The following is a 72,089-nucleotide window of genomic DNA, read 5'->3' on the forward strand; positions in this document are numbered from 1 at the left end:
TAAGATTCCCCAAGCTACGAAAGTTGTTTCTCAGAAACAATATCGAATTCCTGGTGGTCATGAAGAAATTAGTGCCGCAATTCAGGATCTGATTGATGCAGGGGTTATAACTCCAATCACTTCTGCTTGGAATAATCCCGTGTGGCCTGTGCGCAAAAGTGATAATTCTTGGCGCATGACGGTTGATTATCGAGAATTGAACAAACACACTCCGCCTTTGGCTGTTGCTGTGCCTGACATGGTTACTTTGATTCAGAGAATTCAGAAGCATCCAGGTACATGGTATGCGTCCATTGATATTGCTAATGCTTTCTTTTCGATTCCAATTGCCCCCGAGTGTCAGGAGCAATTCAGTTTTACCTGGCATGGCCGTCAAATGACGTTTAGGAGTCTTCCTCAAGGTTATGTACATAGTCCTACGATCTGTCACCGGCTGGTGGCGGAACATTTATCTGAAGTGCCCGTACATCCCCAGATTCAGGTGTGTCACTATATTGATGACGTTTTGATTCAAGGTGAGACGCAAGACCAAGTCCAATCACATTTAGATCAGATTCTTGACTGTTTACGTGCAAAAGGTTGGGAAATTAATGCTGATAAATTGCAGGGCCCTTCCCAGAATGTTAAATTTTTAGGAATTAATTGGCATGAAGGTCACAGAGAAGTGATCCCGCAGGTGAGGCGTAAAATTTTGGATTTTGCTGTTCCGAGGAACAGAAAGGAGGCTCAATGTTTTATTGGCCTGTTTGGTTATTGGCATCAGCATATTCCCCATTTGAGTCAGATTTTAGCTCCTTTGTACCGAGTCACCCGTAAAAAGAATGCGTTTGAGTGGGGTGACCCACAACAAAATGCTTTTAATTTGGCGAAAGAAGCAATTCAGTATGCCTTGGATTTGTGGCCCGTGGGTGAAGGTGATGTGGATTTGAATGTTTCTGTGGATGGCCTGTATGCCAATTGGAGTCTGTGGCAAAAGCAGGGCAGACAAAAAGTGCCATTGGGTTTTTGGACTAAAAAGTTACCTGAGGCTGGTGAGCGTTATACACCTTTTGAAAAACAGTTGCTTGCTTGTTATTGGGCTCTGGTGGATACCGAGCAATTGACGTTGAGTCATACCGTGATTTTGAGACCTGAAATTCCTATCATGCAGTGGGTTTTGAGTTCGCCGAAATCCCATCGAATTGGACATGCTCAGGAGGCGAGTATCATTAAATGTTAATGGTACATTCAGGACAGAGCGCGTGTGGGTCCGAAAGGTGTGGCTGTGTTGCATGAGCGAGTGGCGCAGGCGCCATCGAATGAGACTGGAAATGATTGTTCTGTGCCTGTAGTCCAGGAATCTCCTGTTAGGTGGGGTAAGCCATTTGATGATTTGTCCGCGGAGGACAGAAAACATGTGTGGTTTACGGATGGTTCAGCGAAGTTCATTGGTGAGAAACGGCATTGGAAAGCAGTGTCATTCAATCCAATCAAGCAAAAATTATTGAGTACAACTGGTGATGGAAAGAGTAGTCAATATGCTGAATTGTATGCAGTTTACCAAGTTTTGAAACAGGAACTACCTGGCACATGTCATATTTTTACTGATTCCTGGTCCACTGCTAATGGACTGGCGGTTTGGTTACCAACTTGGCATTCTCATAATTGGGAATTGCATTCAAAAGAACTGTGGGGTAAAGAATTATGGCAAGAAATTTGGGAATTACTCCCATAGAGTACTGTTACAATCTTTCATGTGGATGCTCATACCCCGATTGACTCCCTTGACAAATTCTTTCATAACATTGCAGATGAAAAGTCTAAAATTTTCTGAGGCAGTGGTGGACATGCAGGATTCTGATTTGGCAGGATTGGCGAAATGGGCCCACCAAAAAGCGGGACATTTTGGAGAAAGAGCCACTAGCAGGTGGGCTTCCGATCGAGGGATTCATATTCCCTTAAATTTGATTAAAGATGTCATTCTGCATTGTCCTATCTGTCAGCATTCTAGAAAAAGAACAGTGCCTCATATTGTTAAAGGCCATTTACATCGAGGAAAAATGCCCGCCCAAATTTGGCAAATTGATTATATTGGCCCGCTCCCTATGAGCAAAAATTGTCAATATATTTGCACAGCTGTTGATACTTTTAGTGGCCTATTGGTCGCTTTCCCTTGCAAACAAGCCACCCAAGTGAATACCATTAAGACCCTGGAATTGCTTATTTTGTATTATGGTGTTCCATTCCAAATTCAATCGGATAATGCATCCCATTTTCGTGGAAGATTGGTGCGAGAATTCTGTGTGGAAAATAACATTGAATGGATTTTTCATATTCCATATTATCCGCAGGCCTCGGGCCTCATTGAGCGTATGAATGGTTTGTTAAAAGAACAACTGCGTAAATTGACTGATGAACATTACAAAAACTGGAGAGATTTTTTGCTCCAGGCATTGATGATTCTGAATAATCGCCCTTTGTTACATGCTGAATCTCCTTTAATGCGTTTATTTCCTCCAACTGTTGATGCAAAACCCAATTCCACGTCCACTACTGTTATGTACTGGGAAATTACCCCCAGAGCTTTAGCTCCATGCAGAGCGACCCCAGGTTCCGCAGGCTTGGACCTGCATGCTATGAATGATGCGATCCTGAAAGGCAGAGACCGAATTATTGTTGAAACAGGCGTTGGTGTCTGTATACCAGCCGGTAGTTTTGGACTTATTGCCCCTAGATCGGGCCTTGCCATGAAAGGTATTCAAGTTCTCGGAGGAGTAATTGACAGTGATTATCAGGGAGAGATTAAGGTTCTTCTGCTTAATAGCAGTGAAATTGATTTATCGATCAAGAAATCTGACTGTGTTGCTCAGTTACTCATTATGCCTGTCTTCAGTGGTGAGATTAAGAGAGGCTCTGCCCCAACTTTGCTAACAGTACGAGGCCAAAAAGGATTCGGTTCCACCGATAATCCCGGTGCCAAAATATGGGTGCAATCGCCTAAACATCCCCCTGAACAGGCTGAAGTTATTGCGACCTGTCATGACAACACCATTTTGGTGATGAAGCCAGGGAAAGATAGCTGGGAAGCTGTCCCAGCTGACAAATGTTACTTACGAGAATGATTAAGGCCTGTGTTTGTATTCTTTCAGATCATTCTCTGGACTGCTGCTGCAGGATGTGCCGGCGTTGGACTCCTTTTGGTCTGCTACGCCGGGAGAGGAGAGAACCCACGACTTCGGTTGATTGGAGAACCCGAGTTCCGCGATCCTTCGCTGCGTGGTATTCTTCGTCTAATTTCTGGATTACCCTTGCTAAAAGAGTGACTAACTCTCCGCATTTTTGCCTCACTCCCATGAGGTCTGTGACTGATATCTTGGCGACCTGCTTGGTTGCTGTCCCTGCATCCACTGAAACTTTGCGACATATTTTCAATATTTCAAGTGCCCGACCCAATATTATTCTGGGCGACTTTGCGGCCCATGAGTTTTGCCCTTTATGTACTATTCTTCCTGATTCTGATTCCCCTATGCATTCCCAAATCACGACCTATAATATTACGCAGGGTGATTTATGTTTTATTCTAACATGTGATCCCAAGGCTATCACCGAATGCATTCAATTAAAAATTCAGGCTGCCACTTCCTTTTCAGCTCATCAACGATTGCTGTGTTTAAAGAGACTTCCGAATTCATGTGTTTCCGTGAAAAATAATATGACATGTAAACGTTTATTAGTTGCCCCTAGTTATTATCGTTCAATGTTATTGCCTTCTGGCTGGCTCTTTTCCTGCGGGAACTCATCTTGGCCCTATATTCCCGCTAATATTTCTGGAGGTCCATGTGCTATTACTAGATTGAGTTTGTTAATGTTTTCCTCACACCCTGGTTCCCATTCTCGTATGGTACGAGACTCTATGTCATTACATGAAGATTGTGATTCCTCTGTTCACCTTTACTCTAAATCAGAATACCTTGGTTTAGCTTTTTCTATTATTGGTGTCCCGGCATTAGCAGTTTATAATGCCAAAACAATTGGCAAGATGGCCTGCTGGATGGTTAAATCCATTAATCAAACTTCTACTGTATTATCTGACCTGTTATTAGAGCCATTTTGCAAAATCGCGCTGCGATTGATTACCTTCTGTTAAAGCATGGACACGATTGTTCTGACTTTGAAGGTCTTTGCTGTTTTAATTTGTCTGACCATTCTAAATCAATTCAGGCCCATATTGACAAACTTCATGACTTGACTACAGAAATAAGAAAACATATCGACCAGGGCTGGTTTGACTGGCTCTTTAACTGGTTGCCTGACTTACATTTTTTACGACAGATTTTAGGGGGTGTCATTATTTTTATTTGCGTTTTGATAGCTATTTGTTGCTTTATTCAGTGCATTCCTTCTCTATTACAATTTTGTAGCTTTGGTAGGAGAAATAGGTCAGTTAATTTTGTTTCTTATTATTCTTCCACTGATGTTAGTTCGATATAAGATATGGCTAATAGACTGGAGTCAAGGGTGAAGTGTGATAACCGACTTTTTCGACCCTCTTTGAGAGGGAAGATGATGGAGAATGACTCCAGCCTATTACCCTTAGAGTATAGGGATTAGGACTATAAGTAGGACCTATCCATGAGGCACAGTAGTGCATTTTCGTACCCTTTTCTTTAGATCAGGGCTTATAAACTTAAGCTAGGGGATAGATATATAAGTATTAGTGATGATCCATCCTTTTGTAAGAGTATTAGTACATCTTCTGTGGAGTTATGCGTATTTTGGGCCTTGTAGGCCTTAAACGGGACAGACTCCATCTTGCTCTCTGCCTGGTAGTTCGAGAGGCTTTCTAGGTCAAGTGTAATGTTTTAGTTTTAAGGTGTTGTTCGCTTGGAGAGAACCGGTTCAGGCTGGCCCTTATCGAAAGACTGTATTTTTCTCCACTCCGAAGACACAACTCCAGGCCGGCCGGCTGGGAACGTGCCCTTGGTACGGGGAGGTACAAGAATTTGGTGGGCGGCAGGTTACTGGCCGTAACTTTCCATGAAGGGGCAGGTTTTGATATTAGCGAAAGTGTTAGGCAATGAGTCAGTCAGTCTGTAGGCGGCAGCTAGCCGTTAGCATCTATGCCATTAATTATTTCCAGAGCAGACAATCGCCATTTTGAAGTCCGAGAAAGATTCTGAAACCGAGACTCTCTAAGAAAGACTGAAGGAGAAATAGCGCGGAGCGCACAGAGACAGAGAGAGAGAGAGACGGTAGCTAATAGCCAGCAAGGTTCCAGTGACTTGGAGGGAAGCAGAGGAGATTGAGCATAGCGGTGCAGACGTGTACCCGTGACTGCTGAGGTGTGATTCCGAGACGAGCCAAGACACAGAGACGAGAAGGGAACCTAGATGACTGCCGAGCCCCGACTTCATATTAATAAGGTGATCTCTGCCCTTTCCTTGTTAAGCGCGCATTCTAACCTTTACTTTTCTTTACAGCATATACATTGTGTAGTATTGTGTTTATTTTTGTTGTAATAAAACACCCCAGTTCTTAGTGAACCGACATGTGCCTTGTATTCTTGTTCAATCAGGGTAACCTGAGCTTCTAGTTAGACATTGTTTGCATGAACAGATGCGAATCCCGATCAGGTAAGGAATGACTGAGCAAGTAGGGAGAGAGGGAACATTTGATGTCAGGAGCAGAAGGTACATATTATAATTTGGCCATATCAATTTCTATTATCGTAGTTTTATCCCGAGTAGATAACCAAAGACTTCATCCTTAAATGTTCATAGGAAAGTGGTCGTCATTGGTACCTGGCGTGTGTATATGTCTGCCGGATTGCAGACCGTGTGTAAGTGAGAGCACCGGAGGGAGACGGTGTGGAGGCTCGCCGGATTGTGGGCCGTGTGTAAGTGAGAGCACCGGAGGGAGACGGTGTGGAGGCTCGCCGGATTGTGGGCCATGTGTAAGTGAGAGCACCTAAGATAGAGAGGTGTGTAGGTCTGCTGGATTGCAGACCGGATATTAATGAGAGCACTGGGTCTGCAGGCCCATGTGTGTAGGCGCGCCAGATTGTGCGTCGGGTGAGCACTGATGACCAGTGTGTAATGGTACATTATCAGACCTGCCCTAGGGTAGACCAGTCTGGGCCTACGTGGCCGCGAGACCAATAGGTGCGAATAGGATATTGTAGAAAACCAATGCATGTTTATTGCTATTTATTCCCATCCTTAGGTACAAGATGTACATACATATATCCATACCCATTGTAAATACATTCTAAGGAGGGAGGTGAGTACGTTCCGGCCGGGTTAGAGGGGCTCCTAGGAGCTGATTCCATCTGGTCCGAGAATCTGGTCGGTACAACATGCAAATGCAGGGGGACCATGGGTACCCCCCAGTGCAGCCACCCACCCTCCAACCCCCTGGGGGCCCACAATCGGCCCCAAAGGCATTCTCCACATGCCTTTCCACCATGGAAAGGCATGGGACCGCCATCATAGTAATATGGATGGCAGTGCCTGGAAGGCACCACCACCATATTGCACGTCTTTTCTGCCCGGTAGGCATACGAGCGGGTTGCTTACCGGTGGAAAACTGGCGGACGGTCTTTCCATCCGCCTGGGTCCCCACCGCCATCATATTATGGCGGGGGAAATGTTAGGCGGGCGGACGGAAATGGCGATCGAATCGCCACCGCCATACGGGCGGTGGCGATCCCCCCACCATCCTAATAGACCCCTAAGAATGCAATTCATATTAAAGCATCAGTTTTGTCTTATCAAGTACGTCATGCACAATAAAACATCAATTTTATCCTAACAAGTACACTACGTACATTAACCACTCCGCTGCTAGACCTTCCTCCCTGTGCTAAGCCTGTTTTTTGGCTATTTGGGGTAGTTCCCACTTAGGCCCCTTTTTGTCCACACAAGCTATCCACATCAGATTTGAGTCCTCTTCTTCCAAAATCCTGAAAATTTTAAAGGTACCCAGGGTTAGCGGATTCCCCTCAAGGGTGCCCAGAAATTAGCCAAAATACATCAACATTTTGGAGGGGAGGGGTGGAATTGGGAAGAAGTGCTGCAGAAGAAAGTACCTGTATTTTTTCCCTTCATAGGGTTTCAACAAAAGGTTTGTGGTGCTGAAATCTCCATCTTCCCAGCTTTCAGGGACAGGCAGACTTTTGTCAGAAAACCAACATTTTCTACGCAGTTGGGTATTTTACTGGGACATAGCCTATTTTTACTATTTTTTGTGCTTTAAACCTCCTTCCAGTTAGTAGCAGAAGGGGGTCCTGTAAAGCTATACATTTCAGAAAAGTAGACAACATACTAAATTTAGCAAGGGGTCATCTATGTAGCTCTATCAAGGTTGTCCTATAGAAACTAAAAGTTAAGAAAAGATATTGAAATGGAGTTTAAAACAAACAGCCATTTGTGCCAATGTTTTCACCTGTAACTTCTAACTATGGCAGATTTTTTACATTAATATACCATTATGTCCGCTGGACCCTTCTAGTTGTGGTGATATCTAGGACTTGTAGGTTTACCAAGAACCCGAGGTATTAAGAGCCAGTAACTGAGCTGCGCCTTGCAATGGGTTGTCATTGTGTACCGGGTATCTAGTGATTCATTTAGTAAAATATAAAGAGTGAAAAGTAGGTCTCAAGGACACCTATGTATTTATGAAATAGGAACAAAATATAGAGTTTATAAGCAGTAGTTATTTTGACATCTCCGAAATTGTGGGTACTCATACAAACATGTGAATTAGGGGACATTTTTCAAGGTGACTTCTTTTTTATACATTGTCTTACATTTGGATGGCGAAATGGATAGAAAGTCATTAGGTAATACTACTTTTCCATGTTCCCCTAAGTCTCCCAATGGAAACGGTATCTCACTTGTGTGGGTAGGCCCAGTGCCTGTGACAGAAAACGGCCCTACATGCAACATGGACATCACAATTTTCTCCAGTTATAACGGACCCTTTTTTCGCAATGTGCCTGGCTGTGGATTTTAGACCCAAGCTCAGCCGGCACAAGAGGAAAACTAGCAAACCTGTACATTTTTAGAGACTAGACATCCTGGGTAATATAGGATGGAGTTACATGCGTGGCTCTTACCAGGTTCTAACACACAGAATCCTTGCAAACCTTAAACTTTGTCAAAAAAGCAGATTTTCCTCACATTTCTGTGACGGAAAGTTCTGGAATCTGTGGGGAGCCACAAACTTTCACCCACAAATCGTTCCTCCAAGTCTCCCAATAAAAATGGTGCCTCACTTGAGTGGGTAGGCCTAGTGCCCACGTCAAGAAACGGCCTAAAACACAATGTGGGCACATCACACTTTTCCAGTGAAAACTGACCCTTTTTTCACAATGTGCCTAGCTGTGGATTTCGGACCATAGCTCTGCTGGCACCTAAAAAAACCTAGCAAACCTATACATTTTTAAACTAGATATCCAGGGTAATCCAAGATGGGGTGAATTGTGTGGCTTTTACCAGGTTCTGTTACCCAGAATCTCTTTCAAACCCTAAACTTTGTAAAAAAAAAAAAATCTCATATTTCTGTGATTGAAAGTTCTGGAATCTGCGAGGAGCCACAAATTTCCAACCACCAAGCATGCCCCCAAATCTCTTGATAAAAATCCTACCTCATTTCTGTGGGTAGGCCTAGGGCCCATGACAGGGAAGGAAGGGCCCAAAACGCAACTTGGGAACATCACATTTTTCCAGTGAAAACAGCCCTTTTTTGGCAATGTGCCTAACTATGGATTTTGGACCCTCGCTCAGCCAGCACCTAGGGAAACCGAACAAACCTGTATGTTTATGAAAACTAGGCACCCAAGGAAATCCAGTGACGGAAATGGCCCGATTCGGGTCACCCGGGTCACTAATGACCACCTCTTAGCCTTCCATAGCAAATGAAAAGTCGGTCAGACAGTAGAGAATACCAATCAATATCTGTTTATTCAGGTACACTCAGAGTGGAGCCAAGTCTGCCCAGTCTCTAGGAGTGCTGCAGCAGGACTGAAATTGACAAGTGTAAAGATCCAATATGTACATTTCGTAACTGGGCTAGAACACGGCCATAATGGAATTTTCCAGGCAGGTGCTACAAAGCAATGGAATACAAGAGAAAAACAATCTCAGTGTCCAAGGTTACTCCAGGCGGGCCGAACACCAGACACGTGGTATAAGGCCTCTATCTAATGAGAAATGTATGCACTCATAAGAACAGTCCATTCATTAATGAAGCAAAACCCAACCTTGAGGAAGTGAAACTTTAGCCGAGGCCTTTTCTCAGAAATAGCAATGGATTATTTTCGATCATGATTCAAAATGTCATCTTAACAGAAAATGGTGCCACAAATGCTAACTTACATAGGGTAATGCACAGGCAGAAACAATTTGATTTTAACAGACTCTCCTTTTAGCATGAGATAAAACATTTTCAGACATCAACAAAAAAATATAAAATTAGGAAAACAGTATAACTTCTTATCAGGAAGGGAAACTGTAAAGAGGGAAGAAGTCTCGAAAATGCCCTCATCTATCTGCATTAGGTCGTCTATCTCTTTCTGCACCATAATTGCGGCATTGGTATCATGAATCAATATAATAAGAGCAACAGAAGGGGAGGCACTGATTAAGGGCACAGCAAAGCACTAATACCACAATCAGATACATCATCTTTTCAAGAATCCAACCCCAGCCACCAAAAAGAGACCAACTCCAATTTCCACTTTCCATTCGCTTGACATTCTCATGGATGTTTAATATGTGTTTAGCAATGTTCTTTCCATATTTTTGATACCGACTACACATTGGTCTTCCATTCTAGCGTATAAACGCCACTCTTGGCTAAAATGAAATCCACTGCTTATCTAGTCTGTTCAGAATATATTTGCATACTCTCCAACTGAGAAGTGATGTCACGTAGAACATCCACGGTAGTGATATATCAAATTTGTAACTTGCACCCAAAATATTCTCTAGCTTACTCACCCTGGGCCAAGAGGTACCACCTAATGTAAAGATGGACGAAAGGATGTACCCAAAAGTGATCCCACTACTATAGTTATTGCCCTCTATATCGGTCACTCCTTCACAGAATTCTTTGGTCAAAGTCCTCTTAACCCAATGAATTATAGGCTTTGCATATTTACAAGGCACACCTAAGGGCAACACCATCGCAAGAGCGACATCATCGGTGCCATTATGAACATTCAAATAAGTACTGTTAGATAGAAAATAAAACCCTTCGTAATATACTGCAGCATATCTAGTAATCATTCCAAAGGTACTTGGATCTTTGTCATTCACCAGGTGCATTGTATTTTTGTACAGCACTATACCCGATCAATTGATATACAGAGAAGTGTCCGTACTATTCACGATGGGGCAACAAGCAGGATAAAAACCAGCCTCTTGGGTAACTATTAATAATGTGTATGCAGTCCATAAACTAGTGACATACTCAGTGGGGTAACAAGCAGTCCCTTCTCCAAAGAATCTATTAAGAGTATCTAGAAACACATTGCTCAGGGCTGTCCTTTTCTTTCGTGGTGGGGAAATAATTTAATCCTTGGTACGCAAAGACATATCCTGACCATTTTCCAAAACTCATGACACCCCACACAATATGATCAGCAAGAAAGCCACAAGAGCATGACATGCCATTTTCTTCTTACAGATTCACACCATATTATGCCAGGCAACAAGAGTCCCTGGATGCTCTTCCTCGGTAACCAACCTACCAAAGAGATGCATTACGAATGATGAAATGGGGGCAAAATGCAAAGGAACTATATAAGTTCCCAGTGTCCGTAAAGCCTCATTGGTACAGGCTCCTATTGTCCATCAATATGTTGGCACTCTTGAGCGCCGGCAGCTGATCTTGCTCTGTTCTAAGCTCGTATCCCATGTCGATCACAATGGTATACCTTCAGGGTATACTTTGGTCTTCCCTATCTAATGTTCAAACAACTAAACTAAAGTAAGCAAAATTCTTCACCAAACCTAATAAATCTCCCTTGGTACTATAACTCAGTACAACTCATCTTACACAGTCCATCCCCAATCTATTTTCTCCTTAGGTGCACTTTGCCTCAGCCGTGGGGCGCAAATCGTACCTGGCAACTCCAGTCACAGAATGATCAACAAATAAAGGAACAGCCTCATTCAGCGCATCTTCATTCTCCTTCACCATTTGCATCCATGTCAGTTGGGCATTGCTAAAGGGAACAAACCAAGGCACTTGTTTGCACTCAGAGTCCCTGATGTTGCCCTTGATCCACTGATCGTAGGGTAAGGGAAAAGGAACCCTACGACAGTGGATCACATGAACCCAGCTCTTGCTGCCAGCAACTTTCAAAGCAATTTGCATCACCAACAGGAACTGTAAAGAATAAGAAGAATAAAATCTCCAGGCTGAATGTCGTGGCTTGGTCCCTCTGGTGTAGGAGGCAGGGACTGCTGAGCCAGTTGGTGAATAGAACGTTAACTTTTTGTTAACTGGCTAAGTTAATCAAGTAACATTGGGTACTCAATTTCAGAGAACCGAAAAGGGCGCAGGACCCCCAGACAACCTCCTTTGGTGACAAACCTATTCTGGAATGAGCTGTCGTTCTTGTTGAAAAAAGTGCTAATGGCAAAGCATCTGGCCCTTCTGAATGTTTGCCAATTTCTGTTTGAGAGTACCATTGTACTTCTCAACAAACCCGATGACTGAGGATGATTAGCAGCATGGAAGTTTTGCTTAACATGAAGACCCTCATAAATCAATTGGATCACTTTTGCATTAAAATGACTTCCGTTATCACGCCAGATCACTCGGGGCAAGCTGAAACAAGGAAAGAACTCTTCCAGGAGCACCTTTGCAGTCGTAATGGTTGTATTGTCTTTAATGGGGTAAGCCTCAACCCATTTACTGAGTGCACAAACAACCACCAAAACATACTTAAGATTATTGCATCTTTCTAATTTGATATTATCCATTTGAAAGACTACAAAAGGGAAAGTGGGTGATGCAAAATAGTTAGGCGGTGTAGGGGTACCCTTCCCAGGATTGTGCATCATGCATACAATGCAGTACTTCACTATGTGTGCAGCTGTCTCAGAGATATTGTCATTCTACCATACGGGATCTAACAATTTACAAATGACTTTAGCACTAATATGAGCGGGACCGTGGGCCATAGGTACCACAGGAAAAACAGATGCATCTGGCAACACACATCTCTGTTTCCCTGATTTATCAATCTGACATCTTTTGTCATTCAAATGTGCTGTACTTTCGTGCCACACAGCTAATTCTTCTGTTGTGGCTTCACTTTGTATCTCTTTTACATTTTTAAGGGCATCTTTAAACATGACAACCTCAGGGACCTACCTAGCTGGACCTGCTACAAACGTTCTTTTCATCTTTGCCCGAGCTCTTTCCTAAGCTATCTGATCCACAAAAACATTTCCTCTACCTATATCATCAGTGACCTTCCGGTGGGCACTACACTTCACTATTGCCAATTTCTTGGGGAGTCAAAGCAGACAAAAGCCTCAATATGAGATACCCATGTTGGATTATGGTCCCATAAGAGGTAATGAACCCTCTCTCAGCCCAGAGTCACCCAAAATGATGCGCGACTCCAAAGGCATACTGGCTGTCAGTATAAATATTGACAACCAGTCCCTTGCTTAATGCGCAAGCTCGAATTAGGGCAGCTAACTCAGCAGTCTAAGCTGACTGATAGGGGACCGGTGATGTCTCTACCACCGTGTGCAGTGTGGTAATAGCATAGGCTGCAGTGGTGGTGCCACCTGGTAATTTAAAACAAGAGCCATTGACATATAGTTCCCCTTGTGAGTCAGATAGGATTATCAGTCAAGTCTACTCGTCTTTCCATCTCTTCCTCCGTGCGAACGATGGAATCATGTTTATCATCTTCATCACTCTTGGAAGGGAGGGGTAATAACGTGGCTGGGATCAGAGTTGCACATCTTTTAATTGTGATATGTTTAGCAAACAATGTTAATTCATAGCCAGTGAGAAGTGCACTGGTGAGGTACTGTGTCTTTTTCAAATTCAAAAGCGTGTCCACAGCATGGGGTACCATGACTGTGAGGTCAGTCACAAGTACGAGTCCAGCCGGTTGTCTGATCGAAGTGGCCACAGCCGAGATGGCTCTGAGACAACTCAGTAGGGCTCTCACAACAGGATCGAGCACAGCAGAGAAATAAGCACACGGCCGTTGCTTATCCCCAAACTTTTGTGTTAGGACAGAAAGCACACAACCAGCCATGTCATGGACGTAAAACACAAATGGCTTAGGTGTACCAAGCACGGGAGCTGAACAAAGTGCAAATTTCAATTGCTCAAAAGACTGCTGACGTTCAGGAGTCCAAGAAAAAGGCTCATGCACTTCCTTAGTTGTTAATGCAAGCAAGGGTTTAACCCCTTCGACACTGATGACGAGCTGGGCTCGTCATGGTGTAGCCCGCTCGCACGCTGATGACGAGCCCAGCTCGTCACGTAACATGCGGTTTCAAAAATCTCAGCGTAGGAGCAAAATTGCGCTAGCGCGCATGTGGTTAATTAGTAAGTAGTAGTTAGGTATCCACTTGCGACAGTAGGAAGTGATACCAATGACAGTGCGCACATATTTCTGAGTTTGTGGAATGGGCATTTTAACAATGGTACTGATGCTCTCAGGGCTCAACCTCCTACCCTCCTTCAACAGGAGGTGACCTGAATAGGTGACCTCCTGTCGACAATACTGAAATTTAGAAAAATAAACTTTATGTCCATGAGAAGCTGAATGCAGCGACAATTGAACTGTACTATCTCTACAACCTTGTTCAGTGTCAGAAGCAATGAGGAGGTCATCAACATATTGCACCAATACATTACCTGATGGAAGCAAAAGGGAATCCAACTGACTCTTTAAAGTCTAACTATAAATACTCAGACTTTCTGTATAGCCCTGAGGAGCTCGACAGAATCTAAAGCTCCTACCAGCTAGGGTGAACCCAAACAAATATCTACTATCTGGATGTATAGGAATGCTAAAGAATGCTTTTTTCAAATCACTAACAGAAAAGAAATTAGCTGTAGAAGGAATCATTGTCAGAAGCGTGGTGATATCAGGAACCACCGGAAACTGAAGATCCACATTTTTATTAAAGTCAAGCAAGTCAATCACAAAACAGTAAACATCCTCCTGATCATCAGGGGAACCTGAGGGTGTCCGTTTAAGAATCGGAAGAATAGGACTATTATAAATATTAGCAGATGTCTCCTCAACTACTCCTTTTTGTATCTAATCCTGACTAATCTGTAGAAGGGCTCACTCTCCCGCCTGAGGTATCTTATACTGAGGAATGCGAGGCAAAATGCATTGTCTATGACCTGTATCGAAACCGGTGGTATATGCAATAGTCCTACATCGGTAACACCTGTCACCCACAAAGTGGATGGTACATTAGCAAATTCAACAGGAAGAGGGTGAGACAGACACTGTTTAGTACTCACATTTGGACCCATCGTCATATAAAAACCTTCCGGGGAACAACAAATAGTAGCATGCAATTTCTTCATTAAATTAAAACCCATCAAATTTCCACCGCAATTGAACGTCAACAAAAATCGGGAATACACAGTGAAAAGACCAACAGTCAATGCTAGGAGTCATGAAATGGGGCTCACTAACAGTACAACTGAACATCCTACCGAAACATTAATATGGCCAGACAGAGCCACCCCAGGGACCATATGCAGAGAAACAGAACTCTTTGTTGCACCTGTGCCACCAAAAATTCCTTAGTCAAACCTTGTGTTAGGCCTGGCATCATTGGCGTGAGTCTCCCTTCCATTTTTGACAGATGGCCTCCTCTGTTTTGATATGTTTTTGCTGGATTTATGCTTTGGGCACTGTGCTACTGCTAATCGGTGCCACAGTGCAAGTGCTCCCTATGTTAAATTAATGTACAAATTGGTTATTCCATGATTGGGTTATTTGATTTATCTGTCAGCTCCTAGTACAGTGCACCATGTGTGCCCAGGACTTGTAAATCAAATGCTGCTGGTGGGCTTGCGGCACTGGTTGTGCCACCCACAGAAGTAGCTTGTAAAGTGTGTATCAGGCCTGCCATTGCAAGGCCTATGTGCAGTCTAGCACTGCCATATCGACTTGGCAAGGAGCACCCACTTGCCAGTCCCTAAACCTTCCCTTTGCTTCATATTAGACACCCCTATGGTAGGCCAAAGGGCAGGGTGCCTTGTAATTATAAGGTAGGACATGCTCTAATGTGTGTAGCATGTTCTAATAGTGAAAAACAGCCATTTTAATTTTTTCACAATTGAAGGCTATCTGTTCTCCATAGGCCAGAATGGGCAGTTAGATTATTTCATTCTTATAATCCTAACTGACTCAGGGAACATAGTAGAAATTCGAATTTAGTATGCCTGAAGTCAGGATAATAAAATACATATTTTAGTAAAGTTGGTTTTAATATTCTGTGTTTGAAAATACCACTTTTAGAAAGTAGGTATTTTCTTGCCTAACTATCCAGGCCTGCCTCTGCTGGGTTGTGTATTCCTTGTCTGGGTTTGTGAGTGACAGGGCTGGGGGATTCCAGGAGACAGGCTGGGGCAGCCCAGTGTTGAATAGAGAGATCTGCATCTAGATGGGAGGGAAGATTTGCACCTGGGACCTGAATAGGACTGGGCCTTCCCTCTACAATGCTGGCTCCACCCCCTGTGGCGTGTCTGATGTCTCTGCCCTGCACTGTGAAAGGAGAGGAGGAATCATGTCAACAGAGTGCTCCAGAGCTGCATCTTCCCTCCCCTGTGTTGGCTCCACTTCATGTGGGGCGGCTGATGTCTCTGCCCTGCACAGTGAAAAGAAGAAGAGAGTCATGTAAACAAAGTGCTCAGGAACTGCTTTGGACTAGGCAGAGGCCTCTCTGCCTTCAGAGAACAAAGGATTTTGGGGTATAAATATTGGGACCCTGTTCCCAAGAAATCAGATCACTTCTGGAACAAGGAACCTTTCTCCCAAGGAGAAGAACTAATGAAGCTGCAGTAGTTTGAACTGCCTCTCTGCCAGTGTGCTTGTTGCTGGGTTGGCCAGCAGTGGTTGCTTCATTGCCAAGGGAAAGGAGAAGGAACTTTGTAAGGACTTTCATCTACAGACTATTCTCCAAGGGCTTGAACTGTGCTTGCCTCCTGCTGAAGTCTCAGGGACAAAAGACTTCACCTCCAGCTCCCTCCTGAATTTCCTTGCTGGGAATTCTGACTCCAGACACTTGCGTGCCGCTGGGAGCTGGAAGCGCGACGCATTGAAAAGAAGCGTGTCGCCGCCGCAGCTGAAATCATCGGATCACCGGAGAAGCGAGCCTTCGCCGCATCCCCCTGGAAGCGTGTGTTCATCGAAGCTATCTGCTGTCAGATCACCGGAGAAGCGTGACGCCATCGTGAGAGTCGCCATCGCATCACCGGAGAAGCGTGTCGCAGGGCCTGTCGCGGCTCCAAAGTACAGAGTCGTCGCAAGGCTGCCAGGGCATCATCGCATCGCCGCATCAAGGGCGCCATCTTCTCGCATTGCAACCGGATCATCGCATCATATCAAGGCGCCATCTTGCGCATCGCAACGGGACCGCAGGCTGAGAATCTGCACATCACCTCCGCACCGGTAAGGCTCACGACGAGTCCCGTACTCTGCGCAAGCATTGAGGAAGGACGCAACCGTTCCCCGGGTCACGGATCTGGCGCTTCTCCCCTTTTGCGAGCCTTTTGTTCACTTTGAGTTACGCATCCAGGTACTTTGTTGAGAACTTTGTCGCATTTACCAACAACTTGAACTAAGAGACTTTAATCATCTTTTAAGTAATCTTAAGTGTAGTATTGTGGATTTTTGTCATTTGTGGTCTTGTGCTAAGTCTATATAAAGCATACTTATTTTTATAAAATCCTGTGTTGTGTCCATCTGTAGTGTTTTCACTGTATTACTGTGTATATTCACAAATGCTTAACACACTGCCTCTGAGATAAGCCTGTCTGCTCGTGCCAAGCCACCAAGGGGTTGAGCAGGGGTTATTAAGGAGTGTAATCCCCTTATCCTGACTTCGAAGTAAAGGTCCCTATTTGGACAAAGGTGAATACCCTTGCCAACTAGAGACCCTCAGATCTAACACTGGTGGTCAGCGGTGAGAATTTGTACTTTGCATTTGCGTTTCATATACAGTGATTGGTGTACACTGTTAGTGAGTGCAGACCAAACGCGACCACATACTTTTTTTTAGAATCCTTTTTCCTTGGACTGTTAGTTTTTTTCCTGAAAACTCCCAATTTTTACTACCACGAGTAAACCAGCATCTGTTGTATCTATGGATCTTGATTTTGAGGAAGAGAGGTTGGAAACCTAATTGAAAGTTGCTACACCAGGCATTTCTAAAAAGGAAGACTACCAAAAGGCGCTGAGGGCCTGGGTAGAAGCAAGAAATGTCCCTGATCTTGTGGTGGAACCTGTGGGGGGTGCAGATGGGCAAATTGATAGGCCAGTGTTTCCAGCCAGGGGAGGGGTGCCGTCCCGACCTGGCAGCAGCATCTCTTCCAAAGACCTGTCCCCCAGAAAGTTGGGAGAGAAGTAGGGCACACAAGCTGGAGATGGCTAAGCTTAAGATGGAGAGTCAGAGGGAAACAGAGCTTACCAGGGTGTCTTTGGAAAGGGAGAGGATGAGAATGGAGCATGAGAGAATGTTGAGGGAGTTAGAGATCAAGGCCAAGGGCTTAGAAATCAATCCCTCTGGTGGCAGCGTACCATCTGTGCCTTCAGAACGCAGGGTACATATTCCCAAAGATGTCATCAAAGATTTTCACAAAGGTGAAGATATTGGTCAGTGGTTTGCAGCCTATGAGATAGCAATGTTGGCCCACCAGGTCCCTGAGAAGGATTGGGGAGCGGTGTTGTGGGCCACTTTCTGACTGAGGGGAGGGATACTTTGTTAGACCTACCCAGTGAGCATAGGATGTCTTATCACCACATTAAAGGAGAACTGATGACAAGGTATGGGTTAACTCTAGAGCTCTATAGACAGAGGTTCAGGAATTGTAAAAAACTGGAGGGAACCACTTGAGTAGAATCTGTGTCTTTCTTTTGTAGAGCTATGGATGGTAGATTGAGGGGTAACAATGTTAATAATTTTCAAGCACTCTATGATTTGATTGCTAAGGAGCAATTGTCTGCTAATTGCTTACCAGAGCTACACCAGCACCTTATTGATAGCAAGTTGACTAATCCTAGAAAGCTTGCTGAAGAGGCGGACCGCTGGGTGAGTACCAGGGTCCACAAGGGTCTTGTGGGAAACTCAGCCAAAGGTGGGCAGGGTCCCCAGCAGAAGAGTGGGAGGGACAAGGGTAAACAGAGGGAGATCCAAAAAGTTCCTCAAAGTAATTCCCAAGGTAAGGGTTCCCAGCCTCCCCCTGAGAAGAAGTCAGGACCCCCGACAGTAAACCTGGGGGCTGTTACCTGCTTTCAGTGTAAGCAGGTGGGACACCATTGGTATGATCCCCAGTTTCCTCAGAAAGGGCAGTATGTGCCACCCTGTGTACCACCCTGTCAGATGGCCAGTGTAGCCTTCGGTGGGGAGGAGATGGGTGCCCAAGGTGGGTGGGGTTCCGCAGAAATGTCCCTTGTCTCATTAGGAGACTTTGAGATGGTCCCTAAATCTCAGCTGCCTGATAGCGCTAAAAATACAGGCAGTGGATGACCATCAATGGCCATAGAGTGGAGGCTCTCAGAGACACAGGAGCAAGTGTGACAGCTGTCAAGTGTCACTTGGTCTCTAAAGAGAAGGTAGTCCTGCATGCATTCTTCCCAGTTGTTGCCGCTGACAACACAGAGAGCCATTGCAAGGTGGCTCAAGTTCCGTTTGAGTGGGGGGGGGTCTCTGGTACTCTTCAAGTAGTTGAGAGGCCATCCATGCCTGTTGATTGTCCGTTAGGCAATGATTTAGAAAGCTCCCCTTGGGTTAAGGTGGAGAGGAAGGCGCATTTAGAGTTGTTGGGTCTGCCTGAGTGGGCATGTGTGACCACTCGGTCTATGGCTGTTAAGGGTGTTCAAGAGACCCTGGAGCCTGAAAGTATGGCCCAGGGACCTGCCTTAAAAATAAGAGGTAGGGGGTGTGGGAAACCAGCCCCCATTGTCCCCACAGTCCAGGAGGAGGCAGACCTTCAGGGGGATGCCCTGGAACCCAATAGTGAACACGTTTCTGAACTGGGGAACCTACCTGAGCTGACCCATTGGCAGCAAGAAGAGGGTCCCTCCAGGGAAGAATTTTGTGAAGAGCAGCAGAAGTGCCCTTTTCTTGTGGTTTTGGGGCAACAGGCCACAAACCAGGCAGCAGGTGATCAGTCTGAATCACATTGGATCTATTGGGAGAATGGTCTCCTGTATAGCGAGCCTAAGGTTGATTAGGCTGGGTCAGCCCATGTGCTGGTGGTACCCCAGCACTTCAGAGCCTTCTTGCTGGTTTTGGCTCATGATGTTCCTTTAGCTGGCCATCTGGGGTAGAAGAAGACCTTTGAAAGGCTTGTCTCCCACTTTTATTGGCCCCAGATGCGGAAGAGTTCAGATACTCATTGTAGGACCTGTCAAACTTGCCAGGCAAGTGGGAAGAGTGGGAGGAGGCACAAGGTCCCTCTCCAAACCTTCCCTGTAGTCAGCACCCCCTTTGAACAGGTGGGCATTGACATTGTGGGGCCACTGGACCCCAAGACAGCCATGGGCAACAGGTTTATCCTGGTCTTGGTGGACCATGCTACCCAGTACCCGGATGCCATTCTGCTCAGGACAGTGACAGCCCCCTTGGTGGGACGTGCACTGATGGGGATATTCTCTCGTGTGGGGTTCCCCAGAGAGGTTGTGTCTGACCGAGGTCTAAACTTCATTTCCAATTATCTGAAGTCTCTGTGGAAGGAGTGTGGTGTTACCTACAAGTTCACCACTCCTTACCACCCACAAGGAAATGGGCAGGTTAAAAGGTTCAACCGGACCCTCAAAGGCATGATCATGGGTCTTGAGGAACCAATGAGGCGTAAGTGGGACGTCCTCTTGCCATGCCTTCCGTTTGCCTACCATGAGGTGCCACAAAAGTCTCTAGGGTTCATCCCCTTTGAGCTTTTGTATGGTCACCTGGTAGGATGACCTTTGGGTTTGGTCAAGGAAGGCTGGGAGCAATCTCCCAGGAAACCTCCACAGGATGTGTATAGTTACATGCTGGCCTTCAAGAACCAGACTCAGCGTTTCAGAGATCTCGCTCAGGTAAATCTGGAATCCAGCCAGGGAGAGATGAAGCGGTGGTACAATCAGAATGCCACTCTGATTGAGCTTCAGCCTGGACAGAAATTTTGGGTCATGGCCCCTGTGGAGCCTTGTGTGCTCCAGGACAGGTGGACCGGTCCATATGAGGTGGTGGAGCGCAAGAGTGATGTCACTTATTTGGTGAACTTGCGGACTTCCAGGAAACCCTTGCGGGTCCTGCATGTTAACCGCCTGAAGTCCCACTTAGAAAGGTCCGAAGTGGGCATGCTCCTAGCAACGGATGATGGGATGGAGGAGGAGACCGAGCCTCTTCCTGACCTCCTGTCTGCAACAGAGCAAGATGGGTCAGTGGATGGTGTCAGCCTCTCTGCCACACTGACCCCTGATCAGCAGCAAGATTGTTGCCAACTGTTGGGGCAATTCTCTGATCTATTTTTCTTGATTCCTGGTGTCACAGAATGGTGCGTCCATGATATGGACACTGGAGACAGTCCTCCTGTGAAGCACAAGGCTTACTGAGTGACTGACAAGGTTAGGGCTTACATTAAGGAGGAAATCTACAAGATGTTTGCTTTAGGGGTCATTGAGTCCTCAAACAATCCTTGGGCCAGCCCAGTGGTCTTGGTCCCAAAGGCTGCCTCGTCGGGTGCCACACCCGAATGCCAGTTCTGTGTGGACTACAGAGGGCTCAATTTAGTCACCAGGACTGATGCACACCCCAACCCCAGAGCTGATGAGCTCATAGATCGGTTAGAGCTGCACGGTACCTTAGTATGTTTGATTTGACGTCTGGGTACTGACAGATCGCCTTGGCTGATGGGACTAAGGAGAGGTCAGCATTCTTCACACCAGATGGGCACTACCAATTCCGGGTTATGCCCTTTGGGATGAAGAATGCCCCTGTAACCTTTCAGAGGTTGGCCAACCAGGAGTTGGCTGGGCTGGAGGATTTCAGTGCCGTCTACCTGGATGACAATGCAGTGTTCAGCGCCAGTTGGGAAGAACACTTGCAGCACCTCTGGGAAGTGTTGATGGCACTGCGCAGGCAGACCTCACGATCAAGGCGAGTAAGTGCCAGATCGGGCAGGGCTCCATTGTGTACTTGGGTCACCAGGTAGGAAGCGGACAGGTGGCGCCCCTACAACCCAAGATTGATACCATCCCGGCATGGGAATCCCCAAAGACTCAGACACAGGTGAGAGCCTTTTTAGGAGTCACGGGGTACTATAGGAGGTTTGTCAAGGGGTATTGCAACATTGTTGCACCCTTGACTGAGCAGACTTCCAGGAAGTAGCCCAAGAGAGTGAACTTGACTGACACCTGTCAGAAGGCTTTTGACGCCCTGAAGACTGCCATGTGCACAGCACCTGTGCTCCAGGCGCCCGACTTCTCAAAAGAATTCATTGTACAGACAGACGCTTCAGAGCATGGTATGGGGGCTGTTCTATCACAGACTAATGAAGAGGGCCTAGACCAACCTGTAGCCTTCATCAGTAGGAGTTTACTTCCACTGGAACAGAGGTGGAGTGCAATTGAGTGTGAGGCATTTGCTGTGGTCTAGGTGCTGAAGAAGTTGAGACCATACTTGTTTGGGACTCACTTCCTGGTTCAGCCCAACCACATGCCCCTCAGATGGCTGATGCAGATATGGGGTGAGAACCCTAAGTTGTTGAGGTGGTCCATTTCCCTGCAGTGTTTGGACTTTATGGTGGAACACCGCCCTGGTACAGAACACGCCAACGCTGATGGTCTGTCCAGATTTTTCCGCCTTAGTGAAGAGAACTCCCAAGGGGAAGGGTAGTTCTCCCCACATTTCAGCTGGGGTGGACACGTGTTAGACCTGACATCATTGGCCTGAGTTTCCCTTCCATTTTTGACGGATTGCCTCCTCTGTTTTGATGTTTTTGCTAGATTTATGCTTTCTGCATTGTGCCACTGCTAATCAGTGCCACAGTGCAAGTGCTTTCTAAGTTAAATGAATGTACTAATTGGTTATTCTATGATTGGGTTATTTGATTTATCTGTCAGCCCCTAGTACAGTGCACCATGTGTGCCCAGGGCTTATAAATCAAATGCTGCTTGTGGTCTTGCAGCACTGGTTTTGCCACCCACAGAAGCAGCTTGTAAAGTGTGTCTCAGGCCTGCCATTGCAAGGCCTATGTGCAGTCTAGCACTGCCATATCGACTTGGTCAAGAGCACCCACTTGCCAGTCCCTAAACTTTCCATTTGCTTCATATTAGACACCCCTATGGAGGCACAAGGGCAGGGTGCCTTGTAAGTATACGGTAGGACATGCTCTAATGTGTGTAACATGTTCTAATAGCGAATTACAGCCATTTTCGTTTTTCACTATTGAAGGCTACCTGTTCTCCATAGGCCAATATGTGCAGTTAGATTATTACATTCTGAGGGATAAAAATCAAATTCCCCTATATTAGCAGTATTAGTCATATCTATATACTGTCTTAGCATGATGTATCTATATACTCTTTGCGTTTTATATGCATAATGCCTAACCTATATCTGTTTTAGTTCATTGATAACGGTATATGCTGTTCATGTGTTTTGTTTACATTGAGTAGGCCGAGAACCATACAGACGCCATCTTCTCTTTGCCGGTGCTAGGCCCGAGCAGTGATTACGTGTTACTCTCCGATAGTTGTCAGGCTCCAGTTTAGTTGAGTACTGAGAGCAGCTGAATGCACACCATTCTTCCTCTGTCCAGGGACTCAAGGTCACATTTGGCTTTGGGTGTGATAAGCGCATTCTTGAAGGCGCCGTGCCTGCACTCCCGGGCACCGGGACAAAAGGGATTCACCCCTCCTGACCTCCCCAATAATACCTAAACAGAGCTTTGAACTAATCATGTGTGCCATATATGGTCCTTCCTCGAGGCCCAAGAGCCAAGTAGTGTTTTCCATTTATGGCGACTTCATGTACTGTGCTGAAAGTATATATGTGCTGTTTTGACTAAAAGCCAGCAGTCTTCTCTGTGCACCTGATGGTGAGGGTTGGAGAGGCTCCTCTATAGAGTATTTTGCATAATAAAAGAATGAACTTTCGTCACTGCCAACTGACTGGTTATTTGGTAATTGGTATTGGGGCTATTGCTGGTATAGCTCCTTATGTTATTTTTATGGTACGTCCATTCTTATAACCCTAACTGACTCAGGGAACATGGTAGAAATTCGAATTTAGTATGCCTGAACTCAGGATAATAAAATACATCTTTTAGTAAAGTTGGTTTTAATATTCTGTGTTTGAAAATACCACTTTTAGAAAGTAGGTATTTTCTTGCCTAACTATTCAGGCCTGCCTCTGCTGGGTTGTGTATTCCTTGTCTGGGTTTGTGAGTGAGAGGGCTTGGGGATTCCAGGAGACAGGCCTGGGCAGCCCAGTAGTGAATAGAGAGATCTGCATCTAGATGGGAAGGAGGAGTTGCACCTGGGACCTGAATAGGGCTGGGCCTTCCCTCTACAATGCTGGCTCCACCCTTGTCTGATGTCTCTGCCCTGCACTGTGAAAGGAGAGGAGCAATCATGTCAACAGAGTGCTCCAGAGCTATATCTTCCTTCCCCAGTGCTGGTTCCACCTCCTGTTGGGTGGCTGATGTCTCTGCCATGTACAGTGAAAAGAAGAAGAGAGTCATGTAAACAAAGTGCTCAGGAACTGGTTTGGCTAGGCAGAGGCCTCTCTGCCTTCAGAGAACAAAGGATTTTGGGGTATAAATATTGGGACCCTGATCCCAAGAAATTAGATCACTTCTGGAACAAGAAACCTTTCTGCCAAGGAGAAGAACCAAGGAAGCTGCAGGAGTTTGGACTGCCCTCTGCCAGTGTGCTGTTTGCTGGGTTGGCCTGCAGTGGTTTCTTCATTGCCAAGGGAAAGGAGAAGGAACTTTGTAAGGACTTTCATCTACAGAATATTCTCCAAGGGCTTGAACTGTGCTTGCCTCCTGCTGAAGTCTCAGGGACAAAAGACTTCACCTCCAGCTCCCTCCTGAATTTCCTTGCTGGGAATTATGACTCCAGACACTTGCTTGCCGCTCGAACCTGTAAGTGCAACGCATCAAAAACAAGCGTTTCGCCACCGCTGCAGGAGTTTGGACTGCCTCTCTGCCAGTATGCTGTTTTCTGGGTTGGCCTGCAGTGGTTGCTTCATTGCCAAGGGAAAGGAGAAGGAACTTTGTAAGGACTTTCATCTACAGAATGTTCTCCAAGGTCTTGAACTGTGCTTGCGTCCTGCTGAAGTCTCAGGGACAAAATTTTATTTATTTATTTATTTATTTTATAGCATTTATAAGGCGCGACAGCTACCCACAAAGGGTTTCCCGGCGCCGAAAATCAGCAAAAACACATGGCACGACTAGAGAGAGAGCAGATCTGGAAGCAAAGATTATTGATCAAACAACCAGGTTTTCACGCTTTTTCTGAAACTCCTGTAGTTTTCTTCTTTGCGTATCTGAGTAGGCAGTGTGTTCCAAAGGGTTGGTCCCAGAAATGAAAAAGATCTTCCACCCAGTCTAGCCCGTTTATACCTTGGCACCGCAAACTTCGCAGATGTCATTGAGCGAAGATTGCGATTTGGAAGGTAAGGCTTGGCAAGTTCTTGAAGATATTTGGGGGCAGTCCCAGCTTTAATTTGGAACAAATAGCTCAGGGCTTTGAAGCGGATCCGATTTTCGACCCTAAGCCAGTGTAGATCTCTGAGAAAAAATATGGAACGCTTCACGAATTTGCGTGTCATCCTTGCGCAGGGACAAAAGACTGCACCTCCAGCTCCCTCCTGAATTTCCTTGCTGGGAATTCTGACTCCAGACACTTGCGTGCCGCTGGGAGCTGGAAGCGCAATGCATCGAAAAGAAGTGTTTCGCCACGGCAGCTGAAATCATCGCATCGACGGAGAAGCGAGCCTTCGCCGCATCTCCCTAGAAGCGTGTGTTCATCGAAGCTGTCTGCTGTTGCATCACCGGAGAAGCGTGACACCATCGTGACTCCAAAGTACAGAGTCGTCGCAAGGCTGCCAGGGTATCATCGTATTGTCATAGCATCGCCGCATCAAGGGAGCCATCTTCTTGCATCGCAACCGGATCATCGCATCGCATCAAGGCGCCATCCTGCGCACCACAACGGGCCCGCAGGCCGAGAATCTATGCATCACCTCCGCACCGGTAAGGCTCACGACGAGTCCCCTACTCGGCGCAAGCATTGAGGAAGGACACAACCATTCTCTTGGGTCATGGAAGCGACGCATCTCCCCATTTGCGAGCCTTTTGTTCACTTTGCGTTACACATCCTGGTACTTTGTTGAGAACTTTGTCGCATTTACCAACAACTTGAACTAAGAGACTTTAATCATCTTTTAAGTAATCTTAAGTGTATTATTATGGATTTTTGTCATTTGTGGTCTTGTGTTAAGTCTATATAAAGCATACTTATTTTTATAAAACCTATGCTGTGTCTATCTGTACTTTTTTTCTTGTATTACTGTGTATATTCACAAATGCTTAACACACTGCCTCTGAGATAAGCCTGTCTGCTTGTGCCAAGCTACCAAGGGGGTGAGCAGGGGTTATTAAGGAGTGTAATCCCCTTATCCTGACTTAGAAGTAAGGGTCCCTATTTGGACAAAGGTGAATACCATTGCCAACTAGAGACCCCCAGATCTAACACCTTGCAACTCTGCATTGACATAAGGACCATGCTGATCTACAGGTATCGGAACTGGTCCCTCACTCTGTCCCTGGCTATCTTAGCTATAAGACTTCCCTGTCGCTTCATCCATATCATAATCATCATGTTAATACTATCCATAGTGAGGGTCAGCAAAATAATTGGTATCAGAACGACCCTGTGAGACTGCATCACTTTGAGCTCTATCGGTCCCACGACCTCGTCCTCTAGGAACCACCACTTTTTGTAAAAGCACAGGACACTCACTATGCCAATGGCCCTCCTCCATACAATATGCACACTAATTTGGTCCCAAAGGGGTCATGGTCGGCTGCCTACTAGTGCATGGAAGCTATCTGGCAGGACCACCAAGTCCTCTGCCATTCCCGCTAAACGCTTGCTGCAACAGCACCTTCATATTTAAATCCTCATGCTTTTTATCGGTCTTCTCCTTCTCCTCTTGATCACGATGTTCATATTATTGAGCCATATTTAAAATAACAGAGGGGGAAGAGGTGTACCAAGTACCCTCAGATGCCTGTAAATGAGTCACAATTTCAGGAAGCAAATTAGAAACAAACCTGTCAACAAACAACCAACCTCCTCCCACAATAGACATATCCTGCCTACTATAATCTAAAAAGGTACCTTCAAACTGGGTAAAGAAATCAGGCACACTTTCCTCCTTCTTTTGTCTACAAGCCGTCAACTTGTCCCAATGTACTTTCTTCAGCGGAATAAAAGACTTCACATATGTATTAATACAACCGGGTAAATCAAGTATCTCGGCTATGGGCTTGTCACCTGGCTTCCGTTCCTGATCCCATTCCCTAATCACCTCCCAAGTGCCCCCCAACTCTGCTAAATGATCTTGAGTATGAACCTGTCTCCAAATATCCACTGGAACAAGAAGGTAATAAAACATTTCAATATCAGCAGAAGTCATTACAGTAGAAGAGGCAGCCTTGTCAGTTCTTTATAATAAGCAGTAGGATTTTTCCTAGGATCAGGCAAATGAGTCTTAAGGGATAAAACCTCACATCTTTTCCACGGAGTATAAACCCACTGTTCTTGAAAATGGGCTACTACACCCGGTCTGGTGACAGTACTGCGCTTATCCGTTAACTCTAGAATTTCTGGGTGATATATAGGATGAATCTCTCGCATCAGAAACTGAGACTGGGGATCTTCTCATGCAACCTACCCATATAAGCAATTAATGTGGTAATATTCACAAAACCTTGGCCGGGCTCCAAACCACTAGCACACACACTATCTCTAATAGCAAATAGAATTTGCGGTACATCATCGCCAAAATGTTGCTGCCAAAGAACAATCAAAGTAGCAAACATATACTTAAAAGCATGCTGCTATACAAAAGGTACAAAATCTTGCGTAACTGCCCAAACATCTTCCACACTATAAATGGGATTACGACCCCACTGGGCATCCTGATCAGCTATTACCTTCTTCTCTTCATCCCCCACCCCACATCGCAGTAATGGGCCTATTCGCTTCTTAAATTTTGTCTAATCTCTATCCTCAAATCTGCGTACTAGCGTGTCAAAACTTGAAAATTTGGGGGATGAAGAACCAGAAAAGGTGAAGCAACAGAAGTAACAGGTACAAATGTCACTGGCTGTTGCACCAGAGGCGATAGAGCAGGAGGTATAGGAGTCGAGACAGTAGGTGTGCTAACAGTAACAGTTGTCACAGATGGCGAAGACAAAGAGGGAGCAGGGGATGTCGTAGCCAAAGCCATCGAAACAACAGTGGTAGATACAGAAACAGTTGGAGCAGTTGTAACTGGCTGCTATGATAACAAAGGAACAGCAGGATACATCCTCTGCGGGTCATATGGGGATGGAGGTTGTGTGGCTAACACTTCCTCCACAAAAAAGTATGATTTTCCTCTTGGGCCAAATAAGATTTAACAATCTGTAAACGAAACCTCCTATCTTCACAGTAAACTCCTGCCTCCTACTTTTCTCTATCATATGCTACAGCTTTCTAGGTCAGTGTTTGCATCTTCCCTTTCAGTGCATCTTTCTCCATCTTCAATCGTCTTTGCCTTGCTACTTTCTGCCACGTTCTGAGGAAATCAAACATAGGCTGTCTACTTTTTCTTTTGAATAACTGTTCCTGTAAAAAAACAATCTTTTGCTCATCAAAAGTGCCCATCAATGGCCACTGTAACTCAGCATTGTACCTCGTATGTTTGTGCCATAATGTACTAAACATGATATGGCCAAAACCATGCTACACATACATACCAAATTTACGAGTGCATTCTGGAGACGCAAGCGGGGCTTTTTCTAGTCGATCATCTGCAAAACAACAACGACAACACAAAGAGAAAAGCTTACTTATTCCAGGCATCTTCTGAAAAGAAAACACGTTTGTTATTCATACCTGACAAAGCAATTGCAAATGCTTTTTATCAAAAATGGTCCTGATGTGCCAAACTCAAACCACAATGGTACCATATCCACAAAGAATCAAAACAAACTCACATGATACAAGTAGCATAAACTAATTGATTCTCCACTGTTGACTCTTCAGACCAAACGGTCAGATCTAAGTGTTCAGGACTCCAGTCGGGATGACCACTGGGCGAGGCACTGTCCAGCAAGACGGAAGAGGCAGCTGCGAGCAATCAGTACTCCTCGTACAATGATCCCTGAACCTTCAGTCTGACTCGACGAAAGCCTCAACCTCCCATCTGTCGGCGGAAAGGGGATGGGTCACTCACCCAAAGATTCCCTGTTCAGGCCCCAACTAAAGGAGATGGCCCGATTTGGGTCACCCGGGTCACTAATGACCACTTCTCAGCCTTCCATACCAAATGAAGAATCGGACAGACAGTAGAGAATACAAACCAATATCTGTTAATTCAGACACACTCAGAGTGGAGCCCAGTCTGCCCAGTCTCTAGGAGTGCTACAGAGGGACTGAAATTGTCAAGCATAAAGATACATTATGTATATTTCCTAACTGGTCTAGTACACACCCATAATGGAATTTTCCTGGCAGGTGCTGCAAAGCAATGGAATATGAGAAAAAAACATTCTAAGTGCTCATATCTTATAAAGTTACAAGGTCCAAGGTTATTCCAGGTGGGCCCATCACCAGGCAAGGGTTAGAAGGCATGTATCTAATGAGAAAGGTATGCACTAATAAGAGCAGTCTATTCATTGGTGAAGCAAAACCCCAACCTCGGAAAAGTGAAACTTCAGCAGAAGCCTTTTCTCAGAAAGAGCAAAGGATTACTTTTCATCATGATTCAAACTGGCGTCTTACCAGAAAATGGTGCCACGAATGCTAACTTACATAGGGAACTGTGCAGCCAGAAACAATTTAATTTTAACACCAGGATGGGGTCACTTGTGTGGCTCTCGTGAGGTTCTGCTACCCAGAATCTCTTGCAAACCTCAACCTTTGGAAAAAAAATAACGATTCCTCACTTTTCTCTGATGGAAAGTTCTGGAATCAGCAGGGAGCCACAATCTTCCACCTACCCAGCGTTCCCACCAAATTCTCCCTATAAAAAAGGTAGCTCACTTGTGTGGGTAGGCTTGGTGCCCGTGACAGGAAACTGCCCAAAATCCTACATGGGCACATCACATTTTCTAGTAAAAACTGACCCTTATTCGCAATGTGTCTAGATGTGAATTATGGACCCTAGCTGAACCGGTATCTTGGGAAACATGACAAACCTGTACATGTTTAAAGTTAGACATCCTGTAGAAGGGAATCTGTGAGGGAGTCACTTGCTTTTTTGTTCCCGGGCTCAGGAACCAACTCATTTTGAGTAACTTACTCATTTTGAGTAACCTACTCATTAATCAATGAGTAAGTGCCTTCTGTGAATACCAAAATGAGTAAGTGCCTTCTGTGAATACCAGAATAAGTAAGTGCCTTCTGTGAATACCAAAATGGTAGTAAGTTTAGCATTTTGTCTTAGGTTAATTTTGTGAATTTGGCACTCAGAAAGTAGATATTTTCTTGCTCAGCCATCCAGTGTGCCTTTTCTGGGTTTGTGGATTGACTGTCTGGCTTTGGGATAACAGGCGCTGGGGAGAAGCAGTGGCTCCAGAGAGTCTAGATGGGCCAGGGATGGGCTGAATAGACTTGGGCTGCATTTAGAGTAGGGGGAGGAGAATTCCTTTCACCTAAATGGGCCTTGTCTGCCTCTGACAATGCTGTCTTTACCGCCTGCCAGGAAGCTGCACCAGAGAGGACAGAACTGGTTATGGCTGGGAACAGATACTCTCTGCCCCCAGAAAACAAACAATTTCAGGCTCTAAAAAGTGGGGCCCAAACCCCAAACCTTCAGAACTCTTTTGGACCAAGAAGACTGCTAAGGAGAAGAGCTAGAGAAGCTGTGAAGAGGAACTACCACTTTGCTGTGTGCTTTGCTGTGTTGGCCTGCGGTGGCCAACACAGCAAGTTTATTTTGATAACTGAAGATTTCTAAGTACAGTATTGTGTACCTGTATCAATTTTTGATCTTGTCTTAAGTATATAATAATACTGGATATTTTTCTAAACTAGTGTTGTGTCCTTTTGTAGTGCTGTCACAGTGCTATTTTTGGTTATGGGCAAATGCTTTACACACTGCCTCTAAGATAAGCCTGACTGCTCATGCCAAGCTACCAAGGGGGTGACGAGGTTATTTTAGTAGTGTAACTCCCTCATCCTAACTAGGAAGAAGGGTCCCTACTTGGACAAAGGTGCAAACCCTTGCCAACTAGAGACCCCCATTTCTAACAACTACACAGCCTGGGGAGTTCAGAGAGATGTGACTTGCATGGATCTCCCAATATTTTCCTACCCTGAATCCCCTGCAAACCTCAAATTTAGCTAAACAAATCATGTTTTCCTCAATTTTATGTGGGAAAAATTGTAGGATCACTGAGCCGCCACAAATTTCCAACCACCCAGCATGGCCCCAGGTATCCCAATAATAATGGTACCTCACATGTATGGGTAGGCCTAGTGACCGCAACAGAAAATGGCCCAAAACGTACTTTGGAGACTTCAAAATTATCTATCGCAAAACAATCTGGTTTTGGAAGGTAGTCACCTGAGTTTTTGGTCCCTGGCTCACGGCCATCTAGGAAACCTATCAAACCCAGACATTTCAGAAAACTGGACAACCAGGGAAGTCCAGGGAGGTGTGGCCGGCATGGATCTCCCACCATTTTCCTACTTAGAATCCCCTGCAAACCTCAAATGTAGCTAAAAAAAATCACATTTTCCTCATGTATCTGTGTGGGAAGTTTGTGGGATAACCGGGCTGACACAAATTTACTTCCACTCAGCGTTCCCCCAGGTCTCTCGAAAAAAATGGTACCTCATTTGTGTAGGTGGGCCACGTACCTGCGACAGGGAAGGGCCCAAAACGTATTGTGGAGACATCAAAATTATCTATCACAAAACGACCTGGTTTCGCAAGGCGGTCCCCTGTGTTTTATGGCCCCGGGCACGGCGGCCATCTAGGGAAACCTACCAAACCCAGGCAGTTCTGAAACTAGACACCTGGGGAAGTCCAGGGAGGTGTGGCTTGCATTGAGTCCCCAACATGTTCCTTCCCAGAATCCACTGAATACCTCAAATTTAGCTAAAAAGTCAATTTTTCCTCTAATATCAGTATGGGGAAGTTGTGAGATCCCCACTCAGCATTCCCCTCAGTCTCCCAAAGAAAATCATACCAGATGGGCCAAGTGCCTATGACATGGAAGGGCAAAACATGTGTAGAGATTGAGGGGGAGCCCAAAGCGGATCCAAAAGGGCAGTGTCTTTATACATTTTTAGGCTGGCGCTACTTTGGACACCCACACAAGTGAGGTATACTTTTTCTCAAGAGACCAAGAGGAACGCTGGATGGTAGAAAATGTGTGCCTGCGCAGTGATCCTACAACTTACCCACACAGAAAGTTGAGGTTTATAGACTATTCTGGGTAAGAAAACGCTGGAGCATTCATACAAGCCACACAACCAGCCAAGAGTCAGTATACACACACCACCATCCAAGCACACTGCCAGCCAAGCGCCACCCACACACACCGCCAGCCAAGCGTCATTCACACACATCACCAGCCAAGTGCCATCCATGCACACCGCCAGTCAAGCGACATCCATGTACACCGCCCGCCAAGCACCATTCATGTACACCATCAGCCTAGCACCAGTCCACGCATACCACCAGCCAAGCGGCACTCCACTCTAGGCAAGGCGAATCTGCACACACCATCATCAAGCGCAAGTCCTCACACACCATTAGCAAAGTGCAAGTCCACACATAATGCCAGCAAAATGCCAGCCAAAGGTCAGTGCATGCAGACAGTCAGCCAAACTTCAGTTCACACACACACAAACTCTCCCTGGTTTCTAGTGGTTTTCTGCCCCCACTTGGGGACAGATAAAACAAAAAATATCACTGAAACAGCCAAAATGTTTGCCTAAAAAAAGAGGAGCAACCCTTGCCTAAGGGGCTTCTCTCTGACATTACCATAAACATAACCCTGGTGCCTAGTGGTCTTTCTGCCCACCTGGGGGGAGATCAGGGGCTATTGCCCCCTCTGACTCCTGGAGAGTGCAGAATGACGGGTGATTTTTTGGGGGGTTGGAGCATTGGCATGCCCATTTTGGGCCGCCCCCACCCCTACGTATAAAAAAAAATCCTGATGCCTAGTGGGCTTTCTGTCCCATCAGGGGCTATTGTCCTCATCTGTCTCCTGGGAAGCAGAAAGATTGTGGAATTCTTTTGGGGGTATGGGGCATTGGCATGCCTGTTTTGGGCAGCACCCACCTCTAAATATAGAAAAAAAACAATCCCCGGTGCCAAGTCGCCTTCCTTCCCCATCAGAGGCTTTTGCCCCATCTACCTCCTGGGGGAGGATGGGGGAGGGGGGGAGGGACAGAAAGACTGTGGAATTTTGTTGGGGGTGGGGGGATTGGAATGCCCATTTTGGGCAGCCCCCACCTCTATATACAGAAAAACAAAGGGGCTTATTTATGAGCCCCTGCGCCACTTTTGCGCCGCTGGTGCGTCACTTTTTGTGGCGCACCAGTGACATAAAAAATGTCCCTTGTTGCACCATATTTACAAATTAACGCATCTAGGTAGATGCTTAACGTTGTAAACCCCTGCGCCACATTATACCAGCGCCAGGTATAATGTATGCAGGGGGCGCGTTCCCACGCAAGTAAGCCTTGTAGAAGTGACGCAGTAAAATTTATAAGATTTCACTGCGTCCCTTCAAGGACACAAATGCGTCAATATCTTACGCCTGTCTCTTGGCAGGCGTAAGACTGACGCAGGCACATTTCACATGGGACTTGCCCATGTGCAATGACCCATTGCTGGTGTTGCGTCACTTTTTTGACACAATCCAGCAATGCGTCATTTTTGCGTCTACAAATACGTCTGAAATACTGACGTATCTAACTCCTTGCGACATGATGCGTCATAATATAAATATGACGCATCATTGGTGTCGCAAGGAGGGCGCAATGAAAAGTGACGCATCGCTGTTTTCTCGCAGCGATGCGTCACTTTTCATAAATGAAGCCCTGAGTGCTGCCACTGATCTAGAAGCTGCTTGGGAGCCAATATAAGCTTCAATTGATGGAATCATTTGAAGATTCGTGGTTACAAAAACCTATTATTTTAGGAGTATTATATGAACGTCACTAGCTGAGTTCTGGAATGCATTCTTCAGAGGAATCTTGTAAAATAAGGTTTGCACTTGATATTGTCTAATTGAGTTTACTAAAATATATACTTTGAGAGCCCTTGCATTTCCTTAAACGCTGAAAGTGTTGTACATTTTGTTGCAGCCTAGCTCATGCTGTGCCTAATACGTTGGGCCAGAGCCCCCGTGCTTTTTGTACGCCTTTCGACCGCTGGGCTGCCAAGGATACATCCACTCCGAAGATCAAACCGTTAAATAGACAGGCGGCAGACCAAAAGAGAAATAAAAATCATTTTAAGCGAACGGTTGAGTGATGTAACCCTCGGAACAGCATAAAGAAACAATTGACAAAGAAGAGTGGGTTGAGCACAGGTCACGTTCTATCGAAGCAGAGATTTTGGGCCCTGGATGCCATGTTTATGCCGCTGCCCTGGCACCGCCGGGTACGCTGCCGTAATGGATTTGACTGCGGATTACGCCGCCTCGCTGGGAATTAGTGTCTTGTAACTGGAGAGTATTTCAAAGGCCCCGGCAGCTTCGTGAACCAGCAGTCCCACAGTGCAATCCATGCCCTCCCAGTCTGCACTGCAGGCAACCCCAGCCCTAAATATACCCGCGCCACACGTCGTACATGTCCATTTGCACGTCTTAGCCATTGGAAAGCGCTTACGGCCCATCCATGCGCCCGTCTCTCCACAAATCAATTAAAGATGCAAAAATATCACGGAGGGGACTCTTGGTGGCAATTCATCAGAGAGACCAATCCCGCCTGCAGTCTCTTTTAGCCACGCCACCTTGTAATTTATAGTAAGAGGCTTGTCATGTGATTTCGCGGGACCAGAAAAAAATTTCTAGATGCCTGCGAATAAAGACATATTTAGACACTATATAAGAAAAAACGAATTATTGTGTGTAATACATTTTTAATAACACCACACTATAAACTATCATGTGTTTTGCTACTTGAGTAACATATCCCTTCACCATTTATCTCAATTGCAAAACTTCTTATAGGCATCGGAGGGGTGAAAGGGCACGTCACAACACCCAGACACTGAGATTTATGTGTGTGCCCCAAGAGATTACGCCCAAACCGGTAGTGGCATCTCAACCCACTTAGCTTTAGGAACAACATAGCTTTGTATAACCAGGGCAATGACGTCTCACGTCACGATATATTGCACCGGCAAGGGAAGCACAGGAGATCGAGGCCGAGGCTGGATCATTGTGCTCCTGGTGACAGAGATCCATTTGGTAAAATGGTGAAAAGTATATATTTTTAGGCCGAACATACATTGTGCATTTCTGAGCTTTATAAATGGCAGGTGTTGCTTTCGACCAATTGAATAATGCTCAACGTATTTTCCTTGCAAGGAAGAAAAGCTGAGCTTTCCCAGTCGGGGTTCAAAACGCTGCTGGTCTGGCACGGTTGTCGAGAATGTCTTCACCCCATTTCGGAGGAAAACCGAAATGCAGAATTCAGATTCACAACACAGGGTTGGTGAAACTCCAGTTTAGTGAATTTTCAAAATGAGAAAACCTTTTCTCACCTGAAACCTTCGAGGACGGACAATTGAACAAGCACTGGCAAAGCTAATAGGTCTCGTATTTTGGGAGAGTTAGAGCTATTGGCGTTGTAAGTGACAAAGTCTTTTACTCATGTGTTATGGAGTGGAGTGGATGTATGTGGTGTTCATTGGAATTATGTGGGTTGTTTTGGATTTGTTAGTTGTGGAATTGTGTGGTGTGGAACAGTGTGGTGAGGGGCGGATTAGTGTAGTGGAATTAGGGGGCATGGTGTGCAGTGGAAATATTTTGATAGTAATTATGTGGTAAAGTGTACTGGAATTATGTGGAGTGGGATTGTGTGTTGTGGAGTGTAATTATGTGGATTGGTGTTTTGTGTTGTGAAGTGATATGTAGTGGAGTTTAATTATGTGGTGTGCTGTTGAATTTTGTGGCATGATGTGGAATTCTGTGGTGGGTTGTGTATATGTGTTGTTCAGTTGGATTTTGTTGTTGAATTATGTGGGGTGCAATGGAAATGTGCGGAGTTGATTTGTGTGGTTTGGAACTGTGTGCATTGAGTGAAATTATACCAATTGGAATTGTGTGGCATGGTGTGGAGTGCATTTATGTGGATTGTAGCTATGTGGAATAGAGTGGTTTTATTTCAGGTGTATTTATCTGATATTGAGTAAAATGTAATTATGTGGAGGCGAATCATGTCGCTTCGAGTGGTATTATGCAGAGTGTATTTTAGAGAAAATGCTGTTTGGCCCAGGTAGTAAAACCTCTCTAGTTTTAAACTGATAGTACATATTTTTGGAGGTTCTGTACACGGGGATATATTCTGCACATCCCCACTGTTAATTGATTTATAAATAAACATAAGAAACCTTTAGCTTGCATGCGTATTACAGTGAAGCGATTGTGCAAGAAGTCACAGTGCCTGTTCTTTGTGCCAATGTAAACAAACATGTTTGCTAATGATCCACAGGAAAGCTGTCAAATAAGCATGTGCTAAAGAGAGGAGGGAGTGCAGCGATGAGACAGATCGGCAGCACTTTATTAACAGAAGTGTTTAAGAAGGCCTCTTCCTCAGCCCTGGAAACCATGCGTATTACATTCTATTAGTACTGGTCCATATCAGCACAAATGCCACCCTCCACTCCTACAGCAACATGACTCTATCAAAACACAACATTACACCAGTCTACATGCCCCCTTTGTTCCTACATATAATGTAGCATGAAAATATAAACATCCAACATCATAGGAGCCTGTATCGACGCCCCTACCGAGTACAGATACTCACCTATTTTGTAAGTGAATTCCAATATGACAAGAGCCTGCAATTTGACATATACATATGTAATGTCTTTATAGGAAGGCTGACATCACTGGAGCCTTAGTGACACGCATGGGCAGGGTGGACAGGCATCTGAACACCATCACAGGGGTTTGTGGCAGCACACAGATGTAGTCACGCAGGATTATTGACACCTTTAGCCAGCAAAGAAAGGCACTTGTCATTCTGTGTCATTTATTTTTTGCTTTTAGCGTTGAATAGGCTCAAAAATCTCAGCATGCATCGTCCTGTGGGCAAAAGGGGGAGAACTATGGGGCCACCGGGCAGCAATAGAGACACATTTTGGGCAATAAACTATCAATGTCATAGCAGTTGTGCAACGACACGCTACCTCACACAGGCCGCAAGCCTTTTGATTTTCACTATCACACTTGTCTGTATGGATTCCAGTCCATCTCAAGCGCACACACAAAAAATATCTGAAACTCAACATGATGGCTTCATAAAGGAAAACACACACACAAGTGGAACATAGGATTCAGAAACCGAATATCACCGAAGGCTGCATGAAACCCTCACTCCTATACAGTAAGAAGAAATGCAACTCCCCCTGCAGTCCCACCCATTGCCGCCACCCCGTGTGCATTCACACCGGCACTGGGTCTGTGGCATAAGGCATTTAAAGTAGTCAATGTTTGTATAATTCCCTGCCCACACAATAGCGCCTCTGTCCAAAAGACCCTTTAATATTCGTTTATCAGGACCTCACAACAGACTGGTGGTGCCTGAAGGGGTTACGTGAGGCTAGGGCTTTCCGACCTATTTTCTGTACACCTGAGCCCCTTTAGGCAGGCAGGGCACGGGGATGGGAGGAAGAGAGGCATGCACATAGGAACAAACGGCTGGGGGTTGGGTGTCGGGAACAGCGTACTAACACAACTGTGAAAGTGGTGCAATAAGGAGCAGAAGATACAATAACATATCCCACAGGGGTACTAATAGCATAGGGCACCTTAACATATTTTCACAAGTCACTAAATACTAACCACCCTTAAAGTTTCCACACAAAAGAGCTGCCACTTTTGTAAAACCGTTTCCAGAAATGTGTTTCGTTTTAAAGTTACTGTTATTTTTCACTGACAAGTGACTCACCCTCTATTTTTCGAGATCAAACTAACATTCTAAACAAGAGGGGTAGCAAAAAAAGGGAGGGGACGATAATGTGATGAGACCGGGTTTTGGGAATTTTCATGCAATTTGGCCTCTTTCTTCTCTTCAGCGAAGTATGCCAGATCAGGGCACACGCTCACTTGACCAGCCATTTCGGATTGTTCTATGGAATGCCAAGTTCAGAGAATGCATTTCTCTACTGGAGACGAAATGGGACCTCACTTGGTGCAGAAGCAAAGGGCATGAGAACAAATCGTTTCGTGCTAAAACTAGCAACACAGAAGTAAACACACGTGCTGGATTCGTGTGTTCTCTTTGTTGCTTATTTGTTAATTTAAAGATTTTAACCCATATTCTTACTGTCATGTAAAGGCCTCTGAAACCCTAGCACTTTTTAAAACGACACAATCAAATAAATAAAATATGATTACAGAAAAATAAAGCGGGCTGCAGAAGATGGATGCTGGCTCTGGGCTTGTATCAATAGGGGAAGGAAGGAAAGGTAAGTCAAGACGAAGAGAGCGAGGGCAGTTTCAAGGGACCCATTATAGAGACAATGCCAGTTAGGTCCTTGTGGGGTGCAGAGCTGCCTTCGGAGTGCTTCTGCATATGGGTTTGTGTCTGTTTCGTGCTTTTTTCAGGAAGTATCTGTCTAAATAAATTGGGAATTGAATTTTAGGCACGTTTTTTAAATGCAGGTTTGTGGGATCATGCTGTTTTAAACATCGCACCAGCAATCGCCAAGCAGTCAAGCACCCCCGCCGCAGAAGCTCCGATCAGAGCACAGCAGCAGGTCTTTTCTGGCTGGGACTGACACGATGAGGAAATTAAAAGGGGCATGGTTAAAACCTCAATAATTAATTGTTTCCAATTTCAAGCCAAGCCTGGGAGCTGCATTCGAGATGAAACAAAAGAATGTCAGTGACCTGGGAGGAGGTGGGAGGGACAAATACTGCAATAAAATGCAAGCAGCTATGGGCCTAAATTTCCCACAGCGGATCACGAGCAGAGAAGAAATAATAAAGTAGTCCCCTAAACCAAAAGATAAAGAACCAAACAGTAAAGATACAGTACTTGGTCCATGCTCCGAGAGCGGTATGAAAGTGAAAAAGAATGGACAAAGAGGAAAAATTGACCATTAGGAAGCAACGATATTGTTATACCTGCTGTTCAGCTAGTGTGAATGTGGAGTGGAATGTTGGTGTGAGAACCGACTGTGGAATGTTCGATGAGTGAGAATGTCAGTTGGTGTATGGGCTGAGCAGTCTCCCTGCCATTCTGTGGAATACTACTATGAACGTTAAACAAACTTGAAGGTAAAGGAACTTAAAACTACTTATGTAAAGAAAGCTGGCACCCCTGAGCCCCACCAGTGACCTTGCCATTGGTCACCCACAACTCTAGTGTACCTGTTCCCTGCTGCCTGCCAGTTGCTGCTGACTGCCAGTTTCTGCTGCCTGCCAGTTCTTGCTTCCTTCCACTTCATCCTGCCTGCTGTAACCTGAAAGAGATGTCTGTGTCCTGCTACCTGCCTGTTGTGTTGCCTCTTTCTCTTGCTGCTTTAAAGAGGTGTCACTGCTTTGCTGCCTTGTGAGAGTGTTTCCAGAAAGTGCAGATTCCCATAACAGTGACCAATTCGTGCTCCTCGTTTTTCTACTGCCCTTCTGCTTTAAATGTACTTTTTTTTCATCCTGCTGCTCAGTAACAAGTCATGGACTTCGGATCGGTGCAGCGGATCCTCGACTTTGGATCAGTGTAGTAGATCCTTGTGTTTCAACGCAGGTACTGCTTTCAATTTGTTAAACCTCCTGCCCCTCCTGCATTGGTCTGTGACTCAAGTAATCTGGGACTCTGCATAATGAATCTTCGTTTTTTGGGTTTATTTTTTCAAATGCATTCCATTTGGCACACTAAAATTACTGGATTTTGGAATATCGCCAGGAACCTATGTCGCATGAATGGGGTGCTGGGAAGGGTTGATACCCTCGAAGAAGTAGCAATCTTACTATTGTCACTCGACGCCACTATGGCGTTTGATACGGTTGAATGGGACTATCTCTTCGCAGTATGGGGTTGGGTTCTAAACTGATTGGGTGGATCAGGTTGTTATACGGGCACCCACTGCGCATGTCTCAGTTAATACCACTGCTCTACCTCTTTCCTCCTCCAGCGGGGCACAAGACAATGTTGCCCGCTGTCGCCACTCCTTTTTGCCATCGTGCTAGAGCCCCTGCCAGTCTGGGTGAGGGGTGACCTCGAGATCAGGGGCATAAAATGGACCCATGATCATGAGGATTGTATATCGCTCTACGTGGACGATATATTATTATATCTGGCCTCACAGGCACAATCTATACATCGGGCTCTTCATATCTTCCACATATTCGGGGCACACTCTGGATATCGGATCAACTGGTCCAAATCGCAAATGTATGCCTTCTGAGGTGAACCCCCGCCCAGCCCAAGGGGTTATGACATCCCAGTGGTGGACCGGTGTTTTATATACTTGGCCCTATTCCTCACGACCAACAAGAATCTTTTCTATGGACGGAACCTCAGGAAGCCCCTGGAACGTCTGAGATCGGACGTCACGCATTAGAGGTCACTGCCCCTGACGCTGTTGGGACATGTTTCCCTGTTTAAGATGCTCGCTCTCCCGCGCTTTCTTTATGCCCTGGAAAATGCTCCATACCCGATCCCTGACTCCTATTTCTCTCAAATCAAAGGGGTGGTGCAGGAGTTGCTCTAGGACGGTCGGCCCCAAGAATAGCCATATCTAAACTTACCATGGGGTGGTATGACGGGGGTATAGGATTGCCAGACCTACGCCTTTACTACCAGGCGTCGCAATTGGCACCCATCAATAGATGGGCATTTGGACCTCATGACAACCCCAATTTCCACAAAGACCACTGGCTGATGGGGAAGGGGGATATAACAGGGCTCTCAACACCAATCATCGTAAACTGTGTCTGACAGGCCCCACGGCCCGTACGGTTGAGGTGTGGCACACGGTACAGCGCAAGTTGTGGTGGCACAACCGTCTCACAAAGGCTACTCTACTGTGGGAGCCTGATCTCTTAGGACACCTTAGTACATGCCCAGGATTCGACAAGTGGGACCTGATCGGGATTTCCAGGGTTGGTGACCTTTGGGTAAAGGGTAAGAAAGCCATGCTCACAGACCTGCAAGAGAAATACCACCCCGCCCCCACGGAAACCTTTAGATATCTACAAATAAGCCACGCGATTGACTCAGCTCTCCCCCGAGATTGCCCCCTTCCAGGGGGGCAATCTCGGGGGAGAGATTGCCCCTGGAGGATCGACTGCTATTAGACCCAATGGACCGTAAAGCAATATCCATCACTTATAAAAAATTAGTGAATAACCGGATGGACCCGATGCTGAAACTAAGAACGAGCTGGGAGCGTGACCTGGGTGCGATGGAAGAGGATGATTGGCGGGAGGCGCTCGCCTCCCCAAGGGAGGTGGCGATTCCACAGAGACATCCGAGTGGTCCAGCTAACGGTACTCCACAAGGTCTACTTTGATGCTTCACTATTGTTTCAGTTGGGTAGGAGGACGGACACACTCTGCCTACGACACTGCAACCAGACTGGCACGTTCACACACATACTTTCGGTGTTACTCAGAGTCTGCGCCAGAACCTAAGAGGTTTGAGCGCTAGCTCCTCATCAATAGGTCTCACCCCCAAATCAAGCCTTAAGGGAAGGAGTGGAGTACTGGAAGGTAGTGTTAACAACTGCCTTAGAAATGTATTTTCTATCTTAATATTTCAGGCCTGCAAGAGTATCCCCATAATTCTCCGCCGTACATAATCGCACCCCTTGCTTGCGTTTTCTATATATCTCCAATGGCGTACCAACAGGTTTAATAGCAGACTTATTGGATAGCTTGAGGATTCCACCTGCAAGTTGGGCCAATTTCAATTGTGACATAATATGCTGGGGGCCCCACGTCAAGGTCTCGATGATGGTGACCCCCAGGTAGTCAAATGTCGAAACCCTTTCCAGTCTTGTTGTACCTAGACTGGGATTTTGCCGGGTAGTTGCGGAGGGGGTTAAAGATCATACATTTGGTTTTAGAGGCGTTTATCTCCAAGCCCGACTTCCACAGAATTCCTCAAATCCATCCAAAGTACGCTGCATCCCCATTGGAGACTTTGACAGCAAAAGGGTGTCGTCGGCGAACATGATCGCGGAGACCCTACTGCCCGCCAGCTTTGGAGCGTCGTTGTTCTGCACTCCATTCAGGTGCGAGATTACCCCATTGACATAGAGCCAAAACAGGGTAGGAGCGAGTATGCACCCCTGCCTTACCCCCCTGCCAACGGGGAATCTAGATGATAATGCACCATTCTTCCCACATCTGACTTGGGCAAAGTTTGCCTCGTGTAGCTTCATTAGTATGGTTAGGATTTGAATCGGTAAACCCAACTCGAGGAGCACAGACTAAACTTTCCCTCGAGGGACTAGATCGAAGGTCAACCAACACCATATTGAGGCTGCCACCCTCTAATCTCACAGTTTTCCAAAATAATAATGACAAACGAAAAATTTGGTCCATAGTGGAGGTGTTCTTTCTAAACCCTGCTTGGTACGGGCTAAGTATTCCATACTCCTCTATCCAGTCCTGAAGACGATCTAAAATAAGTCGCGCAAAGATCTTCTGCGGGACGTCAATGAGACTGATGGGCCTGTAGTTGGCTGGGAGCAGAGGAGAACCCTTCTTAAAAATAGGGACTATCTCTTCGCCCAGCCAAGTACAAGGAACCATCATGCCTCTCAGGACTGCGTTAAAAAGAATCTGGAAGTACGGACCCTATATCTTTGGTTCGTGTCTGAAAAGATCTCCCGGGAGTTTGTCTAAGCCCTGGGCTTTTCCTACTGCAAGTTTTGAAATTGCATTGCAGACATCCGCTATCGAGAACTTTACCACCTCAGACTGCGGGATAAGAGCTGGCGGTGCCAGTATTGTTTCCAAGGTTTCTGTGTCATCCTCTAGAGAATACAAGGCACGGAAGTGGTCTTCCCATACCTCCGCAAAGCGGGGGCCGCGAGCAGTTAAGGGCAGTCAGATGAGTAGGCGGGAAGAGGATCAGCTGCAAGAGGTGGCAGGGCTGCTGGTCCTCACAGTCCCGCGTTTGTATTCCCGCTGAAGAACAGATCCAATGTCAGGAATCAGACTGCTGCGAGCAGTTAAGGGCAGTCAGGTAAGTAGGCGGGAAGAGGATCAGCTGCAAGAGGTGGCGGGGCTGCTGGTCCTCGCAGTCCCGCATTTGTAGTCCCCCGGGGGGCCACCATTAGAACTCTGCGGCGTGGAAGGTGCACACTGATTCCCAGTGGTTTCCATAGACTGTTAAGATGTTATCTATTGTCAAGCTGGCTCAGTACTGCACAAAACAATGTGTTAAGTATCCTCTTACTTTGTATAACTGATGGACTGTCAATCCGAACTGATTTTTGCTTTGCCACTGATGACTCTGTAATGCCTGAAAGGTTGCTGTTTATCATTAATAAAATTGTAAAAAAAAAAAAAAAAGTGGAAAAAAGTACTGGATTTTTCCCTTCTTTATCCAAGGAGTCTTTCTTGTTCTTCTACGGTTTTTGGACATTTACATATTGTAAACCATCACTGCGCTGTGTTTGCACTTTAAAAGGACCTTTGTCTATGATGTTATGCTGGTTTTTTGGTGCTGCACTTCTCATTTATTTTTTTCCCGCAGGTTGGCTGAGTTTTTATGTGTTTCAGTATTGTGTTACAGTATTGTTTGCCTTTTCTTGAGTCTTAATTTTTCATACTGATGTGAGTCGGGTGGTCTTTGTGCTGTGTTGCCTGAGATGTGAGTATTGGTAGATTTGTATTCCAAGTTGGAACGTATGATGTTTTTTTTCTTCTCTACTTCTGCTTGGAGTTTTTACAAGTTCTGTGTGGAACTCAGACCCACACATTCCACCCCGACTGGTGTTGGGGGAAGTTCTGAAGTTTCTAGGTATTTGTTGTGTCATGTGGTGTGTTCCCACACATTCCACCTCAACTATCGTTGGGGGAAGTGCTGATTATACTGCTTGCAGAGTTGTTTATGTTCCATATGGAGTTCTACCTCACGTTCCACCCCTGGGTGACTATTGTTTCTATTCTATGAGGTTATGGAACTACGCTGTTACGTTCTTGGTTCTGTGTGCTCTTTTTCATCACTCTTACCACACTTACTACGGGTAAGGGTGGAGGGCAATGTTTCTGACGATTGTTCTCTGTGGAATGACCTTCCACAGCTTTGTGGTTTTTTGTTTTTTTTTGGTTTCCTACCATGCTTTTCTGTTGGTACTCTTTTTACCTCTTGTTGGCCTGGCCAGCCTGCTTGTTTGGTATTTGGGGTTTAGCTTGTGTTATGCAGCATGGTAGCGTGTGTTTTGCATTTATTTGTATTGTATTGTGGAAAGGGAGATGTGGTGAGTGTGCTTGTGTGGTACTTATTTGCTGTGTTTGCTGCATTGCGTTTTGTTACTCTTTCATAAATCTATTCTCTGTTATCTAGCATACATGTATATTGTCCATCATTATCATCTCTACATGTATTACATTGAAATTGAATTTGCTTCTTTGCCCCAGTGCTACATGTGATTATTGCATTGTCACCTTTTCATGCACCATTCTTTTTGTGATTCATTTGAAGTTGATTTGCGTTTCTGCAAAAAAGGGAGATGTGTTATACCTGCTGTTCAGCCATTGTGATGTGGAGTGGAATGTTCGTGTGAGAACTGACTGTTGAATGTTAGAGGAGTGAGAATGTCAGTTGGTGTATGGGCTGAGCAGCAGGGAGGCTGCTCCTGGTGGGGCGCTCTCCTACTTAAGATTGTACTTGGAATAAGACTTAAAGATACTACCTGGACGGGACTATTTCATTTACAACAGATATTTAAAGGACTCCTGAAACAAACAAATGAAAAAGAATGGGTGGGCTTTAAGCCCACAAAGAAGTATACTAAAGTATACAAAAGGTCTCGAAAGCTCTACCTAAAAAGCAGTAGAAAAGAGAGACGAACGAGGCACAAGAGAACAGGAAAGGGGAAAAAGGGAGTTAAGAAGAGTGAGAATAGGTACTAGGTTGTAGGTTAGATGCTTGTAGGTGTACTGGGTGTTGATTCTGGTAAAGGTACTGGTATATAGGCAGGGTCAACTACTAAGGTACATGTAGTGGTGGTTGAAATACTGCAGCATTGTTAGTAATTAAGTATATTGTGCATAGGTACTGTAGAGATATTTAAGTATGGGCACCAGTAAAGGTAGTAGTGGATGGAGTAGGGAGAATGGTACTATGTGATAGGCAGGAGTAGAAGACTGAGAATAAAGAAAAACAGTTGACAATGGAGGAATTAACTATGTTACAGCAAGAGGGATAAGGATAGGCGAGAAAAGAGGATCACGGGGACGGTCACCTTAAATCAAGAAACAAGAAGATAGACTGGGATGAGGAACTACGAGCATACAGGGGGTCTCGCATAAAAGAAAAAGAAGAGCTCCACGTGATCCTGGAGAAAAATCCTACAAAGATGTCCTCAACATAAACATAATCAGCATTCAACAGGGTGAGTTTGAAGCTTGGAAAGCCATCGTTTGGAAAAATCGAAGAAACAGTTTAATAAGAAAGTTTCTCAACAGCATTTTGTCTCCATTACTTTTATAGAACCACATATCACTGAAACATTAAAACCAGTAAACCATCTTTCAATGTACAGGAGGACAATGCATGCCATAATGAAGATGCTAATATCTAGCTTTTATCCACATTTTTGTTTCTGGAGGCTCCTAATGTTGGCACGTAACAAACCACCTTGCTCAGCCACTAGGTCATTGTGATTCCAGTCTTGATCTTATGTGTTACAAAAAACATCAATCAGGTGCCACAGTCCAGCTGGCTCCAGTGGGCACAAACTAAACAAATGTATTGGCAAAAGCAATCCACAAAGCAAAATTATGGTATAGTGACCGCATGGAGTAAGATGGCATTCCCAAGATGAAGACATTTGGCCAGGATCGCACAGTTTGGGCAGGAAGGTAAGCGGGTATAAAAAGCCAGTTTTCATGACATTTTCCAATTAACAGCTTAACCAGGGGCACCACACCGGGATTGACAGTCTGAGGAGTACTGTCCTACATGCAGGTTAATGAATCAGCTTAAGAACAGTGGTCGTACAAGAGCCAAGATTTGGGTACTGAGGTACTACCTCTTAGTAATATTTGTGACAATACATTGAATGAGCCCTGATGAAGTCAGTGATGTTCACACATCTACCTGACGAAACACGTGTTGGCTAAAGGGGACTACTAAAGAATATGGATTGAAAGAATAAATCGACCTGAAAACAAGAAGATTGATTCTATTTGTTGCATATGATTGTTATTTGAGTTGGTTGCTCGAGACTTTCTATATAGCATAACCCGGGGTGTAGCTTGGGCAGTAGTATTGGGAGAGGGATGAGGGCAGATTTCCCAACAATCAAGCTGGTGAATAATGTTAAAAATATATTATACAACAAGCAGGGCACATGAGAGGGACTCAAGGAGCAGTCAAAATTGAGGGTAAAGTGGTTTGATAAGAGTACTTAGAGACAGAAACACAACATTTTGTAAAGTAACCAGCATTATGAGGACTTTCAAAACAGAGGTGAGAGCGAGTGTGTGTGTGTTTTTTTTGTCAGTGTGTGCATGGAAAAATCCCAGGTGAAGTTTGACGGACAGCTCACCATACCCAACTGAAAGCACCTATACACAACTATTCATCAGAAAATACAATTATAAGGGGGGTCTAATACCCCAAACCCCACCCCTCAAAGCTTCAACCCTGAGCGTAACCTCTAAAGCGCACCTCCTTCCAGCAGGGATGATTGCGTTCCAGAGCTCTGAGAAGTGATCTTCAAACTGTGGGGCATGCCCCCCCCCTGGAGGAGCGTGGAGGTTTGAGAAGGAGAGCACAGCTCCACACACCCCCAGTGTTTACGAGTCTCATAATTTAGCCCGCAGTTTAGTCCGAAATGTTGGTAGGCTATTCCTGTTGTTTGGTACTTTGTGGTCTTATTTTGAAAGGCAGTTGGGCTTCTAATGCAATTGTTCCTGTTCAAGTAAAGCCCATTACTGAACACTGGAAGCTCCATAAGAAAATAGGGTGGGCAAGGAGATTGAGCAGTGTAGAAAGAAACCACCACGTAGTCCTTTTTTTAAGCATTCTGCAGACTTTATAGGCTGCTGTTGGTGAAAACATGAATAATTTTGCCATTTGTGTTTTATCATAATATTTGCTACACCCTACAGTTAATCAGAATATGCTACTCTTGAGCCATGTTGCTGTAGTTTTACAACAAGTACTGATATTTTTGTTCGCTAAAACATATTTTTCCTCAGCTTTGTTTTAATGTACTACTTGCTTGGTGTTTTTTTCTTAGCGGCCAATGCAAAGATTTTCCCTGTTTCTGTGTTAGTTGTAGTAAATGAAGAAACGTGCATAATTTTTTTTCTTTGAAATCTGGAACCTGCAGTCGTGTTTAGTTCATTATAATATGGGACTAAAATTCCCAGAATTGAAAAGAAAAAAAATCGCCTGGAGCACCACATCACGCATGGACCTGTGAAACTTGGCAGCTATGCGCTTTAAATGGGCCAGTACTGAGTGTCTGCTCTTCTTTATTTTGAGAGGAAGAGTACCAGCACTTCTCAGCAGAGGTGCAATACTTTTATTTAGAGAGAATCTGCACTTCTCAAATCAAGTAGGTACTCTGGTATAGGGTACCTGCACTTGTATATTTCCATTTTAAGCACTGCGTAAAGTTTAAGTCAGTCCTCTGTGATTGTCTCTGCCATTAACATTGAGTCAATGTGTATATTCTGTGTCATTTACATGTTTTGGTAAGAGGTTATGCCACTCACACAGCTTATCCCCGAGGTAGTGTCACTGACATGAATTCTACTCTATAAAAGTGGCAAATTATAACTGAGCAAACCTTTATCCCATTAAATCTGATTATACTTCATCTTGGTCTCAGGATTATGATTTAGGGCCCCATGCATCAACCAAAAAAAAGGTTGCAAACGAGCAGATTCGCAGAATTTGCCCCTTTGCGTCAGGTATTTTTTGCATTTGGAATGCATCATCCCATATGCAAAAGTCGCAATTTAAGTAATCGCAAAAATAGTGATTACTTAATTGCGATTGCATTTAGGGAACCGCAAATTGTGGTTCCCTAAATGCAATGCATGATGCAATCGCAAATAGCGATTTCGCAAATAGGGGTCGCAAATTACCATCAATTTGAACTTGATGGTACTTTGCAAACACTTTGAAAAGTGCACTAAAGTGCATTTTTCAAAGTTCCTGGTTACACACACACATGCCCTTGGGGCATGTGTGTGCACAACATGTGTTCACATTACAATTTCAGGGGTGCAAAAGGGTGTCCTTTTGGCACCCTTTAAATTGCATTTGCAATTTGCGAATACCTATTGTGTACTCGCAAATTGCGCATGCAATTCCCATTCTGTCCTATGGGCCTATAGTCCTATAGGAATTATTGAGAAGCCATCCCTTAATTGCGACTCGCAATTGGCGAGTCACAATTAAGGAGTGTTTAGAAATTGCTATCTTTTTAGTGATCCCTACATGCATAGGCTTTTGCGATTCCATAATTGAGATTCCTTAATAATCGCAATTAAGGAATCGCAAAACACTGCCTTGATGCATGTGCCCCTTAGTTTCTAAGGAAAGCAGTCCAAACTATTAATATATATAGAAATATAGTTTGCTCGTGTTTTCGATTTCCAGTTATTGCAAGCTCCTCAGATTGCTGAGGTGTTAAATTTTGTTTTTACCATACACGACTCAGGAACACCTCTTTCTGGAATTTGATTTCAGCAGTGTCTGAGCTTGTTTTGTGAAACATTGATTAGTTACATTTTTTTGACTGTAGTTTCTTCATAGCGTTCCAGCAGCCTCAGCACTGCTTTAGTAGGATTAGGTCAGGTACCATGGGTACTGAGAAGGTTTCACTTAAGTATGGGTTAGTTTGCAGAATGTGCTCTTTCTGATATTTGACCTATCTTCCAAAATACACCTTGTGGTGGAGAATTCATGGCACTGACACTACCAAAGGGAGTGGCATAACCTTTTACCAAAACATGTGTAGCATCATTGCGAAGGGATAACCTGTCCTGGGGCCATTTGCCACCTTTATTTAGACCTACCCGCATCTCCTCTGAGGCCGCACATCCAGAATGCCGCAGCCCAATTTTTACTGACACTTCAGTCTGTTCTTTGGTTCCTATTGTCAAAGAAAATTCATTTGAAGGCACTGTGCGTTTTGCAACAAACCAAATTTCTGTGAACTTCTCTCTCCCACAGCCTCTTCTTGATCTGTCAACTCATAAATGAACAGAGCTGCATTACTCAAACAACTTGTTGCTTTAAGTGCTTGTGCAAAACCAGGTGCCCGCAATCCAAAGCCCTTTTTTATTAGGTCGAGGACCTAAAGGCTGCGCTTGCGCAGTCTTTGGTCGGAGAATTAATGTTTTTTAGACAGGGCTTAAACCCGCCTCTCTCCTCCATCTCTCCTCCATTGGCTGGCTTCCTAAATGGAGGCCAGCCATTGGAGGAGAGGGGCATCACTCCAATCAAGCCCCGTCTCTTTCGGATTCGGGGGCATGTTTTCGGCGTTCTTTTCACCTGTGACGTCATCCGTCACTCAGAACGCCAAAACACGCCCCCGAATCCGAAAATGGGAGGAAATGTGGTGCTACTTACCAGGGAATACTACCACAAAGAAGCGTTGAGACAACTCTCAGACTCCCAATACTATCAAAAAACAGATGAAAGAAAGTATAAAGATGGCATACTGAGATATGATGATTTGGTCAACAAGTGGTATAAGAACCTAATGCTGGGTAGTGAAGAAAATCTTTATTTGCGCAGCAATAATCCGACAATACCCACTTTTTATCACCTGCCAAAACTACATAAGAACGCAACGGAACCACCGGGCTGGCCAATAGTGTCATCGATTAATGGACTGACAGAGAACATGTCAAAGTTTATAGATAGCTTTTTGTTTCCCTTGGTAACTCAGCTCAAATCCCATGTGAAAGACACCAAAGATTTTCTGGAGAAAATCGCAGATATTGTATGGGACCCGTCTTACTTGATAATGGTACTGGACATAACAAGCCTCTACACTAACATAAGGCACGAACTGGGCTTAGTAGCGGTAGAGCACTTCTTGAACAAAAGGCCTGCTAGGTTTGCGCTACACAATTGCATGCTGCTTGAATTTATTGAATTTTGTTTAACAAGCAACATCTTCCTGTTTGATGACCAACTGTATACACAGGTATCTGGGACCGCAATGGGCACCTGCTTTGCCCCCAGCTACGCAAACTTGTTCGTAGGCTGGTGGGAGGAGCGGGTGCCCATGGCGCTCCAGATCGGAGAGCATGAGGCAGGAAGGGTGGTGAGGTGGTACCGATACATTGATGACCTCTTCATCGTGTGGCAGGGGACGATGGAGATGGCTCATCAATACATCGGGACCCTGAATGACAACAATTGTAACCTGCACTTCTCGGGGATGGTTAGCTCAGCAACAGCTGACTATCTGGACCTGAGGGTGTTTGTGGAACAAGACAGGCTACACACCACACTATACCGTATGCCCACGGCAGGCAATTCCTTCTTGAGAGCTGATAGCAACCATCCCACCAGACTGATACAGAGTATCCCCTATGGAGAACTACTGAGGCTGAAGAGGAACAGTAGCAGGGAGGAGGATTTTGAACTGGGCGCGGAGGGCTGTGTAGAGAGATTCTGTAAAAGAGGATATGATCCTATCTCTCTATCAAAAACATTGAAAAAAGTGAGTAAGATCAAAAGGGAGGATCTACTCATGCCAAGTCCCGTAAACAAACAACTCAGCAACGATGGGAAATTTCGGCTGAGAACACCATACACTAGCGAATCCACCAACTTGAAGAGAATATTGCACAAAAACTGGCATTTTCTAAAAACTGATCCAGTACTAAAGGATGATATTCCATCTAAACCTCTAGTTACTTATCGAAAGGCAAGATCGCTGAAAGACTCAGTAGTGAGAAGCCATTTCGAAAAAGTTACTCCCAAGACAGGCAAAATAGCAGAAATGTTTTTTTTTACCCCTGCTGTAAATGCAAAGCCTGCACAGGGAGCAAAAGGGTTTGAAGGTATGAGATTCCAGGTGCAGGTATCTCCAAGTCGATTGAAAAATTCATGACATGTAGCACCAACTACGCTGTATATTGCCTTGTCTGCCCGTGCGGCATAAGATATATAGGGAGCACGATCCACCAACTGAAGGACAGAGTCCTGGAACACCTTAGGGCGATCGACAAAGCAGACCCATCCTACCCTGTCGCAAGACACTTTGACCAGACACACAAAAGGGACAGGAGTAAACTGCAATATTTCGGCCTTGACTATGTGCCGGAAAATGTGAGAGGAGGAGATAGGCTTAAAAAGCTGAGACACCTGGAATCCAGATACATTATAGACCTGATGACAAAGGCACCACTGGGATTGAACAGCGGGGAAGAACTGGCTGTCCATCTAGGAAAATAAGTAGCAGATGGGACAGTGAGGTCAATAGAATTGTTTTCAGGCCCCAGAGTTGCTCGATATCCCTCTAAAATTTTAAAAAGGTCTAAAATTCTTGATATATATGTGATCTATATGAAATGAAATAGGAATATGACTTGGATTGGAAACAAACCATTCCCTCTGCAATATCTGTTGATTTGATTTGTTTCGTTCTATTAGACTCTCTTTCTTTCTCCTTTTCTTTCTCTGTTCTCCCCTCTCTCTTCCTCTTCCCTCTCACTTATCTACATAATTGAACTTATTTTTAAACTAATTGGTATAGTTATATATAACTAGAAGAAATGTGATAACAGAGGTATGAAGAGATTTGGAGGGTTGAGAACCGAGATTGTAATCTATGAATGAAAAGTACAAACACTTCAGATAGAAACATGTGAAACAATGTGTTGAATTGATTAAGTGGGCTGTATAGAAAAATTAAGTGGTATAATGCACAAAAATGCCTCATCTGTATGTGAAGACAGAGTAACTTGCCAATACATGGCTTCATGGACTGTTGGAAATTCGAAATAGGAGTTGCGACGTTTTGCGCTCCCTTAATCTCCCCGTAATGCTGCAATGCGGGGAGCCATGCCGATACACGGCGATATTTACTGTATTTCCGCTTATGTTGAGCAAGCGCTGGATAACACAGAGAAATTATCCCAAAAATGCAGATTCTATGATGTGTTTGCACGCTCAAAGATGGCGCGATGCTCAGTTGTAAAATATTCAGTCAACCAACTATGTTTAGTAAAAGTATGACTGCATTAATACCCAGGCTAACCTGCAAAGCGTAACTAACACTGACTAAGGCTTGATGCTGAAACGCGTCTGTTAGCTCTGTAAATAAACAATGAGGGTGTGAGCACTAAAACTTTGGTTTCATGAGTGCGGTTCTTCTGAGGGGGATTCTCTGAAGCTGAGCGCCATGTTTTTAACTGAATTTAACTTTGCTGTCGCCCTTCAGTTAACGTGCAATACGTTTTGAACACAGCATAATCTATGAGCAACAACTAAATGAATCAGGAAAGCAGTTCACTTAATTTATTTTTTTGCTTTTTTCATGATATTTTTGTGCATGGTCACGCACAAATTAACTGTATGAAATCACAAAAACATAAGCTGTAACCTGGACTCAAACCATTGGAAACAGCACAGACACAAAAACAAACTATGCTGCTTATACAAGATTTGGAAATAGGGGCTTGTTTTAGGTCTTAACCCTTGGAGTCTTTTTTTTAAAATAATCCCATCTCTTTAACCCTATCTATTGAATATTATAGAGTCTTGAATACGGTCTGCATATTCATCTTTCGAGAATGTACATGTAAACTCTGACAAGATTATGGCTTTTCTGTGCTGATCTGGTCCTATTGAATGCTCCTTCTATGATCAAATATTTGATCCAAGCTAAGGGTAGGTGAAATACCCATAAAGGGAAACAAATCGTAAAGTTTATGTATCTATACCGCAGATATCAAATCATTTATACTCCTACTTACAGATAGTGGAAAATAACCACCATCGATTCATTTTGCCTAGATTCAGATTGAACCTTACGTTTATGCTTGGTTATCCAAACAATCAATTCTCTCTTAAGAACCTACCGCCTTGTCCCTGTGATAATGAGACAGCCCAATCGACTTTATATGTCCTCCTTTTTTGCCCATTATATCTAAAAGAGAGGAAGGTTTTTATTGTCCCGCTCTTAAGAAAATTTTCAATGTGAACTGTAGCCTCGGCTCTCATTTTATTTTACTCATTTGATACCCCGTTGGTCTGCTTCGCACCAGCCTCCTATTTACTGGCTGCTTTGAGAACTCATAAGGCCCTTAGCACTTCACTTACAACACTTTAAGATCAATTTTCTCATTGTTGTATTCTGTCTTTTATATATTTGTGTATGTATTTTTAGATGTAACCTTGTTACATAAAGACTATTACCATTTATTTTATATTCTTGTAAAGCGCCAGACTAGACCCCCGGAGGGGTATCTCCGCGCTATTGCTGCAACAGGGAGAGTTCTAATTTAGATTGTGTGTCCAACCTAAAAATAGGAAACTACAGGGCATTATTTGTTAGGATACAGATAGGTTTTTAAAGTTTTCCGGAAGGTCAGGTGGCTAGAGAGAGATCTTAATTCCGGGGGCAGAGAATTCCAGAGTATTGGTCCGGCATAGGCTAGTGCACGGCCACCTTGTCTGGTCTTTTTTACTCTGGGTATTTGCAGTAGCTGCTGATGACTGGAGCGCAGAAGGCGCCCAGGGGTGTAGGGCTGAAAAATAGTGGTCATGTATTTTGGGCCCTCCCCTGTCATACTCTTATGGATAGTACACAGTGTTTTAAACTGGACTCGTTTCCTCACTGGGAGCCAGTGGAGTCTCATCAGCAGGGGATGTGAGGGTGTCCTTGGAGGGGCATTCAGGATAATCCTTGCAGCTGTATTTTGGATTACCTGCAGTTTACTAAGTTGCTCCTCATTAGCTCCAAGGAGCAAACCATTGCAGTAATCAACCCTGCTGATGACAAGAGCCTGTACAAGCGTCTTTCTATGATGGTCCGGTATGTAGGGGAAGACACGTCTTAACATACCGATAGCCCGAAAGCAGTTTCCGGCAACTTGGTTAACGTGGCCCTTGAAAGTAAGCTGCTGATCAAAAAGCACTCCCAAGTTCCTGACTGTACTCTTGGGAATAGGGACAGGGCCCAGCTCTAAGGACCACCAATCGGATGCCCAGTGTGTCGCCGCTTGCCCAAAACACATGACCTCCGTCTTCCCTACATTACACTGCAGGCAGTTAGATGACATCCACTCTGCAATGGCTCTCATGCCATCTGCAAAAGATCTTTTTATTGCAGGTGTAAGATTTTTGAAGGGAAAAAGGAGTTGGGTATCGTCGGCATACGACACAGGGGTGAAGCCGAAAGATCTTGCTAAGTTGGCTAGGGGGGCCACATACACATTGAAGAGTGTAGGACTCAGGCACGAGCCTTGTGGCACTCCCTTATTGAGCTCCCTAAGGGTGGATTTGTGGGAGCCCAGCCTAACTTCTTGATAACGGTCAGTCAAAAAGCTCTTCATCCATGCCAGAGCCTCTCCTTCTACACCCACCTCGCCTAGGCGGTTGAGGAGCACCGTGTGAGACACCGTATCAAAAGCGGCGGAAAGGTCCAACAGCACCAGAATCATTGAGCTGCCATCATCCAGTGCCATTTTGATGTTATTGGTCACTGTCTGAAGAGCTGATTCTGTGCTGTGGTTTGGCCTGAACCCTGATTGTGAATGGTCCAGGCCGTCCGTCGCCTTAAGATGTTGAGAGAGATAGGTGTTCACGTGCCTCTCCGTAACCTTGCCCAGGTAGGGTAGGAGGGAGATAGGTCGTAAATTGGAGAGGTCTGTCCATGGGGAAGATGCCTTTTTTCTAATCGGGTTCACCACCGCCTTTTTCCAATCTGCTGGAACCTGACCTTTTGTTAGTGAAATGTTCACCAAGTCTAATATGGAGGGTCCCAGGAGAGAGATCATGGGGCCAATCATCTTGGCGGGAATAAGGTCATTTGGGGACCCTGATTTAATTTGGCTGCAAAGGGAGAGGAGCTCTATATTAGTGATTGGGGGAAAGGATGTTAGAGGTGTTTTATTGTTGTTTGTTGTCGGGGTCAGAGGATAACTATTGGTAGTTTTATTTATAGCGCTGTTGGCTGCCACTATTTTTTCATAGATGTTACTTATTTTATCCTCAAAAAATGTCGATACTTCATCACATAGATCTTGTGAGAAGTCCTCTGAGCTCTCACATGCGGTCGGTTTAATAAAGTTCTGAAGGATATTAAAAAGCTCCTTAGAGCAATTGCCTGCTTGTGATATCTGTTGCGTTATGTGCTGTTTTCTGGCAAGTTTAATATTTTTGTAGTACTTTGATTGAGCGTCTAAGAAAACTGCTCTGTTACTCTCGGTTTTCCTTTTTCTCCAAGCTTTCTCAGCTCGCCTACAGTTTTGTTTTTCTGCTCTCAGTTCGGAGGTATACCAGCTATCTTGTTTGGACATAGGATACTGTTTATGCTTTTTCAAGGGGGCTACAATGTCAAGGGCTTGCTTTATAGAAGTGTTAAGTTTGGCTAAAGCCGTATCAGCTGTGTCTGTTGTCAAAATTTCCGGATCTTTCCAGAATTCCTGGATTTTGTTAACAGTGACTTTGTGCCATTTTCGTCGCCAGATGGGGGGAAGAGAAACACTCTTTGCAGTACTTAAAGGCGTTACTAATGAAAATTCTAACATTGAGTGGTCTGTCCATGTCATTTCTTTTGCTGGAGAGCAGATGACTTTGGCACAATTAGTAAAGAGTAAATCCAGCATATGTCCTCCTCTATGAGTGGGACCTTGGTTTTGTAATTCTAGACCTAAGTTAGAAAGGTCAGTAATCAGGTCAGAGGATTCGGAGAGTGTAAGTAAGTCTACATGTATATTAAAATCACCCAAAAGAAGAAAGTCTTCTTTGGATTTAATATGAGGGGCTAAAATTTCCTGCAGAGTAAGTGCAAATTTAGGGTTAGGTCCTGGAGGTCGATAGACCAGAGCACCTTTCCAGGTGATGTGGTTAGTAAGTGTAAGTTTAAAAATCATTGTTTCTAGCTGTGGGTGCATGTGTTGTTCACTAATAATTACTTTTATGCAATCTTTATATATAATAGCCAGACCCCCTCCAGTTTTGATGTCTCTGTCTACATGTTTGATTTTATACCCAGAGGGAATCCCCATAGCGATGGCAGTAACAGTGTGGGGTTTTAGCCTTGTTTCAACAAGAAAACAAATATCTGGCTGCATAGTATGAATCAGATCCCAAACCTCGTGCTGATGTTTGGGTAAAGATCGCACATTTAGTAGAAAGCTCTTAAGGCCCGGTAAGGGGGATTTAGGGTCTGAGGGAGGTGTGTCCTTTTTAGAAAGATGCCGACATTGTAAACAAGAGAAGGATCCCTCGACACGATGCCATGGTATTTTGGTGCTACATGGCACCGGTGGTCTAAAGCTCAGTGGCACTTGACGGGAATACGTGATTCGCCGCGAACCCTTACCGGTAGAGACATGTAGCAAAATGTCATGGTCCATCGCCCCTCGCCCGTCCTGTCGCGGACGGGCGCAGACGGGCTTTTCTTCGGCGCTTCTTAGACGCGCTCGAAGGCGCCCCCTGCGCGCAACCGCTGCGCGCTTCCTGGAAGGGCGTGGCTAAATAGCCCGGAGTGAGGTAGCCACTAGAGCGCTAACCTCAACTCCGGGACAACCGGAAGTGCTGCTGCCTGGCTCTGCCTGTCCGCCCTCCGCTCAACGGCACTGGTTGCCGAGTCGGACCGAGGCGGGCAGGCGATGGAATCGAGCCCAGGTGAAGCGGGGAGAGAAAGCGGGTATTGGGGACACGTGAGTCTGTCCTGTCCTGAAGTTAAAATAGGTTTTAAAAAGATGAGCTATAAGTTCTGTCCGCTGAAAAAGATGGTCCTCGCAGCCCTCGCTAGCACAGCAATTCAAACTTAACACCCACAGGCACAGCAGCGGGTCTGGGAGACACTGCCACCGTCTCCCTACCTATGGGCCTGGTATTGATCTTTAAATTTCGCATTTATTGCATGTCTAATTTTAATGTATTTTTTGCCTATACCATCTTTTTATATGTGAACTTTAATGCATTTTAATGAAGTGTGAAATAAAGTTGAATGTTGATCCAAGCTAAATTTTAATCTGAATGCACCAGGTTCGCCTGTGCGCTTGGATCTTGCGGTTCAGATTTAAAGTCTGTTGTCACCTTGCAAAACTCATAGTGGTTGTATGTCGGAATCTGGCATGCCATTACCAAGCATGCCTTAACAACACGGTCTCAACCACACATTGGTCTTTACCAACCTAACAAAACCATTGGCACCCAAATATCCTTATCCATCATAAACCCTAAAAATTCCCTAGCCACCCAATACCCTCACCCACCCGTAACCCCCAAAACACTCTTGCCCTGATAGATAGTTAGATAGATAGATAGCTAGATAGATAGATAGATAGATAGATAGATAGATAGATAGATAGATAGATAGATAGATAGATAGATAGATAGATAGATTACAAATAAACGTTGTACTTACCTGAAAAATACTTTTTTGTTGTACAGAAATGCGTGGTAAAGGCATGTGCGTTTTAAAATTTTGCATGGTAAAGACTAATGCACGGTTGAGCATGTGTGGTAATGGTGTGCGTGGTTTCAACTGTTTTTTGAAGGCTGTTTCCCCTTGTAGGTAGTGAATTTGTACCAGTGTTTGAGATATGTGGCTACTCTGCTCCAGGGGACAGAAAATAGGCCTGGGCACAAAATAAAAGTGGCTCCCATTGACGAATCAGATAGCAAAAAAGTGACTCACATTTTTAAATAGGGCAATTTTGAACTTTTGAAGACACATTGTATAGGTGTTTTGCAGTATAAGGGAGGCCCCTGTGCTTGCTACAGGCAATGTTTGTGGTAATATCAGGGAATTCAACTGTAAACCCTAGCCCACCAGACAATGTCTCAGGTCCACAAACGTCAACAAACGTCCCGCCCTGACAGTGACTCTGTGGTAAGAGCTTGCTCTTAAAGTGAGGAAGCGCACTGAAGAATCTCTTTCAAAGTCATACAGAGAACATAGGGGCAATAGATAGGTCAAGGAAAATCTGATTACATAGCACTTGGAGTCTAAAAGGGTTTATTACCAAATATGAATATTAATAATCACTAAGTCACAGATTCAACTGGCCAGAGCTTCCACCAGCTACGCTTAGTGGACAAGCTCACAGACCAAAGACAAAGGGTCTAATTTAGATCTTGGCTGATGGTGACGGATATGCCGGCCGCCATATTAAGATCCCATTATAGGCTATGGAAATTGAATATGGCAGACAGGATATCCGTCATGTTTGTGACAAAGTATTCCATCCACTGAGATCTAAATAAGGCCCAAAATGTATGCCCTCACGTACATAGGTTTCAAGTAGTAGTCACATGCCTATGTCTTACAATTAGCACTAGCAGATGCCTAGCCTGAAATCATAGGAACAAGAAGGATGGCCTTCAAATAGTAACAGAGTTGTAACCAGCTCAGTATGAGTGAGCTCTTCTCAAGATTTTGTTGCCCCGAGAACCAAGATCCTAAAGCAGCTCCACGTCAGGGATGGGTATTTCCAGCGGGCAATTTAAGCCTGACCAAGAGAACATGGCAGAAGAAAGTCACAGTTACATGAAGCATCATTTTTTATTACATTTGTACGAGAAGGAGAAAGGACTACCCTCAGTTGGTGGCTAAGGAACATATGTTCAAAAAACCTAGAGGTCATCTGTATGTATTTGATTGCATTGTGAGGTCTATACTTAATGGAGTACGGAATATTTTTATTAACTTGCTCTCTGATTTCCCTCTGCTGCCTTCATATTCGTCTGCTCTATGGTGCATGTTGTCATAATATCAGTATGATGTTATTTTGATATCTATTTTCAATTTAAAAAAAATAATAAAAACATATCTTTAAAAAAAGAAGCCAGGATAAATGTTCCCCACACTGTGCATATACATAGACTGTGGGAAACTGGGTTCTTGTTGTAGTACCCCCACTTTTTGTGTGGCTTTTGATGACACTTTGAGTTGTACTGGGTCCCTGTTAACCAGGTTCCTAGTGCCATTTTCCTTTCCCTTAAAAATGTACCACAATTGGCACAGTTTCATCAACCCCTATAAGTCCCGAGTAAATGACCCCCCTTGTACCTAGGTCATTGGTACTAAAGAGAGTCCACTGGGACTACAGCACAAATTGTGCCGCACCAGAGACCCCTCACCAACACCATGCAAACCAATATTGCAGGCTGCATGTCTTAATGCAGAGAAAATTGAAGAGTCAACATGGCACACATCCCTGTGTGCCATGACCCCATACACTGAATGAGGTATAGGTAAGTCACCCCTACTGCAGGCCTTATAGCCCATAGGCAGGGTGCACTATATCCCATGTGTGGGCATTTCTATGTGAGAAGATATGAACCTGCAATATCTGAGCCATTCTTAGATATTGTAGGTGCACAGGGAAGCCACGGAGAGTAAATAGGCTGGATACTTGTCGTAACAAGTTTCCTAGCTCAAAGATTACTTCCCTGTACCCTAAAGGAGTTTGGAACCAAATTTCTCATCTTAATAAATCCTCAGTGATGCCAGTATTTGATTTATTAATAACAATTATGCCATTGTTTGATGTATTAATACATGCACACAGGAGACCCTTTAGACGGTCCCCTGAAAACTTACCAAGTACTGGAGTGGTCTCTGACTATTCTTAGCCAGCCTGCCACCACCAGCATGTTTCTGACCTCATGGAGTGATAGCCAGCACTCTCAGAGGCCAGGAAGAAAGCCTGCTCTGGGCGGAGGTGCTTCACACCTCCTTCAGGCTGGAATGGCATTCCAAGGTGGCAAGCTTCATAGGCGAAGTTGCCTCTGAAATGCCGCACAGGCATTTCTGGATAGTGGAAGATGCCAAACCCCTGTCCTGCTCCACATTTGGCAGGAGGACAGGTGGGAAAATGTGTTAAATTAGGAGGTGGGTCCTTATTCAGCCAGCATCGCCCCTAAGGTGGGCAGGTGATGTGGAGACCACTTTTAGATTTCCTCAATCTTGTTTTGAGAAGGGAATTAGCCAGTAAGGGTCAGTGTAGCACCCCTCCCCACAGGAAGAGGTCACTCAGAGGGTGTAGAAACCCTAGTGAAAGGTATCCCGTTGGCTATTCCCTGTCAACCCCTTTAACACCCCTAAATTTACAATTTCTGTGGTATCCCTGGACCCTGAACTTCAAATTCAATGGTCACAATAAGATACGGACAAAGTAGAGCTGCTGACCCAAGGACTGAAGTCCTGCTGCAGAAAATTGGTGCCAAACCCTGCCTGCTCCCTTAAGGACTCGACAATCATGGTGTGCTGTCTCATCCTGCAACTGTGAGGCCTCCAAGATCACTTGAGCACCTCCAGCCCTTGACAAAACACTAAAGAACTCCCTTGAATTAGGGGCACTACTCCCTTGCAGTCCTCAGGCACTGAACCCGCAGAACCCAATTTCCCAAATTGCTTCTCCCTGGCAACTCCGATGCAACAGCCAAACCAAAATTGGTACACCAGCCCGGAGGATCAAATCTATCCCCTGCCAAGTGTGGAGACCCCAGGATGTACCAGTGCTGTGCCACACAAGTATCTGGGGTATGGACCTTCTGCATTCACCAAGATGAAGTACCCAGCCCAGACTCCAACTGCCCAGGAAGCAAGCATCCATTGAGAGACATTCTGACCCTTGAGACCCACTTTGTGAGTGGCCCAGCAGTCCCGTAATCACCTATCCAAGCTGCCTGCCCCTGACCATCAGAGCATCTTGACACAAGCTGCCCGGCTGACCTATCTGCTCTGCACCCAACCCGCCCAGACTGGGTACGAGCAAACCAGCTGAGTGCCTGTGGTCCTCAGGCCCTTGTGACCTGTTCCATTGAGTGGGACCCCAAAGAATTATCTTTAAGCCTTCTTGTGCAGTGTGTTTTCAGGTGTCCCCCTTCTTCGTAACACACCTGCTACCAATAACTTCAGCACCCTGCTCCCGGCCAAATCCGGGACGCTCTCCAGAATACATTTGTGGGAAATTGGACCTGGCCTTTCTACTTACATAAATCTTGAAGGTGAACCTTGAAATCCCGATGTATGATTATTTCATAGGCGTTTTTCTATTTCCTCCCATTGACTTCATTGGTGGAAAATTGCGCACAAAAGTGGTTTATTTTGCGAATTAAAAAATTAATTTCCCAAAAAGGACTAATTGTAAAATGAAGTTCTTGGTCTGAAAAATACAATAAAATGTGGTGTTATTTTTATAAATTGGCCTCATATCTATTCTTGAGTGGGTGTATCATGTATTACTTCTGTGAGTACAATACATTCTTAGCACTACCCTCTGATCAGCCTAAATGCTTGCCCACACTACCACAAATAGAGCATTAGTAGTATCTTCTTTTGCCCCTGTATACCAACCTGGGTTTCACTGGACACTCTGCACATTGCACTTTATTTTAGTGCACCATATAGCAAGCCAACTTCCTACACAGACTCATGCAGGTTCAAAACAATTTTCTGTGAATCCCCCTGCCCCATACCCCCATTATAAAGCTGGGTTTGTCACTCCTAGAGCAAACAGTGGAGTTCGCTAGAAAGGGGGTGCAGAATAAAATACTTGGGACTGCTTGGGGCATTTGCTTTACAATTAATTAAATCATCTTTCACTAAGAGCACACCATGCAGTTTGACCCAGAGGGAACCAGTGATAGCCTATCACTTCTCCTCAGAGGCTGATTGAAGTTTTCCCAATGGAAGAGTAAAGGTTCTCAGTTCTCACTCACAGATGCTCAAGGTGTAAACAAGAGTCTGCTTTAAAGGGTGGAATATTAAACTCTTCTAGCATCTCCACTGAACACTTAGGAGTATAGAAAAACTGTACATCCGTAGGAACCCAGACAGATCAGTAGTATAGAGAGTGTCTGGGAACCTGTTGCTGCTTAATATACAGTTTTCCTGGATGACAATGCCTAAAGGAGCAGGTCCCAGGATGCCTAGAACACAAGGCGCCACCCTTATCTATCAGTCTTTCCTAGGGCTTGCTTTCTGTTTCCTGTCAAATCAAGTCATCACAAGTGTAGTGGGCCAGAAATGGAGGGCGTCCAGGTACTGAGTGTAGCATACAACCAGCCTTACATGACTCTAGAACTGAAAGTGACAAGTTATTTGTTGGCTAATAAAATAGGTGAGGTCTGACACACTCTGCAGTTATAGTGGCATTATTTTCACCCTGCGCCCCCTAATGTCCTGGAAATGTAACCCATTCAGAGCAGCCACCCAAAGTGTATGGTTTTTCTCCCACTCTTTACTATAAGATCGCAATGTTCCATTGGGAACGTATGGCCGAAGTCTAGCCTTCCGGAGATCCCGGCTTCCATATGGAAGGACCCATAGATCAAAGTTAAAGTCCTAAACTGGACAAATGTGGTTTACAGAACCCAAAGGACTCTACTTTTTCTTGGTCTGATTTGACAATACCACTACCCTGGCTGCTCTTATCGTCTGTAAAGGCTTAAGTATTGTGTTCAACGTGCCCAAAGATATGAACTACCATGAGAGCCCACTATGACCAGAGGAGCTGCTACCTTCTGACAATAGTGACTGTAACCATGAGAATTTCCACCACTCTCTCTGCACACCCTTCTAGCCTATAGCACTCTCCCATATCTATTCTTGTACTTCTCATAGTCTCCCTCAACTCAACTTCCCTCAGTGACCATTGATTCCATCACTTTGCCTTCTCCATTCACCTATAAGGTGATGACATAATCATCTTTTTTATTCCTTCGCACCTTGCTGCCCAACCAGTTTCACAGACTGAGTCACAGCAAGTAAACTGATGGAGCAAGGTTTCACATATACCAAAACTTTCTTGGATTAAGTCCTCTCGAAATAACCTATAATTAATTAATCACCATGTTTTGTCTACTAATATTTGCATTACACAACATATTTAGTAAGCTGGGGAAGCTTGAATATGTGCTTTTACTAACAGTAACCTGAGTGTCTTAAAATGGCCGCTGCAAACGCGGGAACTTTACTGCTCATTCGTCTGCCACATCTACGTGGTGTGACGTACCTGTGCTTTTGGTGGGAATTTCTTGCTTCTGCGCACTAGTGCCAAGATGGCTGCTACATGTTTACTCATACTAACGAACATGCTCCTGCTTGTACTAAACATTGTTCGTTCTGCTTAACTATTAATGCTATAGTATAAATAAAGTAATGGGGTTAGAGTAGAGATAAGTGGTTTGCAGTGCATTCATTTATTTTTGCATTCTAATATGTTTTTCTTTGACTTTGTTATTAGCTCGTATTTGGGCCAAAGAGTGACACAAACTCCATTATGAAAAAGCTGCGCTTGCGCAGAGAATCCCTGAAAATCATGAAACCACTGTCATTGAACGCCTGCCCCAACCCATCTTACCCACGATGTTCCTGGGAACCTGCACATTTGACCTCACGAGAGGAAGAGAAAAGAACTATAATAAATACAATGTATTTTATTTGAAACCAATATTGTTGGGTGGAATAAAGAACGTGAGAAAGTAAATTATGGGCGGGAACCTTGATCCATTACCTTGAGTAAGCAATTACCTCATCTTAGTATGGTGTGATGACCTCTCCTCGTCTTTCTGACCAATCACCGAAGGGAAACACATAGACTTGCAACAATTAGGGGTGGTACATTGCCCTGGAAATGGTATAACTAAGGTAGGCTTAGTTAGAGAAATTGTACGACTTGTCCGAGTAGCTGACCTGTCACTGACCCAACGCATGCTATAGGAAAACGATGGTAGGGGTGCTGGCGGAGCACTCTGTCTGAAGAATCGAGTTTAGTTGAAGGGAAAATTATCGATTACCCAGTCGGGGTACCTAAATTGGGGTAGAGAGAGGGGTGTAATGCTGGCGTTGCACTTAGTTGAGGTCACCTGTCCTGATGGGAAACGTCCTTAACAACGCGGTCAAAACACTGCAAAACATTTACGTCGCTGCTTTTACAACGCAAGTCATTACCACGACTTGCACTGGAGGGCGCTCTAGACTAAGGAATAGTGTGATTTACTACTCCAACACCTTCCCTACTGTACGAAGGCTGGAGTTGGAATAGTAAATCAGACTACTCCTAAGTCCAGCACCCTACAGCGCAAGTCGTTGTAACGACTTGCGTTCTTAAAACAACGATGTCATGTACCGCGATCTAAATGTTCGCGTGGTAAGGATAGAGCGCGCAGGTCGCCCGACTCTTTATTTCTCCAAATTGTATGCACTTGGGCCCATAACGTGTTTATGCACTATGCCTTTTTTGAGAATCGGGCGAGCTTACACATTCACATCAGTAATTCTTGAGTTTTTCTTATTACTCGTTTCCGTGGTACCTAACTTACCAATCCTTGTTACAGGTACCTATGTTCCTGATAGATCAGGAGCTAGCAGGGGTAGGAGATAAGACTAACCAACAAAACCTCTAGTACATTTGAATAATGATTTATACTATTGTAATAACCACAGACACCTGAAGGGTTTTCAAGGCTTTATATAGTAAAAAAAAATCAAAGTCCACATGCCATGAGGATAAAGTTCACATAGATCAGAATATCTATAATTATGGTCCGAACTATAATATAACTATGAATGAGAGTGAGCACCATTGAATGTTAGAAAACTAAAGGAAAAGGGTAACAGGGAACATGCTATTCAGTTGTCAGGCTTATACTAGAGCGGATAAAATGGAAAAGGACCTACTATGAAATCGAAAATCTAGAATTTATCAGTGATTTGTATGAGATGGAACTTATGCTCTATTCTAAATATGAAGGCTTCGATACTAGAGGAATAGGTAATAGTGGAACAACCTAAATGAGCAAGACAATTCAATATTCTCGTAAAGGTAAGGGTAAAAGTGGAACATAACTAATAAACAGTTGTGCATGTAAAATCTTTTGGAGAAAGACAGGGAAAATAACATAGGCAATGATGCTTTATTAAAAAGAGGAGAGGAAAGAATATAGATAGACGGACACCCACAGATATATATTTACCTAGGATGGGAATGAGGACTAACCCTGGCCACGGGTCAGTCTGGGAAAAAGCGAGGACCCTCAAGGATTTAGGATGCCAGTAGGCGAGCAGGTACAGCTCATGGACAGTCAGGACAGGATACCCCTCAGGATTTGGATCAGGACTGGGCTCATCAAAGGGTACGACCAACACCTGCAGCTTCAGATGCAACGCCTGCGCTACTCCCTCTCTGCATGGAATCTGCCAATAACCCCGATTGGGTTTTCGAATCTCCCAGCAAAGTGCTTCGCCAGCACTTAAGACTATTCCACCCCTTGGAGTTTGTGGAAATTACGAACAGAGTGCTCCGCAGCTCTCTGTATCAATCACCTATAGAGTTCGTAGGGTCGGTGACAGGTCAGCTACCCGGACAAGTCGGACAATTTCTCTATCTAATACTAGGCTAGTTATACTGTTTTCGGGTCAGTGGAACACCCACAAAAGTTGCAAGTGACAGGATCCTCAACTTTGGATTGGACAAGAGAGTCATTGTCTCCACCTAGAATTTAGGGTTCCCACAATTAATATTTATATTTTCGAACCCACCCCTTACATTCCAGTTCCCATGGCATGTGGAAGGTGTAGTACAATAGGACACACATAAAATATGTACATTTGTATCAGTTTTAGGTACAGCCGAAATCTTCTCCTGGTACAAGGGTGACTTTCCCAGGCGCATCTCAGCTTCAGAAGCCAGCTGGCTTGGTTTCACTTCTGCGCAATTTGGTTTTTCCCTCATCACGTGATTAGGGTGACATGGGTTTCAAAGATGGAGTGGCTCCCCTTCCCCAGGCCCACAGGTACGCGGTACATGAAAAGTAAGCGAAAACAAATTAGAAACACAGAAAAAAATGAATACACTGTATACCGTGATTGGCTATGCTACATCCCTTACTTCATAATATCTATAGCATTAGGTTTTAGGTGGAAATAGACAATTGTGCCAAAGCAGCGGTAGCAAGCAAGATGCGTGTTAAAGACAAAGCGGCCATCTTTGCAATATTGCACATGTGCGGAAAAAAAACCTCCAGAACTACGAGTGAGTCACATCACATGGGTATGACCGACGCATGCACAGTCTGAAATCCCGCATAGCAGCGACCAGTCAGTGTGCAAGCTTTGTTATGATTAGAAAACACATAAGCAAGCGTCTCTGGGACACCCGCGTGTAGTGTAAAAGTGCAAAATTAATAACAGAACAGATTGAATTAATAATGTTATTGATTATGCGAGGTTCTTGAATTCAAGCAAGTCGCATTACGTGCGAATCCTTGCTCCATCAATCCCCCCTTTGATGATATTTACTATCATCACTATTAATGGAAACAGATGCCAACTTTTCCCCTTTCAGATCTCATTCATCTCAATCTCCACAAACCTATTATTGAGCCTTCTTTCTGCATCCTTGTTAGGATGGGAATTCTTGGCTCTTTTGTAAATTTGATTTCTCAGCTCTTCTAATTCCAGTTCATCAACATTCCGTTTCACTCCTCTCTTGTTCACAGTATACTTCTTTCTGCATTTTTGACATTTGCAGCAAATTATTATGATCAGCACAATTAAACTTATTCCAGCTATTGGCATCAGTATTTTACCCACAATATTTCTACCTATGTTAGAAAACCAACTACCTATAGAAGAGAAACCATCAGTTAGTCTCTTCCAGGCACTGTCAACCTCCAGTGGTTTGAGTTCCTCCTCCAAATTAGTTATGTTTCTCACATATTTCTTAATTTCAATGCTCTTATCCGGAATGTAAGTGCAGCAATGTTGCGCTTTCAACATTCTACAGACTCCGCCCTCTTTTGCCAATAAGGTATCAAGAGCGAGGCGATTTTGTAAAACCATTGATCTGATCGCAACCAATTCGCTATTGACCAGCAGGAATTCAGCAGCAGTGTCAGTTGATAACCGATCCACTACTGTAGATAATTTGCAAATTCGATGTGTATTCAGAACCACTCCCACTCCAGGTATCAGTGCACTCAATATATCACCTATTAATTCTCCTACACTTTCTCTTTTACTACGTACTAACCCATTAGTATTTTCATTGCTTCCAGCGGCGTTGTTCACATGGTATATTTTCGGGAAGACAATGCCAAAATAGCAGCTTCCATACCAGTGATCTGGCAATTTGAAATAAGCCCTGTTTCCACATATATAATATATTCCAGGAAACACAGGTTCTGACCCATTTTTGAATCCCCATCCTCCAATTACCTTATAATTGTGTTCGCTTTCACTGGAACCGATGGATACATTGTTATAATAACTAGTCTTTTCTCTATGAAGGCAAAGTTTTCCCTTTCTTTCGAAGTCCAAAAACAGTGCAGGATTAGCTTCACCATTTGAGGTGTTTTCCATGTTCTCTCCCCATTTAGGAGTTTTCTGTCTTTTGTCATTGGCTTTTCTTTGATAACTTCCCTCCTTTTCTCTGCCATATTCAGGAAAATGTTCTCTTCTTCGTGTAATGAACAGGTCAAGTTATCCCTGTGTGCATCACCTAAATCTATAACACCTATAGTCAGGAAATACTCTCCCATATAACGGGTCACATCACTCTTGGTATGTACAATATTCAGGTTTCCCCGAATAGGAAGTTCAGAAAAAATTATGTCAGTATTTGAATAGTAATACTGTCGGGTGCTTCTGTAAAACAAACTAGCTAAAATACTACAGGAAATTCCATAGGTTAGGGGTAAATGGTGATAGGTCACACCTTCAGCTACAGAAGTGGGTAGCTTCATGCAAACGTAACAATCTTCTATTTCCATAGCTTCTACATAGTGAACTAAAAGATTTGCAAACACATTTAAATGTGTTCTGTTTTTGATTCTGTGATAATGTAGTCCTCCCTCATCTGATGCATCTACGTCTGGTTTTGTCTGTTTAAGGCTAAATGTACTCTCACGTATTTCTACACTTCGTGGTGTTTCGTCTGTTGGTTGAATGTCTGAGTCTTCCGTCACTTGTTTAGTAGGGTACAGGTTAGTGTCTTTACCTAACATGATATCCATAATATCAGTACTATGGCTATACTACATAAGCATACTTCACAGCATGTTTTACAATGATTCTGTCTAGGCCTTCCATTCACATTTGAATCAGACATTGTGGCTTAAGAGGTTTTCCAACCCCTCTTTGTGCCTTTACACAAGTGGCTTACACAGGCAAAATTTTCAGGTTGGGTCTTCTTCAGAAACCTGATCAGCAATCAGATCTTCCTCACTTTCGTCACTTATTTCGAGGTCTTCAAATTCCTCTAACACCAGGTAAGTACATTCAGGGCTCCGATAATTTTTGTTTTGTCTCTTTAACCTGGTACTTCTTCTGTTCGGCTGGGCCCCTGTTTTCACTTTTTCACTGGCAGCCCTTTTTCTGTCTTCTAATTTTTCCTCTACTGTTTTCAGTCTTAGTTTCAGTCTTTTTATGAATCTTGGTTCACTTTTCTTCTTCTTGAGTCTTTTAGCTGTCACTGTAGTTTGGCTCTCCTCACGAGCCCTTTTATTTTCGTTCAGTTGTGGTACCTTTTCTTTGATGGTATCTTCGTCCCTTCCTGTCTGACTAGTTCCAGGTCTTACTTCAGTGTCTTCCGCCTGGTCTCTAAACTGGCCTGGTTCAGGGGTACTTTGGATTTGACTTTTACTTTCAACTGTTTCAGACTCTGTTTCCTGAACACGTTCGTCTATTTCTATCTGTTCCTGTTCATTCACTTCGACCCCTTGATTCTCTTCTGCATGAACTTCGGCCCTAATTACTATCTGTCCCTTTTCAGTTTCCGGAGTCTTTGGAGGTGTGTCGATGACTTGGTCTGTCCCTACCTGACCTTGTTCTTCAGCAGGTCTGACATGGATTTCGATGACCTGATTATCTCCGTCTTTTCCTGTCTCGTCCTCACTATCCCACTCTCTATCTAGGTAGGAGTACTTTCTGGTTCTTATTGGATCAAGAATCAGATCGTCTGCTGGGAACCATTCGTCTTGACTGGTGCTCGGTTGTTCAATATCAGCTAGTTCCGGACCCTCATCTGGAGACCCCTCAGCTGCACAACCTCCAGCCTCAGTCGCTTCTTCTCCGGATACCCGCTTGGTATGACTGGCATGGATCCACTTCGGCACTCCAGCACACTTTACTGCAGTTGTGGTGACAAGGATCACTTGTCTGCGTTTTCCCCACTTTGGTGCCAGGCAACTCTTCCGGGTGTGTTTCTTTAACACAACCCAATCACCTTGTTTTAGATTATGGAATGGAGTTGTGGGACAGTCGACGGCGTCCTCCCCAATCTGGTGAGAGATAGAACGCACTTGGTCACCCAGCTGCTTGCAGTATTCTAGTACCAAATCATCAGAAATACTTAGCAGTTTGTGTCCTGGTACCCATGCCTGTCGCATCACTCTTCCCATTAGTATCTCATGGGGACTCAGGCCTGTCTTTCAGTCTGGAATGCTTGTCAATCCCATCAGGACAAGGGGCAAAGCGTTTATCCAGTTCAATCCTGTAGAGTTACACATTTTTGCCTATCTCGACTTTATAGTGCCATTCACCTGTTCGACTACTCCAGAAGCCTCTGGATGGTATGCACAGTGCAGTTTTTGGGTAATTTTGAATGCTTTGTAAAGTTCATCTAATATTTCATTGGCAAAATGCCCACCTCTGTCCGATTCAATCGTGACTGGAAAACCGTACCTAGGTATCAGTTCCCTTAGTAACAATTTGGCTACAGTAATGGCATCATTTTTCTTTGCCGGGTAGGCCTCCACCCACCTCGAGAATAGGCAGACTATAACCAAAACATACCGGTATCCTTTACACATGGGTAACTGAATAAAGTCAGCCTGCAGTCTGAAAAATGGACCTTCTGCCTTTCCAATCGTACTTTGTCCCACTACTGTTCTCTTCCCAGGGTTAAACTGCTGACAAATTAAACACCTCTGGCAAAGTGCATCTGCAATGTTCCTAAACTTCGAATTGTACCATACTTCTTTGAAAACATGGACCATCGCATCTCTCCCTATGTGTGAGTCTCCGTGTATCAATCGGGCCATTGGAGCAGCCATATTATCTGGCAACACAGGCGTACCATCTCTATAACCAATGACACCATCTCTATTCCTGGGTATACAGCCATCTCTCTCCCATCTTGCCTGTTCTTCTGGTTCTGCGGCCATTTGCAACCCTTTCAGTTCCTCCCAAGTAGATACACTCTCAAACACCATAAGTTGGCAGCTGTTTCCGCCTCCCCACAATTTGATGTTTAATGACATTTTGTGTTGTGCACAATATTGGGCGATTTGGTCAGCATATCTATTTCCAGCTGTCACGTCGTCGTTTCCAGATTTGTGAGCAGCTCACTTGACCACTGCCAATTCTTTGGGTAACTGGATTGCCTCCAGTAAGTTCTGTACCACTTTTCCATTTCTGATAGGGGTACCTGAGGAAGTCATGAATTCTCTTTGCAGCCATAACTGGCCAAAGTCATGCACAACCCCATAACCATACTGGCTGTCAGTATATATGGTTACTCTTTTGTTTTTCCCTTGTTTACAGGCTCTTGCCAATGCAATCAATTCAGCTACTTGTGCAGATTTTATTTCACTTAAATAGGAGGCTTCTAGAGTCTTTTCCAGAGTGACTACAGCATAGGCAGCACTCAGACCTCCATCTTCATGTCTTAAACAAGAGCCATCCACAAACATTTCAAGATCTTCTATTGGCAAGGCTGTTTCTTTGATATCAGGTTGTGGCTTGGTGCTAAATTCAGGTAGGTCAATGCAATTATGCTCAATCTCTCCTTCGATTTCTGCACCCTGTGTATTTGGTAGCAAGGTAGCTGGATTCAGTATGTTAGATCAGGAAATTATCACATTTTCTGCACCTACAAGAATTCTCTCATAGTTAGTCAGCCGACTGGGTGTGAGATACTGAGTCTTGGGTCTGGTCAGCAGAATCACAACTGAATGTGGAACATATACAGTTACAGGATGTACCATGACAATGCATTCACTTTGTTCTAGACTAGTACAAGTTGCAGCTACTGCTTTCAGGCATCCAGGCAATCCAGCAGCCACTGGATCTAAAGTGGCAGAGAAATAGGCCACTGGACGTCTGGTCAGACCATGCTCTTGCGTTAGGACTGAGAGTGCACAATTTTCTCGTGTGTCACAAAACAGGTAAAAGGTTTTAGAATAATCAGGCATTCCTAATGCAGGAGCGGAACACAGACAGTTTCGTAATTTTATCCAGGATGTCATACTTTTATCATCCCACTCAACTGGATCTTTTGCTCCTTTCTTGGTCATTTTTATTAATAGTGTTTGCTAGGACCGCAAATCCCACAATCCACTGTCTGCAGTATACTACAACTCCTAGGAACATTCTAACTTCTTTCTGAGTTCTAGGTAACTCCATGTCTCAAATTATTCCAATTCTTTCTGAAGTGACCTTCCGGATACCTTTTTCTATCTGGTGCCCCAGATATTTCACTGAGTTTTTACAGAACTGTAATTTGTCAGGTGATACTTTATGTCCTCCTTTACCTAAGTGATTCAACAATGCAATGGTATCAGTAACACAGTCGTTCTGACTTTTAGACGCCACTAGGAGGTCATCTATGTACTAGACCAAAACTGATTCTTTAGGCAAGATTAATGATTCAAGGCATCTTTTTAAAATCTGGTTGAAAATCGAAGGACTCTCTGTGTACCCTTGAGGAACACGATTCCAGACATAGAAATGACTGTCGAATTCAAATGAGAAAAGAAATTTGCTGTCTGGATGCAATGGGATGGAAAAGAATGTGTGACATAAGTCAATACCGGTAAACCATTCCGCATTCCATGGAATTTGGTACAAGATCACTGCAGGGTTTGGCACAATAGGACAGCAAGGTACAACAATTTGGTTTACCTTTCGCAGGTTCTGCACTACCCTGTACTTTCCACTAGGCTTTTTAATTCCAATTATGGGTGAATTAAAAGGACTGCTCATTACGTCCTGTATGATGTTTGCTTCTAGCAATCTTTTTATTTCTAGGGCAACTCCGGCCTTCACTTC

This window comes from Lissotriton vulgaris, chromosome 2_1, assembly GCF_964263255.1.
Source record: "Lissotriton vulgaris chromosome 2_1, aLisVul1.2, whole genome shotgun sequence".
NCBI lineage: Eukaryota > Metazoa > Chordata > Amphibia > Caudata > Salamandridae > Lissotriton > Lissotriton vulgaris.